We start from the raw sequence: 72089 nt of genomic DNA, 5'->3' as shown, positions 1-72089 counted from the left end.
TTAACTGGATTTGTATCTATATTACTTGTGAGGTGCATGAGGCAACAACAATATACTCAGCTTCGACTGTTGAAAGAGACACGCAAGTTTACTTTCTTGACTGCCAGCTAACTAGTTTGCCATCAAGAAATTGGCATCCACCAGTTTTGCTATTTTGGTCCAAAACGCATCCACCCAGATCAACGTCAGAAAAGGTTTGAATAAAGAAACCTGACTTAGCTGGATACCAGAGACCGAGCGAGGAGGTTCGCTTCAAATAGCAAAAAATATTCTTTACTGCCACCATGTGAGGTTCTCTTGGATTGGCTTCAAACCTGGCACAATAACAAACCGAGAACATAATATCTGGTCTACTGGCAGTTAGATACATGAGTGATCCAATCATCTGTCGATAGAGAGTTATGTCGACTACAGGTTTTTCCAGAGATGATGTTAGCTTAGTGCCAAACACCATAGGAACCTTCACTTTTGAGTCACCCTTCATTCCAAATTTTTCTAATAGATTCTTCATGTAAGCTTCCTGGTTAATAAAAATGCCTTCTGGTCCCTGTCTAATATTCAATCCAAGAAAAAAGTTAATAGGACCCATTGCGCTCATTTCAAATTTAGTCTCCATCAGCTTTCGAAATTCAGCTGTTAAGCTAGGATTCGTGGAGCCGAAGATGATATCATCGACATAAATCTGAACAATCATAAGATGTTCACCTTCTTTCTTGCGAAAGAAGGTTGGTTCAACAGAACCTTGCTTAAACTTAGACATTTTTAGAAAACGAGTTAGTGTTTCATACCAGGCCCTTGGCGCTTGCTTCAGTCCATACACAGCTTTATCCAATACATAGCAATGATCAGGGTATTTCTCATTGACGAACCCAGGTGGTTGTTCCACATACACCGTTTCTTCTAGTTCTCCATCGAGGAATGCACATTTCACATCCATTTGAAAAACTTCGATGTTTTTATGCGCAGCATATGCTTGAAAGATTCGAACCGATTCTAATCTAGCTACGGGGGCGAAGGTCTCCTCATAGTCTATTCCTTCTTCTTGACAATATCCTTTTACCACCAGACGAGCCTTAATCCTGATGACATTGCCTTCTTTATCCATCTTGTTCCTAAAGGACCACTTCAATCCTACCACAGACACGTCCTTTGGAGTGGGTATTAGTCTCCAAAATCGATTGCGTTCAAACTCATAGAGTTCATCTTGCATTGCCTGCACCCAATCAACATGCTCAAGTGCAGTATTGATCATCTTTGGTTCGATTTTGGAGACAAACGAATTAAACATGCAAAATTCAACGTGAGAGAATAATGTAGTTTGTTTCGCTTTCTGTTGAGAACGCGTAAGAATTCGCTCAGATGATTCTCCTATTATTTGTGATTTGGGATGGTCTTTAGTCCACTTAGTTAGATAAGGGTAGTCAGGGTCATAGGTAGGATCCAACTCTGCATTTACCTCTACTTCAGATTCTGATCGATCATCTTTCTCATTTGGATTTTCATTCTCACCCTCAAATGACGAAGTGGTTTCCTAGTTAGGTTCAGGATCCTCCCCCTCGGTTGGAGTTGGATTCTCTTGCTCGGTTGGATGAGACACAAATGAGATCTCCCCCTTGAATACTGCGTTGTTACTTGGAGGTTTTTCGGAGGGTTGATCATTAGCTTGGTTTGTAGGATCCTTTGCCATGTCTTTCACAGCATTTTTGATAATTTTTTTCAGATGGTCGATTTTGTTGTCGAATGCATTCTCCTCGGAGTGTGTAGCTTTTTCTCATTCATCAAATAACCTCATATATTCTTCGAACAAATTTGAAATGGGAATTGAGACCTGTCCTGATTTAGGAAAAAATTCCCTTGTGGTACTTTCTTTTGCTTGAGCTTTCTTTATGTAGAGGTCATCAATGGTTACGTAATATGTTTCTTCAATACGTTTGGAGTGTTTATTCAAAACCCTATAAGCCTTTGAAGTGAGTGAATAGCCCAGAAAGATTCCCTCATCTGATTTAACATCGAACTTGTTGCGGTTCTCTTTAGAGTTAAGAATGAAGCAACTTGAACCGAACACGTGAAAGAATCTGACATTGGTCTTTCTGTTGTTCAGAATCTCATACGGAGTAATTGAGAATCGCTTGTTGAGTAAAGATCTGTTCTGAGTATAACAAGCAGTGGCAATTGCATCTGCCCAATAGTATAATGGGAGGTAAGCGAATCTCAACATGGTTATGGCTGCTTCACAAAGGGAATGGTTCCATCTTTCAATGATTCCATTATGTTGTGGAGTATAGGGAGCAGAGAAGTTATGAGATACTCCCTTATCGGTCAGAAAGTCTTCAAGCTCTTTATTCTTGAATTCTAGTTCGTTGTCGCTTCTGATGTTTCTCACCACTTTCCGTAGCTGCAGTTCCACTTGCTTGATAAACATCTTTAACTTGGGAGTAGCTTCTGATTTCTGTTTATGAAAGTAAACCCAGGTGAAACGAGAAAAGTCATCGACAATGACAAGTAGGTACTTAATATCACCAATGCTTTCGATAGCCGAAGGTCCACATAAATCAATATGCAGAAGTTCAAGAGCTTCAATGATCTTGGTGTTGATACGTGTAGGATGGCTCTTTCGACTTTGTTTGCCCTTCTCACAGGCTACACATAGGTGTTCCTTGTCAAATTTAATAGAGGGAGGCCTCGAACATGATCTCCAAGCACTAACTTATTAGTGTCTTTGAAGTTTAGATGTGATAATCGTCGGCGCCACAACCAGCTATCATCAGAATTAGCTTTGGACAACAGACATATAGTTGGTTTCCCTTTAATTGGATTGAGATTAAGGGGGTACATTTCACCCTTTCGTTCGGATTTTAACAAGACTCTTTTCAATTGTTTTTCAATGTTTTCTGAGCCTTCGTCATCAAAGGAGATTTTCAGTCCTGTTCCTACAACTAATTGAGATACACTTATGTGGTTGTGTTGCAATCCTTCAACATATGCCACTTTTCGAATTGTGAAATATCCATTGGTTATCATTCCATAACCTTTGATCGTACCATAAGAGTTGTTGCCATACTTTACACATCCACCATTTTTAAGAGACTGAAACTCCGGAAATTCTTCCTTTCTTCCTGTCATGTGACGCGATCAGCCACTGTCTATATACCATTCATCATCAAACTGCTCATCACTGATAACCTACAAATTCAAGCAGATTTAGGAACCCAAAGTTTCTTGGGTCCAGGTAAGTCTTTTATAGAGAAGGGAATAACAGCAGAAAGATCAACTAAGTAAGTTCTTTTTATTAAAGTTGTTTCATCTTTTCGTTTAATGGTGTACACTTTAATTTTATTTTTATCTTTTTTAAACTTTAATTTTAATTTTATTTTTATCTTTTTCATAATATTTATGTCAGTGTTAGTATCAAGCTTTGCCTTTCCTTTAGAATCCTTCGTTGAATAAGTCTATTGAGGACATGTAGTATAACCGAAACATGACTTTCGGTTCTCATACTTGGTGGAAGAACCGAAGCCTGAAGTTCCGTTCCGATGTGTACTGAAGCTAGGCTAGTTGTTTCGTGAAGAATAAGAGTTTAGACCGAAACTAGACTTCTGTTTGTTTTTGAACTTGTCACTTCCTTTGATATTTGTTTCTTTCTTAGTAGAGATGTTGTTAGGGTTCTGAGACTGCCAAAACCTTTTTCGCTCACTCAGATTTTTCGTGTATCTCCGGTTTCTTTCCTATTTCTATTCAGCCAGTTGCTTTTGAGATTTATGAATGTTAAAGCTTGACTGCTGCTTCTTCTTTTGAGTTTTGGTTGAATTAGGAAACAAATTCAAGGTTTTCTTTGATTCTTTTGGTTTCTTTCCTAGTTCTTCCGGTATCTCTTTCGTTCCACTAGTGCTTGGTTTGTCAAAGCTTGAGGGTTTGTTGATTGGTTCTGCTACATATCTTCCATTTACCCTCCATGAGGTTTGTTCTGACAGACTGACACTCTTATCTGCATTATCGATGGTGTTGGATTAGTGTCTAAGTCCATAACTATTTTGGTATGTACTTGACCCGATTATGAGCATGGTCCTTTTGGCTTTCCTTCACCGTAGCAATATGTAGGATGAATTAAGGAGAGAAAGGATTAATTATGATTTATTAATATATTATAAGAATAATATATTAAAGGAGAAATCATGTCGTTTAATTAATATTAGTCAAGAATTAATTAAGAGTTAATTTTGTGGCTAAAAGAGATTAATTAAATTTAGGGGATAGGAATTGTAATTATTAGATAATTGCAATTGTGCTATGGATTGCTTTAGAATAAAGGTTGGACAAAATCTATGGTGAGCCCATATGATTTTCGTCCAAGAGGTATTCTAAAGGAAGTCCATGGACTACTTATGGCTTAAGCAGTCAAATTAGGGTTTCCTTGTTAGATAACCCTTATAGCCTACCTATTTAAGGAACCCCTAAGCCCCAAAAAGGCGGTGAATGATTCCTTAGGGTTTGTAGACGAATTTTGGTGCCTCCTATCTCTTTCTTCTTCATCCTTATTGCTTATGGTGTTTCTGACTCCATTAGAGGTGCAACACTTGAGGCACTAAGCTTTCTAAAGCCAATCAAAGCAAGGATTAGATTGTTATTGCTATATAACAATCAAGGTAATATCTAAACCATAGTTTTATGTTAATATGATTAATTGTATGCTAGATCTAGGGTTTATAAGTCTTGGAAGTTTATTACATGTTCAAAGTAGAAAAACTAGATCCAAGCAATTAGGGTTGCATGAACACCATAGGATTGTTATTATGCTCTAATTCCATCAGTGGTATCAGAGCCTAGGTCGTTTTTCTATTGAATTGATACATAATTGAACTGCAAAAGACCAGAAAATTGAAATTTCTTGCTGTCTGCCTGATGAACTCTCCGAGTTGCTCTTAGAACTCGATGATTAGCTTGAACTTGACGAGTTCCAAAGAGGACTCGACGAGTTGGTTGTTCAGTTGTCGAGTTTATTTTTTGGTCAGATTTTGATGTGATAATTTTTGATGTGATAATTTTTGATGTGGATAATTACCAAAACTCGTTTTTATTTCCTAAAATCGATTTTTTATGTTTGGAATGTTTATCCTTATCAAAATTGATGGATTTGGTTAAGTATGCATAATATAGGATTATTATTAGATAAATATTTGACCTAGTAAGTTTGAAAAGTTTCAAATTTCCCCCTTTAGGTTTTATAGTTTAAATTTGCACTTAAAAGTTTTGTTTTTGAAATTGAAATAAGTTAAACCCTAATGCTTTGAAAAGCTTCAAAACTTGCCCTCAAGTTTTGGAATTTAAATTTTTGATTAAAAGTTTAATTTTGAAATATTCTAAGAAGAACGAATAAAGAAGAATCTAAATTTTTGATTAAAAGTTTAATTTTGGAATTTAAATTTTTGATTAAAAGTTTAATTTTGGAATTTAAATTTTAATCTTTTGATTAAAAGTTTAATTTTGGAATTTAAATTTAAATTTAAATTAAAAGTTTAATCTAAATTTTAGATTAAAAGTTTAATTTTGGAATTTAAATTTTTGATTAAAAGTTTAATTTTTTGATTAAAAGTGTAATTCTGAGTTAATTGAAAGAGTTTCAATGAATAGCAGAACGAATAAAGAAGAATCAAGTAGGCAGAAAGATAAAAAGTTTCTCTATTCTAAGAAGAAGGGAGAGTACCTTTTATTGTGTTTTATGATAGGTGTTAATGATTAAAAACCATGTCTCTATTGATCCTCTAAGTGAGTCTTAGTGCAATTGCATGTCTAAGAAAAGGAATCAAGAATTGTAGAAATGGTTAAAATCAAGAAGTCAATCATACTTCGTTCCAATATCAAGTCTTAGAGTCAAGATTGTGACTTGAGTGAAAAAGTCTTAAGTAGGTTTGTAACACTTATCAAATGTAGAATAAGAAAAGTTCTTATTCTTGTACATTTGAAATTGGTAAGTTGTGATGTCTTGGATAAGACAGAGACCAACTAGGACCAATTTGTGAAGTGTTTTTATCTTGATAATAACTGCACCAACTCTTGAATATTTGATTGTCAAGAAATGTTTTTTGACAAAGAGAATCATATATGTCAAGAGGTCAGTGGGAGTTTTAATGATCTTGAAAAAGGTTTCAAAAACAAATCAAGAATAAACCTTATCGATCATCACTAGCACACGACTTGAGGTTTACAACCTGTCGTGTTGACATTATTTTGTTTATGTGCCATTCCAATTGAGTTAATTATGCATGTGAGTTCTATGAGTTCTCATTTAAATGCATAAAGACAAAGCACATAGATCGATGGAAAGTACATTGATATGTAAGGATAAGTTGCTAAACTACTTGGAAGACATGGTGGGCAATCGTGTCACCATAAGGCAAGAAATCAAGATTAAGAAAGTTCAGTCCATATGCGTTTGGATTTGTCGCAAACTTTGGTTTTGGCAAATTCACATGGATAGGAACTCATACACCGTAAAATCAAAGTGTCATAAGATTCCCTACTTCATGGAAATGACTGTGAGGAAATGCTTTCACTAAGAGAGATTTTAAGAAAATAGCAATTGTGAAAATTGTATTCTCAAATTCGATTATGGTTACGACATCCCTTTCCATAGTTCGAATTGTGAGGTTTGGCAATTAGTTTGAACATTTGGAACTTAGTAACATAAGTTCTGAATTGTTTAAACACACATATGAGCTATCTAAGGAAAAGGTGTATAAGTTTGAGAAGCTTAGATAAAGGATTATCGAAGCATCTGGTATTAGAAATTTGAATTTTGTGGAATTCAATTAGCATGGTTTTTCTAGAAGTTCAGCTGTTTTCTGAATACATGTCAAAGCTAGTGGGGGCATAAGTGTTATGCTTATATAATAATAATCATCATGTTAGTGGGAGCATAAGTGTTATGCTTGTATGATTATTATGGCTAGTATTGCAAGTTAGCAATATTAATTATAGAAAAACAAAGATTCAATTTACAAAGTTGCATGGGTTGAAAAGTTGTTTTGCTATAATTAAGGGAGAGAATATTATACTTCGTTCAAAATCTAAAGCTTAGATTGAGAAATTTTAATAAATATATGTGACGTCCCCAAAATCACGGCCAGAAAAGACCGATTTTTGTTTATGCTTTATAAAAATCAGAGTACTTCATTTTACAAAAATGTTGCGGAATTTGTTCCCAGAAAAACATGGTAAATACGTTATTAAAACATTTTCGAAGAAACGTATTTATTTCATTTTATAACGTTTGGGATGTCATCGTTAATACAGAAACATAAGCATAAACAGGACTTACATTTGTTTACACTAGTGATCTACATCTCTTTAAATCTCTCAGTGTAAAGTGACTTCATATCAACACCTGTGATATAAATAAACTGAGTGGGTCAGGTTGGGAAACCTGGTGAGTACATAGGGTTTTGAACCCACAATAATATAAATATTATGTTAAACAATCAAACAATCCACCCAATTACCCATCCCCATTATCTTCTTTACTCTTAAGGATTTAACCTAAGAGTCATCTATCCTGCATTCGTTTATTCCGAAGTCCCTTACTTCCAGGGTTATAGGACTAGCACTAAATGTCACACCCCAAAACTGGAACGGCGGAAATGTTCTGGGGTGGGTGACGTCATGTCAAGTATCACATCACATGCATTATAGTAATCAAAGTACAACAAAACATTGCATTAATAGTAATAAATTTTACATGGTTACATTAATACATCAAATTAATACAAGTAATAGAATAAATACAGCACGGTACTAAGCTATCTTCATCAACAGCTCCAGGGATGTACCTGTCTAATGCTAACCTGAGAATACAGGTTATTTGAAAAGAGAGTATCAGCATTTTTACAAATGCTGGTGAGTTCATAAGCATTTAGTGACATTTCATTCAAATAACTTTATAAAGTAATAGTTTAAGAGATTTCAGTGTATTAGAGTCCTTTCCAGAAAATCCTATATTTTCTATAATAAAAGCAGGCTTCTACCAAGACTAGTCAGTGTTATGTGGTAAAAAGTTATTTTCCCTAAATTGCTATCATTATCAAAATACTGAATTTGATTATCGAGGAAAGCAAATGACATCAGGGAATAACATATGCCTCAGCAGTGAGGACTGCTGACTAAGGCAAGGAATCATAGACTCCAGGAGAGTATCAAACGAACGACACGCCTGGCTTAGTCTAACAAATAGAGACACATACCCCAGAAGGTACCAAATGAAAGGTACAGTTGGTAAGGTCCAAAACAATGAATACAGACCGCAGACAATATCAAATGAAAGATACGTCTAGCAAGGTCTAAAACAGTGAATACAATGAATTCAATGAATACAGAGATTACAGTGGATATTGTGAATACAGTGGATACAGACCCCAGACAACATCAAATGAGAGATACGTCTTGTAAGGTCAAAATAGTGTGACTCTGAAATTGAATTACCAGCATACAGTGTAAATTGCTGGCGAAATACCGTTACCTTAAGGCCATGAATTATAAGGTAACCCGGGATACTCGTAACCATACTAACTGACACTAGAGTACCAGACGCCCTACAAGTGTCTATATAATGTGACATTTGTCACCCCTTGGCTTGGTGAGCCGTGGACTGTAGCTAGCAGTCAGGGTGCGGGGGTGTCAATCCCGTATAAATCTATACACACAATGTCCGCTCTCCCTACAGGAGACTCTGGTTACCAACTAGACGACGGAGGAGGCCGTGTCCTGAAGATGCATCCCAATCAGTGGGTAGAGACTTCCAACTAGTGGGTTTCTAATGTAAGTGATGATCTAGAGGTAGAGACTCTTAACTGAATTGACGAAAGTAAACCCGTATGTCCATGCTTGTGTACCTACTATAACTAATGAATCAAACGACTTTTGGATGGACATCCGATCCCACCAAACCACATCTCAACGAAGAACAGGAAATAGGGCGAACAAGCCTTCCTAAGTCCTTCAATCTTTATTTTTATGTATCTATACAAGCACAGACATACATTTAACTACGCTTGAGTGGGTATCAAGTAAAAGTGATTCTCGTGAAGTAGGAGTGTCTAACAAGTGAAGTAGGAGTGGTCGCAAGTGAAGTAGGAGTGTCTAACAAGTGAAGTAGGAGTGTCTAACAAGTGAAGTAGGAGTGGTCGCAAGTGAAGTAAGAGTGTCGAATGAGTATATGCGTATCACGAAGTAGAGACGACAATAAGTGAAGTAAGAGCGTATCAAGTATAAGTGAAGTAAAGGCGATATCAAGTATAAGTGTAGTTGAATCGTATTACTAAGTAAGACTGTGAATAAGTATAAGCGTCCATCAGGTATAAGTGACTTCAAGTATAAGTGAAAGCGTGACAGAGTAGGAGTATAAAATAAGTATAAGCGAAGCAGCAGTATTTAACAAGTAAAAGTGTACGTCGAAAAAGGGAAACTTTGGTGAAAAACCTTTATATCCGGAGAAAATCACAATTTGTATTCTTTTGTAAAATATGTTTGAAAACCTTGGAAAATCTTTCATGAATCAGTTGGAATGAATTTAGATAAAACGGTATGAGTAAAAGTTTTGAAACAATTGAAAACCATTATAGTGTCCTACTCGGTAAAACAGTGTACAGTGGTAAAATCTTGTGCATGCGGGTTATCAATCACATGTGATTGATTTGATAACTGGCATGTTTAACTTGTATTCCCCCCCCCCCCTATAAAACATGTTAAAACATTTCAAAGGTTCATTCAGGGGTATGAACTCACATGGTGTAAGTAGGTCCGACGAAGGTGCCGTTTGGGCGTTCGGTGTCACACAAGGACTTGAACACACACAATAACCTATTTAACATATGATAACATACGTTTACATACAATTAGCATATTTAATACTAATTAAACAAATATACGCGCTCACAGGAGTGGAAAACACTTTGGTTAAGTGTTTGGGTGTCCCGGGTAGCGTTTAAGGGTGTCAATGGCTAAGGAATGGAGCTTACTATCCAAGAGTACACTCCCAATGTTGAGTTTACGGCCCAGGGACATCTCACCATGAGTTTACGACCGTAAACTCATGGTGATGGGTTCTAGGGTGTTTAAGGCTTCTACTTGCATCATGGAATTATTCTAAGCACTTTTCCTAAAAGGCATGAGTGGGTTCAAGGCTCCTAAGGGCTTTATGTTGGAGTTTACGGCCTAGGGACATTCCTAAGGGAGGTTACGACCATAAATTCTCACCCTTAGAGTTTTGTGAAGTTTCAAGCCCCTATTCCCTTTCTAGCAATTTCTAATGAAGTGTGATGCTATTTTGGGGAATTAAAACTATCATTTGGATGTGTTTTGGGGAGTTTACGGCCTAGATACTTTCTTGGGACGTAAGCTCCTTTTAGTCCCTCCATTTCTTGTGTTTAAGCCCTTAAATCCTTCCTAGTATTTTATGGTAAATGTCTAAGGCCATTTGGGGAAGCAAAACCACACTTCGGGCATGATTTGGGGTGTTTACGGCCTTGGTATAGACCTGGTCCGTAAACTCCTTTTTATCCTTCATTTTGATGTGTTGAATTGATCCAAACCCCAAATACTAAGCCCCTAAATTATGTATGAAGCCTAAGAGTGGTTTGGGAGTGTTTTTGGGGCATTTTGACATGGTTTAGAGGGGTTTACGGCCTAAGCATGTGCTTGGGCCGTAAACTCTCATATATGCCCTAAATCATTGTGTTTTGATGTTTAAACACTCCTAGGCTAGATCCCCAATTAGTTTCCAAGCTTAAGGGCAAGTTTAAAGGCATGTTTGGCACCATTTTAGGGGTTTACGGCCCTAGAGTTTTCCTGGGCCGTAAACTCCTTATCCCATGCCTTCTTGGATGGTTTTTGGGCTATAACTACAGCTAGTAATGTTTAGAACAAGCTAGGGTAAGCGGACTTACAATTTGGAAGCGTCTGGTTGCGGATTCGGGGCGAAAACGGGTCTAGAGAGAGAGTATAGAGAGAGAGTGTAAAAAGTCTCCAATGGACTCCACTCATCCCTATATAGGGTTCATAGTCGGCGCTCAGTGGAATTTTACCCGATACTGCCGTTAAACGGGGCTTTTGGTCGCGCCCGATTTAGTGGTCGTAACAATAAAACTTAACATTTTCCAACTAAATGGAAATGTGTGTTATGTGTTTTTATTTCCTTTTCTCACGACTTAACGACATATTAATGTGAACCAATGGAATGTTTATTAAATTGACGCCCTCTAATTAACGGAACTTTTATAAACTGGAATATTCCGTTATCGGTAACGGGGAAAATGTTACGGGACAACTTGGGTTGTCACATCATCCCCCCGTTAGAGGGAATTTCGTCCCAAAATTCAGGTCTGGGCAAGGAAGTAGGTATGAATGGCCAAGTAGAGGTAAGAGAGTACTTCCTGTACGGTTTGTCCTCGCATTCCCAAGTGATCTCTGGTCTGTGTTTGTCATTCCGACAGACCTTCACGTACGGGATGCGGATTCCGTCTCGTGTAGCTAGTGGGTTCCGACTGGTGTATCTATGAATTTAGGGTTCTCAAAGAATTCTATCAAGATGAGTGAAGTACGAAGAGTGATGTCTGGAATTCACATATCAAGTCTAAGATGTGGATCGATCGGGTGTGAATCTTGTGGTATATTCGAAGGTAGTGGCGGCCGGAAAAAGGGTTGGACCGAGTCTCCATGAGGATTCTCATATGGTCCTAAGTTCTCGAAATGGTAGAGCTTTTCAGTACCAAGAACATAGTGTACTTCTATGGTAAGATCATCGCGGGCGTGATCGCCATTCCGAAGTTCCTAATGTTCTCACTCGTACTGTGCGTGTAGTCCTTCAGGTTGGTTCTTAGGAATCTCGAGTGGTCGTTGGTTTCGTGTTTTCTGTCAACTGGCTGATAGAGACTTTCTAGATCATCGAGTGGGTTGCATGACTATGGTTATCGGTTTGCTGTAGAGTGCCTATCTCAAGCTTGTGCAAAATGGACCTGCACTACCGAATCTTGAGGTACAGAAACCCTGAGGGTCGGGGAGATAGGGTTTCACTAGACGAGTGTTGAACTGTCTCGGGAGGTGGTTCTACTATCTCTGCGTGAGATAGTATTTATGGAACACCTAATAGTCCAATGAATCTCTAAGGCTGTGGTTTATTCTAGCGTGGAAAGTGCATGCTCCTGCAGAATCCCTCGACTAACCCCGTGACTAGTGTCAAGTCTATAATCTCTTCGGGATTCGGGACTTGAGGCTTAACGCAACTACTTTTGTACTTTGATCAAGTATTCTTGGCTGCGAAGGTTATCTTTTGGTTCTCGGTATTCTAGTGTTTACTTCAGAAAGTGTGGTTCTTCGTCTGCCGGGCGACGATGATTTCCTCCTTGTGAGAGGGTGGAGGATGATAAGCACCACTTGTCTATAACTGGGTGGACGAGGTGCCTGAGTAGTGCGAACATCTACCGCAACTACTCTTCCGAAGGTTCTGAGTTTCCTCGGTCTAAGTAAATCTAGTGAGTATAGGGTCTCACAAGTGTTGTTCTCTGGGTTCGCGAACCTGTTGTGTGTCACACCCCCAAACCAGAACGGCGGAAACGTTCGGGGGCGGAGGACGTCATATTCAGTATCATAACAGTTCATAGAAAGGAAAGTACACACCACCATATATATTAATGTTTCCAAAATGTTTACATAATCGTATTTGTTACTTGTTCAAAAGATAAATACATAAACATCCTTCAAAAGAAGTAATTAACGTCAGCACATTAATCCCCAAAAGTTGATTTCCAAATCTGCTTAGCGGTTCCCTGAGAATACAAGTTATTTCAAAGAAAAAGTGTCAACAATTAAGTTGGTGAGTTCATAAGTAGTGTTTTGAGAAAATGTACGTCATTCGAAAGTTCGTGTATGTTTTCCAGAAAACGCAGTATTTCAATTGTAAAGAGTTATGATTCGTTGTGTTGAAAATGAATGTATTAGATCCAGAAAATCCCATATTTTCCCTAATAGTTGAGATATGATTTGTTGTGTTTTCCAAGAAAAACCCTTATTTTCTTATAAAAGTATGAAATGCATATGAATGTTCGAGTTATAAGTTGTAAATGGTTGCACCAAGAAAATCCCTTATTTTCCTATTAGTTGTTTGGTTTGTATACAGGAAAAACCCTTATTTTCCTGTTAGTTGTTTGGTTTGTATACAGGAAAAACCCTTATTTTCCTGACATAACTGGCAGTCTCCAAGACCGAAAATTGCAAGCAACCGACGTGCTTGTAAGTTGTGTCATAATTTTACATAGTAAAGCTATACGAAGATCACACTTGTTAGATGAAGAATAGTTTTAATAGCTACTCGTTCATAAAAGCATAATAGCATAATAATTGTATATCCGATGAGTTTTATAACCATACTAAACATAATATGCCTGTAGCGACGTTCTTCAGGCGTCGTAGCGTTATGACAACTGTCACCCCAAAAGACGGACTGTAGCTAACAGTCAGGGCGCGGGATCATGACTTCCCGTATAGATCTATACACATTTGACACGTTCTCCGAACGGGAGACTCTGGTTATAGACAGGACTTGTAGCGATACCTTTTCTCAAAAAAAAGCAGTGTTTGAAGATGTACACGTCTCACGGATTCTCAACTAAGTCTGTATTAAAGTAGTAGTTTGTATGCAAAGTTTATCCTTTTTCACGATGTTTGACAAAGCATAAATCATAAGTTCTTTGAATGCATAAAATGATTTAGTAAAGAATGTTACCCTTGATAGGATGTATTTGTATGTAAACGTATAAATAAAACATATTTCTATATATAAACATATTGTATCCCAAGAGGGTAAAGCTGTGTTGTGAGGTGTTTTGCATCATAATAACTTCATAAGATAGTTAAAACAACAGTATGAAAAGTATATCAAAAGATTGATGTTTCACACGATTTTAGTCGTGTGTTTACTTGTATTCCTCCCCTAAAAGAGTGTAAAAGCATTTAAAATGTATTTAAAGAGTGTTCGAAGGGGATATGAACTAACTTGATTGAAGTGGTTGATTTGGAGTAGTCGAGAGAAGAATCGAGCAGAACTTCGACAGGAAGAGTTGGAAACGCGGGAAAATATCGGGACTCTCGGGAATCTCGGGAATCTCGGGAACACAAAATCTTCCTTCGGGACTTGAAGGTGAAAACCGGGGCTTTGGGAGGGTCTCGGGGGCTTAAACGCAGAGTTTCGGCGCGAGAAAGAAAGGAACTGAACAATGGAACTCGGAGCCCTTGAAATCTACTTATAGGGGCATTTTTTGGGGTGTGCCACGTCGTGGCAAGTGATGGCCACGTTGTGGGGAGTCATAACTATCCTCTTCCATTGATTGGACGCCCTCAGTCACTTGCCGGGTCGCGGCAAGCTTGTGCCACGTCGTGGGGCCTGACAGCCTTGGATTTTGGACCCCGAACTTGTAAAATCCATAACTTTCACATACGAGCTCCGTTTTTGACGTTCTTTATATGCACGCGTAGCTAAAAATATGATCTACAACTCTCGTTTAGACTTCATTGGCAAATTTTGAATTTATTTTTAATTATTTATTTTTAACGGGCCGGGACACGGAAAGTCCGTTAAAATTCCATAACTTCTTCATCCGATGTCCGTTTTCGTCAGACTTTTCGCCGTTGCGCTACTAATGTTGAGACCTTCGATAGTCATTTAGGTTGTTTTGGTCAAAAGTATATCGAGCTCTACTTCGAGTTTTTAGCTGTCTACTATTATACCCGAACCTTGGAAAAATCATAACTTCCTCATACGAAGTCAGATTTGGACGTTCTTTTTATGTACTCTCACGGTTTGATGTTATCTATAACTTTTATTTAGATACTTAAGGCTAAAAACTATTGTATTGAAACTTCGGGTTTTTTGTTTAATCGGTGTTGCCGGTTTTGTCGGGAATTTTAGAATGGTTATAACTTCCTCGTTATAACTCGGATTTTTGTGTTCTTTATATGTATGAAAACCTTGTTACAATATTTACCACCTAGTATAATCAATTACGGTTTTATAAAAGTTTAAATTTTGACCTGAATTTTGCTGTTGTTACATTATCCCCCTGTTAGAGAGAATTTCGTCCCGAAATTCGCATTTTGACTGGGACTCCAATTCTTGCGGGCAGGCGTGAGTGCTTCTGGTCGATTTGTTCCTCTTGTTCCTTTATTAATCTAGATCCTAATGTGCGTGTTTCAGCGGACCTTCATTACTCCGCCTATCACTTCGACCGATCGGGATCGTGTGGTTTTGGGTTTATTTACTTATGTTCTTCTAAATGTTGCATATTCACTCGATGCATTAGGGCAACTACGTTTTGAAGTTCATGTTTGAATTCAATCCTAGTTTCTGAGCTTGGATTTGACTCGTTGTATGCGTGGTGTTTCTAAATGGTTCGTTGATAGATACTACGGGAAGGTTGTAAAGATATAGTACTCCTCACATGAGTACCTCGGGGTTTTGAAAATAGAAACCAATTGGGGTTAGTGTCGGGTTTGTCATGATAATCGATGGTTAAAGTGAAAGGTTCTTTTATAACACATGGAACTGGTATGGGTAGGGCCACACCAATCCACGTCGAATGCCGACGTCGGTACTTCTCATTGTAAGACGTTCGTTAGTGGGATAGCACATTCTACGTATGTGTTCTCAGTGCTTTTTAGTCTATCTCTATTATTACTACTATGAAAGTTTTGATTAATGATTGGGGTGTTTATTCAAGTAGATTTTTAAACTTGCGACTCACGGAACTCTTCTGCGTTCCTACTATCAAAATGGAATGTATGCAAATAAGTTATCAAGGAGAAATGTACCCAGAATAATCGTGGGGTCTGCAATAGCCTCCTCTTGGCCCATTGCGAATACCCGGCCTCCTCCACTAGCATTCTTGTTGTTTGCCTTCGGGCAGTTCCGTCGGAAGTGTCCCGTTGCTCCGCACTCATAACAAGTATAGTGTACTCCCACATTTACGGCTGGAGCGGTTGGTTGGGCTATTTCCCTACAGTAGCGGACGGTGTGTCCCTTACTATTGCACCCAATGCAATGCATTTCACAACAGGTTCCGTGATGATGAAAATTGCATCAGTTGCACTTAGGCTGGTTGCCGTTGTACGACCTTGTGGGTGTAGGGGTGGTAGGGATAGTAACAGAATGAGCTGTCACTAACTGTTGCCTCTTGGGGTTCTCTTGCATGGTTTCCCCCTTCCTCTTATCCCAGGGTTTCCTTCGGTCCTCTATATCCTTCGGTGGCTCCGAGACAACGGTAATAGTACCCTGTTTAACACCGTGATCAATCAATCGTTGAGCCAAGCGCTTCGCGCTGTCAAACGTGACCGGGTTAGAGGCCAGGACATGCCCTTGGACCTGGGGTGATAATCCCCAAATGTACCTCTCCACCTTCTTCGATTCCGGGTTTACCATACTTGGGCACAAGGCTGACAAATCACTGAACCTAGCCGTGTAAGTGATTACGTCCGATCCAGTCATCCTTAGGTTCCATAGCTCATGCTCTAATTTTTGGATTTCGCCCCTCGGGCAGTATTCTTCTAGCATCAAGATTTTGAGATCTTCCCAGCTCATGGCATTAGCAACTGGGAGAGATAGGGCATCCACATGTCCCTTCCACCAGGTGAGGGCTCGATCAGAGAAAGTGCAAGCGGCGAACTTGACTTTGCTGGTCTCTGGGCATGCACATATCTCGAAGACCGTTTCGGTCTTCTCGAACCATTGCATAAGTGTAATGACTCCTCCTACCCCGTTGAAAGTTTTTGGCTTTGCATTCGAAAATTCCTTGTATGTGCATTCTCTGATATAACCATGGCCAGTGCCATGATTTAAGTGGTTGGTACTGCTTCCAGTTCCACCAACTCCGTTAGTGTTTATCTGCGTAAGAGCAGCTGCTACTGCTGCAGTGATAGCAGCCTGAACCATGACAGAATCATATTGTAGGGGTGGTGGCGGCGGCGTAGGTGTTGCGTTGTTGATGCGACGTGCAAATCTACGAGGTGGCATTGCTGCCAAAGAAATAACAATGACGAAAATAAGTCTTTTAAGGATTGTATGGTTTGGGTAGTAGGGGTCTCCTGCTAGGTGGAAATCTGGCCATTGTGTTTGTACGAGAATAGGGAGATAAGGATTGTCTAGAACTAAGGCACATAAGGTTGACATCAAAGTTAAACTATCGTATGCATAAAATACTCCTATGGTATTCTAAATGTTATGTTTGATTCTAAAGTTTATAAGTTTGGTAAGTTTTAAATTTGTTGTCCATTGCAGACACTCCTTGGCATACGTTAGTCAGCTCTTGGACAAATATAGTTGATCAGGCTATATTCTTCCCAGTTCCGATTACATATCCCAAGGCATACTTGCACTGCACAACTTATTTATAATACTTCTATATTGTTTTAATTATGATACTGACCATGTTATTAGTATGAAATGAATGCATGCCTACTTTACAAAAACTAAATAAATTTAATTTTTAAAAGCATGACCCTTACTCAGAGTGTTTTTGCCCAGTTGTGTTTATAGTTGTATATCAAAAATGGCTTTGATATACTTAGTTCACTATAAACAAAGCTTTGATACCAATCTGTCACACCCCCAAACCAGAACGGCGGAAACGTTCGGGGGCGGAGGACGTCATATTCAGTATCATAACAGTTCATAGAAAGGAAAGTACACACCACCATATATATTAATGTTTCCAAAATGTTTACATAATCGTATTCGTTACTTGTTCAAAAGATAAATACATAAACATCCTTCAATAGAAGTAATTAACGTCAGCACATTAATCCCCAAAAGTTGATTTCCAAATCTGCTTAGCGGTTCCCTGAGAATACAAGTTATTTCAAAGAAAAAGTGTCAACAATTAAGTTGGTGAGTTCATAAGTAGTGTTTTGAGAAAATGTACGCCATTCGAAAGTTCGTGTATGTTTTCCAGAAAATGCAGTATTTCAATTGTAAAGAGTTATGATTCGTTGTGTTGAAAATGAATGTATTAGATCCAGAAAATTCCATATTTTCCCTAATAGTTGAGATATGATTTGTTGTGTTTTCCAAGAAAAACCCTTATTTTCTTATAAAAGTATGAAATGCATATGAATGTTTGTGTTATAAGTTGTAAATGGTTGCACCAAGAAAATCCCTTATTTTCCTATTAGTTGTTTGGTTTGTATACAGGAAAAACTCTTATTTTCCTGTTAGTTGTTTGGTTTGTATACAGGAAAAACCCTTATTTTCCTGACATAACTGGCAGTCTCCAAGACCGAAAATCGCAAGCAACCGACGTGCTTGTAAGTTGTGTCATAGTTTTACATAGTAAAGCTATACGAAGATCGCACTTGTTAGATGAAGAATAGTTTTAATAGCTACTCGTTCATAAAAGCATAATACCATAATAATTGTATATCCGATGAGTTTTATGACCATACTAAACATAATATGCCTGTAGCGACGTTCTTCAGGCGTCGTAGCGTTATGACAACTGTCACCCCAAAAGACGGACTGTAGCTAACAGTCAGGGCGCGGGATCATGACTTCCCGTATAGATCTATACACATTTGACACGTTCTCTGAACGGGAGACTCTGGTTATAGACAGGACTTGTAGCGATACCTTTTCTCAAAAAAAAGCAGTGTTTAAAGATGTACACATCTCACGGATTCTCAACTAAGTCTGTATTAAAGTAGTAGTTTGTATGCAAAGTTTGTCCTTTTTCACAATGTTTGACAAAGCATAAATCATAAGTTCTTTGAATGCATAAAATGATTTAGTAAAGAATGTTACCCTTGATATGATGTATTTGTATGTAAACGTATAAATAAAACATATTTCTATGTATAAACATATTGTATCCCAAGAGGGTAAAGCTGTGTTGTGAGGTGTTTTGCATCATAATAACTTCATAAGATAGTTAAAACAACAGTATGAAAAGTATATCAAAAGATTGATGTTTCACACGATTTTAGTCGTGTGTTTACTTGTATTCCTCCCCTAAAAGAGTGTAAAAGCATTTAAAATGTATTTAAAGAGTGTTCGAAGGGGATATGAACTCACTTGATTGAAGTGGTTGATTTGAAGTAGTCAAGAGAAGAATCGACCTGAACTTCGACAGGAAGAGTTGGAAACGCGGGAAAATATCGGGACTCTCGGGAATCTCGGGAATCTCGGGAACACAAAACCTTCCTTCGGGACTTGAAGGTGAAAACCGGGGCTTTGGGAGGGTCTCGGGGGCTTAAACGCAGAGTTTCGGCGCGAGAAAGAAAGGAACTAAACAATGGAACTCGGAGCCCTTGAAATCTACTTATAGGGGCATTTTTTGGGGTGTGCCACGTCGTGGCAAGTGATGGCCACGTCGTGGGGAGTGAAACCTATCCTCTTCCATTGATTGGACGCCCTCAGTCACTTGCCGGGTCGCGGTAAGCTTGTGCCACGTCGTGGGGCCTGACAGCCTCGGATTTTGGACCCCGAACTTGTAAAATCCATAACTTTTGCATACGAGCTCCGTTTTCGACGTTCTTTATATGCACGCGTAGCTAAAAATATGATCTACAACTCTCGTTTAGACTTCATCGGCAAATTTTGAATTTATTTTGAATTTTCTATTTTTAACGTGCCGGGACACGAAAAGTCCGTTAAAATTCCATAACTTCTTCATCCGATGTCCGTTTTCGTCAGACTTTTCGCCGTTGCACTACTAACGTTGAGACCTTCGATTCTCATTTAGGTTGTTTTGGTCAAAAGTATCTCGAGCTCTACTTCGAGTTTTTAGCTGTCTACTGTTATACCCGAACCTTGGAAAAATCATAACTTCCTCATACGAAGTCAGATTTGGACGTTCTTTTTATGTACGCTCACGGTTTGATGTTATCTATAACTTTTATTTAGATACTTAAGGCTAAAAACTATTGTATTGAAACTTCGTGTTTTTTGTTTAATCGGTGTTGCCGGTTTTGTCGGGAATTTTAGAATGGTTATAACTTCCTCGTTATAACTCGGATTTTTGTGTTCTTTATATGTATGAAAACCTTGTTACAATATTTACCACCTAGTATAATCAATTACGGTTTTATAAAAGTTTAAATTTTGACCTGAATTTTGCTGTTGTTACATTGTGCGAGGTGCGAAGGGTCTTTCTGCGGAATCTACGAAGTATGCTTCAGTTGGTTGTCGTCTAATGAAGTTTCTACAGTGTCGTTCACTTCGCTGTTCATCTGGCTACGAGGGGTCGGTCGACGGCGCACGGTACCCTCTCTTGGGTACTTCGGAAGGTTTGAAATAAGAGGGACGAGTGTCGGATCGCATTAGGTTTGATTATTTGTGTTAGGTTTAGGTTCGGGAGAACCTTCATTTGCCGACATGGCTATGGAGAAAGTTCTTTTTACACAGCACTAGGGATGAACACATGGTTGCGCGAAGCCAAACCATGATCAGTAGAGTCGTCAAAGTTGGCACACTCCGACACGATATAAAGTGAAGATCAATAGAGTCATGTGTCGAACAGGCACACAAGTTCTAGGTGTCTCGGGTTTCGTCCTATGTATCACTACCGCGGGTACTTGGACCGATAGAGTCGACGCGAGACTATAGAAAGTCCTAAGTGTTTCCGAATAGAGTATCTTTTCATGAACGGATTCTCCCGAGGCATTTCTATAATTGCCTCACATATACTAGTCATGTATATTTAAGGTGGGGAGGACTGTTGACTAAGCGACCCCGCCCTAAATCCACAACCAAACGAGGAACAGGAAATGAGGCGGCATTCGCTCTCTCTAGGTCTATCCATCTTAAATATACATGGCCGTAACGTATATGTTTAGCCATTATAGTTTTACCTAATGAATTTTAAATTTTATAACAGTGCTGAGACTTTCGCCTTACTGGGGAGAATTTACATTTGAATTAGTCTTTTATTGTTCTTAGTTTAGTTGTCCGAGATCGAGAGACGTACCAAAATCTAACGAGTTTCCTTGCCGCTTCTCCCTAAGCAGTAGTGTCAGGCTCCTTCTGTGTCTTTGTCTTTCTCTTTAGTTGGGCAGTCCTTCTTGAAGTGTCCCAATTCACCGCATAGGTGGCAAACTGTACGGGTCGCCACATTGGTGGTTGATGTAATGAACTCAACCGAGGTTCTGCAGACGCGAGCAGTATGCCCCAACATGTGGCACCTAGCACAATAGAGTTCCCAGCAGGCACCATGATGATGGTAGTTGCACTTGCTATAGTAGGGAAGGTCTCCTAGGTATGGTCTTCTTGAAGTCGGGAGGGAAGGATTTACAGGAGCATTAGCCGTCTTAGCTTATTGCCCTTCGGAAGGTCCTTGAGCCGAGGCACTTCCCTCCTCAAACTTGAGTTTCCTCTTTAGTGAGTTCGGTTGAGGTTCTTGGATGACTGGGTATGAGAGTGTTGGTTGTTGCTGTCCATTGCCAGGATCGGAATTCCCGATAGGGCCCTTGCTAACATTTGTGGTGCTAGCATTCAGGTGAGCCATGACAGCTGCTACGGCTGCTGAAACTGCAACTTGGAACGTAGCTTCATCGAATAGGAGAGCAGGTTTCTTGCATGTGGATTGGTTACATTTCTTCGGTGGCATGGTTTTCCTACACGGAAAGGAATACAAGGTAATGAGAGACGATGGTTAACCCTTGACATTTCTATCCTTAACGTATTAGGCATAAATTTTCCTGTGCCTCGGATGTTGGTTGTTTGAGTGTCGACCTACATCCCTTTGATGTAGTCCTGGTAATCGAAGTGAGTGTATGAGTATCGGAAAAAGGCCATAAGATGTGAGTCATTCCTACTAAGTTACCTTTATACTAGAGAAGGTTTCACTCTCCGGCCTGGAGAGATTTGAGAACGGTTCGGAATGAAACTGCGGAAAGAGAGGCTCACAAGGGCAGATGGCTAAAATTCTCTCAATAGAGATGCGGGGATCCGCCCCAATCGTGTATCTGGTAACGGGAAATGACGATTTACCTAACACATAGCGTGAGTAGTGTAACCACTAAATCACTAAATTGTATTATTTTAAGGGTGAATTATCGTGACGAATACGAGGAAAAGACAATTCTCGGGTTTCATGTACTGGCTACCTCGGTCTGCCTCGTATCTTTGACTGGAATCGGCGTTGGTTTCCTTCGGGTAGTTTCCTAGGGTTCTCTTCTCGTATGGACATATTGAATTTCTACTCCGCCTTCCTTCTGATTCCAACTGTGGGTGTCATCACTTCATGATGGATGATTGGGAATCTCCGAAGTTTAGGCGAATTCCTCATCGATGTCCCTAAAAAAAATATAGGCACCTGGTGAATTCAATAGTCTCGACCCAGTTCATTTATTTCCGAACAGGAAATCTTCTCAATGAACCTTCTCTGGGTTTGTATCAACTCATCTGCCGAGCACTGAAGTGGATAGGGTTGTCTACAGGGTTCGCGCGAGAATGGAAATGTCTAAAGAATCCTAAGAGATTATTAACATTTCACTGGATGATCCATATCGAGTCCTGCTACGATTACACAGGGTATACAAATCATATATAGCTTAGATCTGATAGGCCTTCGAATATGTGATACTACTCTAGAACCACATCCCAACGAGGAAAAGGAAATAAAGCGAAACCACACATTCTCAACCTATGGGATCCTTATTATATATAACCTTGGGAGTACACCCTCTGTAGTTGTAGGTATATCAATAAGGATCTTTTTTTTAGTTATGCACGCAAGGTTAGTTATGGTTTCTAAAATACCCCTATGGTATTTTAATTCTTGTTTGATTCTTATCTTCTGATTATGATTCTGGGATTAGTGTGGATCTTTTAGTGTTCTAAAATACTCCTATAGTATTTTAACTTTATGTTTGGCTCTAGCAATCCTAGTTGGTAAGTTTCAGACCTGTTGTACACCACTATCACTCCCAAGCACACATTCATTGCATCTCAGATAAATGTAGTTGATCAGGTTACATTTATCCCAGCTTACGATTACATAACTGCCCAGGTTTGACTGTAGTGCTCAACATCCGAAGACTTTTATTATTGTTTCTTCTTGTGATACTTTTGTTTGAGTGTTTAGATTCTGGATGTTATTATACTTTGGTAAAATATGGTTATATTTTAAAGTATAATTCTTGGTCAGAGTGTTTTATCCCTTTGTGTTTATAGGTTGTATATCTTTTATGAATTCATATACTTAGCTCACTATAAACAATGCTCTAATACCAATCTGTCACACCCCAAAACCGGAACGGCGGAAACGTTCTGGGGTGGGTGACGTCATGTCAAATATCACAACACATGCATTATAGTAATCAAAGTACAACAAAACATTGCATTAATAGTAATAATCTTTAGATGGTTACATTAATACATCAAAGTAATACAAGTAATAGAATAAATACAGCACGGTACTAAGCTATCTTCATCAACAGCTCCAGGGATGTACCTGTCTAGTGCTAACCTGAGAATACAAGTTATTTGAAAAGCGAGTATCAGCATTTTTACAAATGCTGGTGAGTTCATAAGCATTTAGTGACATTTCATTCAAATAACTTTATAAAGTAATAGTTTAAGAGATTTTAGTGTATTAGAGTCCTTTCCAGAAAATCCTATATTTTCTTTAATAAAAGTAGCCTTCTACCAAGACTGGCCAGTGTTATGTGGTAAAAAGTTATTTTCCCTAAATTGCTATCATTATCAAAATAATGAATTTGATTATCGAGGAAAGCAAATGACATCAGGGAATAACATATGCCTCAACAGTGAGGACTGTTGACTAAGGCAAGGAATCATAGACTCCAGGAGAGTATCGAACGAACGACACGCCTGGTTCAGTCTAACAAATAGAGACACAGACCCCAGAAGGTACCAAATGAAAGGTACAGCAGGTAAGGTCCAAAACAGTGAATACAGACCGCAGACAATATCAAATGAAAGATACGTCTAGCGAGGTCTAAAACAGTGAATACAGTGAATACATAGATTATAGTGGATACTGTGAATACAGTGGATACAGACCCCAGACAGCATCAAATGAGAGATACGTCTTGTAAGGTCAAAATAGTGTGACTCTGAAATTGAATTACCAGCATACAGTGTAAATTGTTGGTGAAATACCGTTACCTTAAGGCCATGAATTATAAGGTAACTCGGGATACTCGAAACCATACTAACCGACACTAGAGTACCAGACGCCCTACAAGCGTATATATAATGTGACATTTGTCACCCCTTGGCTTGGTGAACCGTGGACTGTAGCTAGCAGTCAGGGTGCGGGGGTGTCAATCCCGTATAGATCTATACACACAATGTTCGTTCTCCCTACAGGAGACTCTGGTTACCAACTAGACGACGAAGGAGGCCGTGTCCTGAAGATGCATCCCAATCAGTGGGTAGAGACTTCCAACTAGTGGGTTTCTAATTTAAGTGATGAACTAGAGGTAGAGACTCTTAACTGAATTAACTGAAGTAAACCCGTATGTCCATGCTTGTGTACCTACTATAACTAATGAATCAAACGACTTTTGGATGGACATCCGATCCCACCAGACCACATCTCAACGAAGAAAAGGAAATAGGGCGAACAAGCCTTCCTAAGTCCTTCAACCATTATTTTTATGTATCTATACAAGCACAGACATACATCTAACTACGCTTGAGTGGGTATCAAGTAAAAGTGATTCTCGTGAAGTAGGAGTGTCTAACAAGTGAAGTAGGAGTGGTCGCAAGTGAAGTAGGAGTGTCTAACAAGTGAAGTAGGAGTGTCTAACAAGTGAAGTAGGAGTGTCTAACAAGTGAAGTAGGAGTGGTTGCAAGTGAAGTAAGAGTGTCGAATGAGTATATGCGTATCACGAAGTAGAGACGACAATAAGTGAAGTAAGAGCGTATCAAGTATAAGTGAAGTAAAGGCGATATCAAGTATAAGTGAAGTGGAATCATATCACTAAGTAAGAGTGTGAATAAGTATAAGCGCCTATCAGGTATAAGTGACTTCAAGTATAAGTGAAAGCGTGACAGAGTAGGAGTATAAATTAAGTATAAGCGAAGCAGCAGTATTTAACAAGTAAAAGTATACGTAGAAAAAGGGAAACTTTGGTGAAAAACCTTTATATCCGGAGAAAATCACAATTTGTATTCTTTTGTAAAATATGTTTGAAAACCTTGGAAAATCTTTCATGAATCAGTTGGAATGAATTTAGATAAAACGGTATGAGTAAAAGTTTTGAAACAATTGAAAACCATTATAGTGTCCTACTCGGTAAAACAGTGTACAGTGGTAAAATCTTGTGCATGCGGGTTATCAATCACATGTGATTGATTTGATAACTGGCATGTTTAACTTGTATTCCCCCCTATAAAACATGTTAAAACATTTAAAAGGTTCGTTCAGGGGTATAAACTCACATGGTGTAAGTAGGTCCGACGAAGGTGCCATTTGGGCGTTCGGTGTCATGCAAGGACTTGAACACATATAATGACATATTTAACATATGATAACATATATTTACATAAAATTAGCATATTTAATACTAATTAAAAAAATATACGCGCTCACAGGAGCGCAAAACACTTTGGTTAAGTGTTTGTGTGTCCCGGGTAGCGTTTAAAGGTGTCAATGGCTAAGGAATGGAGCTTACTATCCAAGAGTACACTCCCAATGTTGAGTTTACGGCCCAGGGACATCTCACCATGAGTTTACGGCCGTAAAATTATGGTGATGGGTTCTAGGGTGTTTAAGGCTTTTACTTGCATCATGGAATTATTCTAAGCACTTTTCCTAAAAGGCATGAGTGGGTTCAAGGCTCCTAAGGGCTTTATATTGGAGTTTAGGGCCTAGAGACACTCCTAAGGGAGTTTACGGCTGTAAACTCTCACCCTTAGAGTTTTGTGAGGTTTCAAGCCCCTATTCCCTTTCTAGCAATTTCTAATGAAGTGTGATGTTATTTTGGGGAATTAAAACTATCATTTGGATGTGTTTTGGGGAGTTTACGGCCTAGACAGTTGCTTGGGCCGTAAACTCCTTTTAGTCCCTCCATTTCTTGTGTTTAAGCCCTTAAATCCTTCCTAGTATTTTATGGTAAATGTCTAAGGCCATTTGGGGAAGCAAAACCACACTTTGGGCATGATTTGGGGTGTTTACGGCCTTGGTATAGACCTGGGCCGTAAACTCCTTTTTATCCTTCATTTTGATGTGTTTAATTGATCCAAACCCGAAATACTAAGCCCCTAAATTATGTATGAAGCCTAAGGGTGGTTTGGGAGTGTTTTTGGGGCATTTTGACATGGTTTAGAGGGGTTTACGGCCTAAGCATGTGCTTGGGCCGTAAACTCTCATTTATGCCCTAAATCATTGTGTTTTGATGTTTAAACACTCCTAGGCCAGATCCCCAATTAGTTTCCAAGCTTAAGGGCAAGTTTAAAGGCATGTTTGGCACCATTTTAGGGGTTTACGGCCCTAGAGTGTTCCTGGGCCGTAAAGTCCTTATCCCATGCCTTCTTGGATGGTTTTTGGGCTATAACTATAGCTAGTAATCCTTAGAACAAGCTAGGGTAAGCGGACTTACAATTTGGAAGCGTCTGGTTGCGGATTCAGGGCGAAAACGGGTCTACAGAGAGAGTATATAGAGAGAGTGTAAAAAGTCTCCAATGGACTCCACTCATCCCTATATAGGGTTCATAGTCGGCACTCAGTGGAATTTTACCCGATACTGCCGTTAAACGGGGCTTTTGGTCGCGCCCGATTTAGTGGTCGTAACAATAAAACTTAACATTTTCCAACTAAAAGGAAATGTGTGTTATGTGTTTTTATTTCCTTTTCTCACGACTTAACGACATGTTAATGTGAACCAATGGAATGTTTATTAAATTGACGCCCTCTAATTAACGGAACTTTTATAAACTGGAATATTCCGTTATCGGTAACGGGGAAAATGTAACGGGACAACTTGGGTTGTCACACTAAATCCATAGCTGCCGATGTTCATTCGTAAAGCACTAATTCCATAGCTGCTATAGTCTACTCATCGGGTACTAAATCCATAGCTACCGGTGTTCAATAGGTACTAAGTCCATAGCTACCAATTCCTAACAGGTACTAAATCCGTAGCTACTAGTGTCTAACTAATAGGTACTAAGTCCATAGCGACCAATTCCTAACAGGTACTAAATCCATAGCTACCAACGTCTAACATGTACTAAGTCCATAGCTACCGGTGTTTGTCCCATAGGCACTAAGTCTATAGCTGCCAATGTATACTCACATCATCTTCTATCTCTCATCATTCATCTACCCATCTCATACCCAACATATTCGTATATATAAAATACGTATACAGTTTAAATCCTTTAAAACATGTATAAAACGTTCATCCAGCATAGACAGCAAGTATTAAGATAATATGCACACATAGCACGTAGTTTATATAAAATACTTCATATCTATGTGTAAGATGAAAGGGACTATGCACTCACCTAAAAGGTGATGACTCAGCACTCGGACAGCGCTTCGATACTCTCAAAACGATTTTCCTTCGATAAAACCTAGTACCAATACCACTAGGGTTTAGTCTAACGATAACCGCGACAAATTAATTAGTCTGACTATTATTAAGTGTTAATAACACTCAATATAACTCATAATAATAGCCCAAATAATTATTTTAAGGACCTAATAACATTCCTATAATTATTTGAAAGCTATATTAAAAATTGCGTAAGCGTAGCACACTTACAGCGAATTTTATCGAAAACCGGAACTTAATTGGAGCAGCGTTTCGAAACCGAAAGGCTCTTTTTTCTCAGGACTCCGGGAGCCTCGGGGCTTCCCTCGTTAGCTAGGGGTTTTATCTAGGGCTTAGGGGTGTTTAGAGGTGCTAGAGAGAGAAAGTAGTGAGACAAAGAAGAGGTTTTGGGGTGAAGAGAAATGGCAGCCTCGCACATCAATCTATAGGGTCAGGCTTCGGACATTATGTTGGGCGTACCGAGGGTACGCTGGGCGTACTCCTCGGATAAGAACTCCAGCTCGGACCCAGCTGTCTTCCACTCGTCGGATGGATCAGACCGAGGTTTACGCGGGGTGTTCCGGATCTCGTACGCGGGGTGTAGGGCGAGGCTTCGTGGCATGATTCGAAGCGAGATCTAAGACCATCATCGGACGGCCCACAACGTGCCACGTCATCAATCCTCATCAGCCTTCGCAAATACGATCATAAACTTTAAAAATTCGTAACGTTCGCGTAAGAGCTCCGTTTTCGACGTTCTTTATATCCACGTGAAGGTGGGAACGTACTCTACAACTTTCGTTTAGACTTCGTCGGCTAATTTTGGCTCGATTTTAAATTTTATATTATTAACGGGCCTGGACATGATTGGTCCGTTAAATCCTCATAACTTCTTCATCTGACATCTGTTTTCGCCCATCTTTTTCTCATTACGCTACTTTTAACGATACCTTCGATTCTCGTTTAGGTCGTGTCGGCTAAAAACTGCTCGGTCTAATATTCGAATTTCGGGTTGTACACTGCTAGTCCGAAACTTCGAAAAATCATAACTTCTTCATACGAAGTCAGATTTGGGCGTTCTTTTTATCGATGTTCTTAGTTTAACATATTCTATGACCTTCGTTTAGATTGCTAAGGCTAATTATCGCTCTATCGTAAATTCACTATTTACGCTTCCCGGTGTCGTGCCAGTTCCGTCGCGAAACTTCGACGAGTCATAACTTCATCGTTATAACTCGGATTTCGGCGTTCTTTATATGTACGGAAACCTTGAGACATATCCTACATCTTGGTTAAGATTATTTATTCTAAATAATGTTTTGTCAAAAAGTCGTTTTCGACCCCTATTGCCTCTAATTTGACTAGCCTGGATTTTGCGGAATCATCAACGAAACAGGGCTCGTATAATGACTCCATACGTCATCTCTTCATCCTAGGTAATAATTATAACTTCTATATTCCTTCAAGTCTATCTCTTAGACTCATTGACTGTATGTAGTACTCGATCGTGCACCTGCTCTCTACCTCAAGTTAGACTCCAAATTATGACCTTCAAGTCACAATCTCAATCCTTACTGGATACGTACTTGAGATGATTTCTTTTACTACTACTATGGATCAATGTGTCATATTCTAATGACCTATCATCGTACGTTGCAACACTTAGACTTAGGTCTCTTTCTAAAACAGACTATGCCTTTCTTCATGTACTAATGTGATATAATCACACTTTAACATTAGGCAATTCTGGCTACCAAAGTTTTTTTTTTTAACAATGAGCGTGATACTTCTATTGATCGCTTTGATTCCAATCGTTTGATTTAAGTCGGACGCTTCATCAAACTTGGTTCTCTGAACCACGTAACCTACTCATTGTAGTCGGACTCAATGGGATATGACCACTAGGGTCGGAATATCAACAATCTTCATAGTCATTACTGAAACGATGGTAACAACACACTTGAATAAAACGAAATCAATTACTAGCTTCTTGGTAACCTTGTGACCTTCCCTGATCCAAGTGTGAGTCATGTGCTTCTGGTAGTATAGGCCTCTACTACCTTTCACACCTACTCATACTCGTCCCAAGTATAGTCTCGCAGTTTTCCAAGTCACCATTCAAGAAAATCACATAACAATTTAACACACCAGATAACAAAATGAAGATTTTATTATTTCTTGAAACTATTACATAGATGTTCAAGTTCACCCTGGACTATGCCTCTAATGGGCTACATCATATGATACTATGGCTACTGCATAACTTGATCTTCGGATATAAAGTCCTCATCCTTGATTCCTCGCATGGTTCTCTGCTTCGTTGAGGATCATGTGAAATTCCCTTGGCCTTGGTGGCGTTTCTGGTCTTTCTGCTTTATTTTTCCTTGGGTAGTCTCTGGACATGTGCCCCTTGCCTCCACATCCGTAGCATACTTTATCATTATGTGTGCAGTCTTTGGAATAGTGACCAGTCCTCCCACACTTGTAACAAGTCACTTCTTCGTTGCACTTCCCACCATGCTTCTTCTTGGATTTATCACACCATCTTGCTTCACCTCCATCTGCTCCTCCAAGCTTTGAGAATTTGTTTTCCTTGTTCGACCTTGAAGATCCTTCAAACTTCCGCTTCTCTCATGCCTTATCTTTTTCTAGACCCTTTTCTCTTATCTGGGCCTCTACGTTCTTAGCTGCCCTAACAGCTGCTTTCAAGGTAGTTGCCATTTTGACCATTTGGCCAAAGTCAGTGGGCAGTCCGTTAGCAAACCTATCAATCTTGGAGAGTTCAGTAGGCACCAAGTAGGGGAATAGCTTCATCCTCTCGGTGAATGCGGTGGCATACACATCAACACTCATCTTCCCTTTCTTCAGGTTCTGAAACTCGTTGTTTAGGTCTATCAGATCTATCTCCGAGCAGTACTGCATTTTCAACTGTTCCAAGAACTCCTCCTATGACATCCTTATGGCTTCTCCTCGTGGCATCGTATCTGCCAATAGCTTCCACCAACTCAAGACTCCAGTTTTCAGTTGTCTTACGGAAAAGACAGTCTTCTGTTTCTCATTACAGCTGCAGCTCTCAAACACCATCTCCATCTCAGAGATCCAATCCATAATCTCAATAGGCTTTAGGCTTCCTGAGAGACTTGGTGGTTTCATATCCAAGAAATTCCTGTACATCCGCCCATCCTTGTTGTTTCTCCCTTCTGGGCCATCCCTTTGCTCACCTTGAGTCCCTACTTGACTCACTTGGCGGCTGTGGTTCCCTTCCTAAGATTGCTCGGGAACTGGCTCCGTCGGTTCAACATGTACGGTAGGTTCGTCCCTATTTTCGTGGAGCATCTGTCTCATTTCTTCCCTTTGTTCAGCTAGTATAGCCCGAATCATGGCTTGAACTCCAGCTATGGTGACTGGCTCAGGCACAACTTCTTCTACAACAGGTATTTTCTGAACCACTGGGGGTTGATTCCTATTCCCATTTGCATTCCCAGCTCCACTACGGGTTCTTGCCATTTTGATCTATACATCGAATAAGGTGAATCTAGATCTTAATTTAGGATTGACGTCTTAAATCATTCTTATCACCCTGAAATGTTTAAATGCTAGTTCTAATATCATAGTCGTACGTTTAGAATCCTAAACACATAAGGTTTCCAGATCCGGTCGGCAACAGACCATAGATCCGAACAAATAACAATATATCATGCACAAAGCATTTAGCACATAAAAGCAATTTTGGCATCATTCCTAAAATAAGCTAGTGCTCACACCTCACAATCATCGCTTAGCATTCTAAGTTTAAGTCTAGAAATAAATCCATATTCCTAGTTCGCTTAAACTAATGCTCTGATACCAACTGTGACATCCCCAAAATCACGGCTAGAAAAGACCGATTTTTGTTTATGCTTTATAAAAATCAGAGTACTTCATTTTATAAAAATGTTGCGAAATTTGTTCCCTGAAAAACATGGTAAATACGTTATTAAAACATTTTCGAAGAAACGTATTTATTTCATTTTAAAACGTTTGGGATGTCATCGTTAATACAGAAACATAAGCATAAACAGAACTTACATTTGTTTACACTAGTGATCTACATCTCTTTAAATCTCTCAGTGTAAAGTGACTTCATATCAACACATGTGATATAAATAAACTGAGTGGGTCAGGTTGGAAAACCTGGTGAGTACATAGGGTTTTCAACCCATAATAATATAAATATTATGTTAAACAATCAAACAATCCACCCAATTACCCATCCCCATTATCTTCTTTACTCTTAAGGATTTAACCTAAGAGTCATCTATCCTGCATTCGTTTATTCCAAAGTCCCTTACTCCGAGGGTTATAGGACTGGCACTAAATCCATAGCTGTCGATGTTCGTTCGTAAAGCACTAATTCCATAGCTTCTATAGTCTACTCATCGGGTACTAAATCCATGGCTACCAGTGTTCAATAGGTACTAAGTCCATAGCTACCAATTCCTAACAGGTACTAAATACATAGCTACCAGTGTCTAACTAATAGGTACTAAGTCCATAGCTACCAATTCCTAACAGGTACTAAATCCAAAGCTACCAACGTCTAACTGGTACTATGTCCATAGCTACCAGTGTTTGTCCCATAGGCACTAAGTCTATAGCTGCCAATGTATACTCACATCATCTTCTATCTCTCATCATTCATCTACCCATCTCATACCCAACATATTCGTATATATAAAATATGTATACAGTTTAAATCCTTTAAAACATGTATAAAACGTTCATCCAGCATAGACAGCAAGTATTCAAATAATATGCACACATAGCACGTAGTTTATATAAAATACTTCATATCTATGTGTAAGATGAAAGGGACTATGCACTCACCTGAAAGGTGATGACTCAGCATTCGGACAGCGCTTCGATACTCTCAAAACGATTTTCCTTCGATAAAACCTAGTACCAATACCACTAGGGTTTAGTCTAACGATTACCGCGACAAATTAATTAGTCTGACTATTATTAAGTGTTAATAACACTCAATATAACGATTACCACTATAATTATTTGAAAGCTATATTAAAAATTGCGTAAGCGTAGCACACTTACAGCGAATTTTATCGAAAACCGGAACTTAATTGGAGCAGCGTTTCGAAACCGAAAGACTCTTTTTCTCGAGACTCCGGGAGCCTCGGGGCTTCCCTCGGGAGCTAGGGGTTTTATCTAGGGCTTAGGGGTGTTTAGAGGTGCTAGAGAGAGAAAGTAGTGAGAGAAAGAAGAGGTTTTAGGGTGAAGAGAAATGGCAGCCTCGCACATCAATTTATAGGGTCAGGCTTCGGACATTACGCTGGGCGTACCGAGGGTACGCCGGGCGTACTCCTCAGATAAGAACTCCAACTCGGACCCAGCTGTCTTCCACTCGTCGGATGGATCACACCGAGTTTTACGCGGGGCGTTCCGGATATCGTATGCGGGGCATAGGGCGAGGCTTCGTGGCATGATCCGAAGAGAGATCTAAGACCATCATCGGACGGCCCACAACATGCCACGTCATCAATCCTCATCATCCTTCACAAATACGATCAAAAACTTTAAAAATTCGTAACTTTCGCGTAAGAGCTCTGTTTTCGACGTTCTTTATATCCACGCGAAGGCGGGAACGTACTCTATAACTTTCGTTTAGACTCCGTCGGCTAATTTTGGCTCGATTTTAAATTTTATATTATTAACGGGCCGGGACATGATTGGTCCGTTAAATCCTCATAACTTCTTCATCCGACATCCGTTTTCGCCCATCTTTTTCTCGTTACGCTATGTGACAATAGTCAAATTCGGGTCAAGTCAAAGCCTGACAAAGTCAACGAGTCAAACCGGTCAACTCTATTAAAACTTGTATATTAGGGTTTGCATTATGTAATTCCTGTATAACTCACTATCTTAATGAGAAAACATCACTTGGAAAGCTCGTGTGTTTAAATTTCTTTAACCTTAGTGCTAAACAATGAACAAGAACCATAAAACAATGTTGCATACTCATAGGGAGTGTGTAAGATCCTAAAACATGGCATAACGGGGCTTACGGACCTTGCATTGCGAAGCCGGACACTCACATTCGACACACACGAAACCGCTCTCAATCGTTTTCACTCTATCTCTTCTTATCGAGAATCTCTCCCAAATCTCTCTAAGTATGTGAAATCTCTCCCAAATATCTCTGTGTGTGTGAAATCTCTCCAAGTATGTCAAATCTCTCCCAAATCTCTCTAAGTATGTGAAATCTCTCCCAAATATCTCTCTGTATGTGAAATCTCTCCAAGTATGTAAATCTCTCCCAAATCCCTCTAAGAATATAAAATCTCTCCCAAATATCTCTTTGTATGTGAAATCTCTCCAAGAATGTCAAATCTCTCCCAAATCTCTCTAAGAAAGTGAAATCTCTCCCAAATATCTCTTTGTATATGAAATCTCTCCAAGAATGTCAAATCTCTCCCAAATCTCTCTTAGTATGTGAAATCTCTCCCAAATATCTCTCTGTTTGTGAAATCTCTCCAAGTATGTCAAATCTCTCCCAAATCTCTATAAGAAAGTGAAATCTCTCCCAAATATCTCTTTGTATGTGAAATCTCTCCAAGAATGTCAAATCTCTCCCAAATATCTCTAAGTATGTGAAATCTCTCCCAAATATCTCTCTGTATGTGAAATCTCTCCAAGTATGTCAAATCTCTCCCAAATCTCTCTAAGAATATGAAATCTCTCCCAAATATCTCTTTGTATGTGAAATCTCTCCAAGAATGCCAAATCTCTCCCAAATCTCTCTGAGTATGTGGAATCTCTCTCAAATCTCTCTCGATATCTCTCCCAACTTTCTATAATCACTCGAGGCATCCCGACCCTCGAATTTGGCAAAAACAGCCCAAAAACGGAAGTCTAAGCGAAAAACGAACTTAAGGAACCGAAACCCCTCTTAGGAACCGAAAGTCCCCTTAGGAACCGAACCCTCTTGATGAAGAAGGCTGCCGAACCGAACCCTCCTGATGAAGAAGAACCGAACCGAACCCTCCTGATGAAGAAGAACCGAACCGAACCTTCGGACGGACCCCTCGCCCTTCGCTTCTCGCTTCTGGTTCGCACCCTTCGCTTCCGGCTCAGCACCAGCAAGGACCGAACCTCGGCCTAGGGACCGAACCTAGGCCTAGGACCGAGAGGTCTCGCTGGGAACGCTTTTTCTCCCGGTTTTCGACTAAATTCGCATTTTTGGCCCGTTTTTAATTGTTTTAACATGGGATTTTCACCCAAAACTTTATTTTAACATATAAGGACCCTTAACTACTAATTAATCATATTTTTAAGGATAAAACCTTATCCAAAAGAGAATGGGTGAAGTACAAAGGTAGAGTGTTGACTTCACTTATGTCTATGACACAAGCAACCACTCTCATACCCACTCCATGTCACTATTCACCACCAGCCCATCCCTAGTCACTTCATAGGTCCTTTCTCACTATTTACAACTATTCCCACGTTCTTAGGGCTGGAACATCCATCCTCTCTCCTCACACTTTAATCATTCTCTCATTTTTACCAAGAATCACACTCCAAACTCTCTCATCTTTTCCTCTCTAATTCGAGAATTTCAAGGCATACTCCAAGAATCTTCTCCTACAATTAGTAAGTATCATCATCTTTCTTATGATTATTACACATCCTCCTACTAAAAATCAAAGATTTCTTACACAAACATCATCACATTCTTGTTAGATCTTCGAATCTTCAAGTGATTCCTCAAGTGTTCTTGGGTTGAACACTTCTCTTCTTCAACACTTACCTACTGAAATCACTCAAGGTGAGTTCATACCCCTATATTTTCATGTTTTCTCAAGTTTTTAGGGGGGGATACAAGTTAAAACACCAAGAACATAACTAAACTTTTCTAACAGCCTTCATCAGAAAAATTCAACTCCATTCACGGACTGTTTTGGACAACTTAAACATTTTAGTTTTCAAAACTGTTTTAGGTGCATGTAGTTCCACTTCTTAGCTTTAAAATGACTACTTGCACATCTCCATACGATTTTTCTACAATTTATGGTGATTTTTACAAAACTGCCTATCATTTCAAACACCAATCTGGACCAGTCTGTGATTATGGACTTTTTCACCCTAGTTGGAGATCATTAAAAATCATGATAAAAATCATGAGTAAACTAGACACATTTTGGGAACTCTCAGAATTTACAGATTTAGTTTTCAACCTTGTATGATTTTTCTATGATTTTTCAAAAACAGTGTTGAAAAGTTGAAAATTTGTTAACAGCATATAAATTTCATAACACTTTGTATTATGTTGAGCAAAGTGTATAACAATAAGTTGTAAATATTGAATGTGTTTCCTTGTTAGTTTATCATCATAAACTGAAACTTAGTCATTCATGATAAGATTATTCATTCATTTAGAACTCGGATATCAAGGCATAATAAGCATGATTTATGGATTATAACACTAATGCATTTTCATAAAAGAGTTCTTATACATTACAAACGTTTTGGATAAACTATAATAGGTATAGTTTATGTATCATTTACTTCTCAAACTTATTTACCAAAGGTTTTCAGTTTAGTTCACGTAAATCTGTTAATGAATAAATTTGTGAGTCATTCCCTTCGGGTTACTTCCAAAGTAACAAAGTCGAAAAGTCCTGTAAATTGTAACCAGAGTCTCTTGTAGGGAGAACGTGATAGTTGTGTATAGATCTATATTGGGTTTGACAAACCCACACCAGAGCTGCTTGCAACAGCTAGACCGGCAGGTCTGTGTTGACAAGTGTCGTTTAACGGCGACACCTAAAGAACGTCGCATTACCAGGCCGTCTATGTCAAGTATGGTTATAATAACTCACGGAAAGTATTAACAAACTTAAGAATTTACGAGAATTTCACTAATATCATACGCGTTTATATCGAAATAAACTCACGTTATTTTCTGTAAATAAGGAAGATTACTCATACGTTTCAGTCTTTGGGTACAAGACTACAGTATTCATTTTAAGGAAAATATCGGATTTTTCTAGAACAGCTATGCAATTACGAGACAAGCTATTTCATAATTATATACAAAAACTTATGAACTCACCAACCATTGTGTTGACACTTTTTTTCAAACTACTTGTATTCTTAGGAAATCGCTAAACAAGTAACAAAGTACTTTTGAGGATGGGACGTTGAGGCGTCAAACTTATCATATTTTGTCAACATATTGTAATGGATTTTGAAACATGTAATTCATACAATGATGTAACTCTTTCAATTATATATATGTTGGTTGTGTTTACTTTCATCACTATTGCCATTGTTGTTATGATACTACACATGAAGTCCTCCACCCCCTGACGTTTCCGCCATCCTTGGTTTCGGGGTGTGACACGCTACTTTTAACGAGACCTTCGATTCTCGTTTAGGTCGTGTCGGCTAAAAACCGCTCGATCTAATATTCGAATTTCAGGCTGTACACTGCTAGTCCGAAACTTCGAAAAATCATAACTTCTTCATACAAAGTCAGATTTGGGCGTTCTTTTTATCGATGTTCTTAGTTTAACATATTCTACGACCTTCGTTTAGATTGATAAGGCTAAATCTCGCTCTATCGTAAATTCACTATTTACGCTTCCCGGTGTCGTGTCGGTTCCGTCGCGAAACTTCGACGGGTCATAACTTCTTCGTTATAACTCGGATTTCGGCGTTCTTTATATGTACGGAAACCTTGCGACATATTCTACATCTTAGTTAAGATTATTTATTCTAAATAATCTTTTGTCGAAAAGTCGTTTTCGACCCCTATTGCCTCTAATTTGACTAGCCCGAATTTTGCGGGCGTTACAATATAGTCAAAGGATACATAGTGTGTTCTCAAATTTCGATTATGATTAGGGCATCCCTTTTCATAGTTCGAATTGTGAGAACGTGACACATAAAATATTATGGCAAAAGTTTGATAAATGATCATATCTTTATGTAAGACATTATGCATCGTGTCACATACGCTTCGGGTATAGGAAATGCTATAATATTTGACCATTCTAAAATTTTCCAAATGTCTAGTGCATTAAGAGGGAAAATAGACTAGAATCGATTTTGACTAAAACAATTAAACAACTATCAAAGGACGATCCAAAGTTCGTTGAGGATTGATCGCTTGTGAGTAGTTGGAAGTATGGTATTGGATGGACCATATTGCCGTTATTATGAATAGATAAGATTCTATTAAAAATGAGTTGTCATATAGCAAATCTGGAAATGTTTCCATATTGGGAGTTGGATATTGAGAATCTATGTCTAGATTAGAAACTTTTATGCAAGAAGGATGTTCAAAGGAATGTACTTTGAATGTGATACTTCACGTTTATGGAATTGTCTTGTAACAATTTCCGATAGAGTACTTTGTAATTTCATTGGCCAAGTCTTTGTGACTTTTGTGCTATGACCTTGCGAAAGGATCATTGCATAAAATGTTAGAATCTAGCATATTCTAGTAGTGGCAAGAACATTGTGTTTTAACACTAATGATAGGGATTGGGAATTGTGAAATGAGCATCATTGAAAAGGTTTTTCAATTGATCTATTTCACAAAGCAAGTACCATCGGAAATATAGTGTGCATGCTTTGTGCATGGGACAACTATTGTTGTAATTTGAGTAATAAGTTGATTTTCTGAAACATAAAATGATAAATAATGAGTAATCAATATGTTGGTTAAATAGAAGTGTTTTATTTACTCTCACATGTTTGGGGCCATATAGGATTAAGTATTATTGTTATGTTTCAGTTTGCATGTTTTGACTTCTAGAATAACTGGGTTATTCGAATCTCAATAGTGGATCATACGTTGGAAGTAGGTATGAAAGAAGACTGGCATGAATTTATCTGTAGATTATCTAAAGTGTATAGACATAGAACAAGTTTGCTTTAGGGTTCATGAGTGCTTTGATAAGATTAGAGTATTGGATTAAACCTACTCTCACTTGGATCACTTCATGGATTTATCACGAGTGATTAGTGAGACGATAATATTGTATATTCTTGAAACCGAGACATGTGAGTTGTTATTTGTTGTTCGGTTGCACATTGATAATAAGTAAATGCACCAATAACTTGGTGTTATAAAACTTATTGTTGTGTGTGATTCGATTAGTGAATCCAGCAAGCATATGAGTCAAAGTTTATCCATTCCTTTTACCCAAAGTGGGATAAAAGCGATATATGTGGGCCCCTCGATGATTTAGTGATGGCACCTAAGTGCTTGGCCAAGTCGGGACAAAGTTGATGTGTTCAATTGTAGTCTGTTGTCATGCGTCATAAATTAGAAGTTGGGAAACAGTATAGAGAGAATGATGGAAATTCGTGTCTTATGTCTATACGATATCTTGAGAATGGAGGAATATATAATCCCTTTTCTAAAGGACACGCTATCTGATAAGATTAGAGTTGACAGTGGCTTTTGAAAGCTACGATTGCTGATCGGGTTCTGAAGTCATATGGAAAAATAGTTATTAGACTTATCCAAGTGGGAGACTGTCGGATTAGTGTCTAAGTCCATAACTATTTTGGTATGTACTTGACCCGATTATGAGCGTGGTCCTTTTGGGTTGCCTTCACCATAGCAATATGTAGGATGAATTAAGGAGAGAAAGGATTAATTATGATTTATTAATATATTATAAGAAAAATATATTAAAGGAGAAATCATATTGTTTAATTAATATTAGTCAAGAATTAATTAAGAGTTAATTTTGTGGCTAAAAGAGATTAATTAAATTTAGGGGACAGGAATTGTAATTATAAGATAATTGCAATTAGGCTATGGATTACTTTAGAATAAAGGTTGGACGAAAACTATGGTGAGCCCATATGATTTTCGTCCAAGAGGTATTCTAAAGGGAGTCCATGGACTGCTTAGGGCTTAAGCAGTCAAATTAGGGGTTCCTTGTTAGATAACCCTAATAGCCTACCTATTTAAGGAACCCCTAAGCCCAAAAAACATGGTGCATGATTCCTTAGGGTTTCTAGATGAATTTTGGTGCCTCGTATCTCTTTCTTCTTTATCCTTATTTCTTATGGTGTTTGTGACTCCATTAGAGGTGCAACACTTGAGGCACTAAGCTTTCTAAAGCCAATCAAAGCAAGGATTAGATTGTTATTGGTATATAACAATCAAGGTAATATCTAAACCCTAGTTTTATGTTAATATGATTAATTGTATGCTAGATCTAGGGTTTATAAGTCTTGGAAGTTTATTGCATGTTCAAAGTAGAAAAACTAGATCCAAGCAATTAGGATTGCATGAACACCATAGGATTGTTGTTATGCTCTAATCCCATCAGATAGGAGCGGACCAAAAATTGTTATCACACCCTTCAGCATTGTCTTTATCAACCAAGATTTTTAGTTCTATTGTTTGTTTTCCAGTTACTCCTGTAGCTGCATAAACCTGATTTGGCACGGTTTGAACTTTCTGATAAACCACTGCTTTCTCTTTGAGTTTCTTGGACTTGTCATTCGAAAAGCGAGCATACTCAACAGAGTTTTCAGATATAAGGGGTTCTTCTTTCTCGGTTTCGTTCTTTAAGAACTCAAAGCAATCAACTACATCTTCCACTGATATTTCACTCATGTCACATTCCTCATCGAATTCTGATGTGTTTTCGACATTTATTTTATGATCTGAGCAAAGTTTGGCATGTGACGAGTCAAATGTTCGAATGGTGTCAGACTTAATTTTCAACCTATCATTTTCATCCAACAGATTTTTAAGCATACTTTTGTGTTCTTTGGAGTCGATAAAGGTCTCAATTTTGTCCGGTCCATATTTGTAAGTGACTGAAATTTCGTCAGAGGACATTATTGATTCACATTCAGCAATAACTTCATCCTCCTTAAGTTCAAGGAAGGGTAAAATCATCTTATGAAACTTTTTCCCTATTTCACAATCTAGATGAAGTTGAGTTATGTTAGCGTATAAGCGTTTTGCAATTAAACAGAAAAAATTTCGTTGTTTCAAAAACTTTAAATTGTCTCTTTGCAAATAAATAATCTCATCACTAGCCCTAGCTAACTCATGCTCCTTCAGGTGTATCCATGCTCTCCTTTCCTCACTCTTGGAAGAATCCCTGCTAAGTTGATCAGTTATGTTAAAATTAGCTAGTCGGGTTTGCATGAGACTACCACTTAAGTTGGAAAATTTAAATTTAAGTTCGTTTAGTTCTTCTTCATAGTTAGCGACAGGAACTTTCAATGATTCTAGGATGAATTGTACCTTTTTGATCAAACGATCACAGTCGTTGATTGTTTTGCTCATGGGCTTGGCTGCAAAACACTTGTCTCTTTTCAGATTCGACTCCTTATCCTCACCTTCGGTTGGTGTTTCTGCAGATACAATCAGACACTTCCCAGCCGAACTGCTGACTCTTTCTCTAGCCACGTATGCTCTACCATGCGAGGGCTTTCTTACTTCTTCATCTTCAGAGTCGGTTGACCAGACTTCAACTCCACCGAACTCGTCATTTTCCAGATTCTCCTGCACAACTAAAGCGTTCATTGAAGTATTTGTTGCTTTCTTTTTCTTTATTTCATCCAACTTTCGCAAGTAATGGGCTTCATCATCTTCACTATCCTTTTTCTCTGCCAACTTTCTCAGCATACAGTCCTTGGCAAAGTGGTTCTTGCTGTGACAGTAATTGCAATCATATCTAGAATCTCCAGCCAGCTTGCTTTCTCTCTTCTCATCATCCTTTTGGGTGACGTTCTTCTATTCTTCTTTCATCTTTTCTGAGCTGTAGCTTCCTTGCCAGTTTCGGTTCTTATTGGCGGGGAATTTTTTTCTTGCAAACTTCTTAGGATTGGATACCATCATTGCATATTCCTAGCTTGTAAGATCACACTCAGACAAATCTGAATCAACTTCTTCTTCCGTCACATTCTTTCCTTTCGAGATAAGGGCTAATGAGCCAATGTTGGACACAACCTTCGCTTCTTTTGTTAATGTGCTTTCATGGGATTTTAGGATTCCCATCAGTTTTGCGAGTGAATAAGACTTGAACTGTTCATGAGCCTTTACAGTTGAGACCACTGCTATCCACTCCGGTCTTAGGCCGTTCATAAACGTGTCTTTCTGTTCAATCTCCTTTCTTTCAATACCATGCTTCATCATCTTGCTGAGAAGATGATTGTAACGATCAAACATCTAAAGAAGAGTCTCCTCAGGTTTTTGAGCAAAGGCACCGAACTCAGAGAGCAACAAGGTTTGTATTGAGTGCTCTAGATCTTCATCGGTTGAATACAGTTCTTTTAGTCTATCCCATAACTCTTTTGTAGTAGTGCATAAACAGACCAGACAGAAGGTGTTTGCTTCTAGGGCAAACCAGATCATCCTTGAAGCTTTGAGATTGCATGTTAATTTATCATTTTCATCTTGTGGTATCTTTTCTACATCCAATAAAAGCTTATTATATTCCTTTTGAGTTTTTATTGTCCTATTTGTACCAGAATGGATGAATGGACCGATCGTAATGGCTTCCCAGATGAGATAGCCATTATCTTTAGATCGAATCACGTAATCTCCAAAGTGATGTGCCCATACTTCAGAGTCTTGAGTGTAGAGAATAGGAACCCTTGTAGTGGATCCAATGTTGTTTGAGATGTTAATGGGATTGGCTTGAGAGTCGTCGTGTGACATGATGAGCTTGTTTTTCGGATCTGCTAGAATCAGACTTATAATCTAAAGATTAGGGTTTTTATCAATTACTAATAAAAGCGGAAAGCCTAAAGAATTCTTCACACAAAAAAGATGCATATGAGTAACACAGTCTCCCGCTCTGATAACAATTGTTGGAATAATATTCCATAAAGATCGATAGATTCAAGCAGTAAAACAATAAATGAAACAATAAAGAACACAATAATAGTTTGAATGATGTCGAATGATAAAACTTTGACACCTCAGAAGAGCTCGATTAAGAACTTTGTCTGTAGAGGTGTTTACGGTTACAATGCAAAAGATAATTAATCAATCTCATACTAAGGCATACATGCATGCACTATATATAGTACGTAACCCTAATCTATAATCACAGTTGGACAGGCCCAAAACTGGATATACAAAAGAACAGCCCAAGACGTAACACATCAAACCCAACAAGAACAACGAGAACCTTAACTTCGTGGAAGAACCAGTCGAAATCATGGATTGGGAAACCAAAAGAAAGAAACAAAGTCGCATAGGGATAGTGAAGGTCGGCTGGAATGCCAAGCGGGGACATGAATTCACTTGGGAGCACGAAGATCAAATGAAACAGGAGCATCCCCACCTTTTTCCGAGTCCTTGATTTGTATTCAATGTTTGAATTTCGAGAGGAAATTCCCTCTATCTGGGGGATGATGTAGTAACTCGAACCTTTTTCCGTTAAAGTTAGCCGTTTTTCATTAAATAAAATTCACATTTTTTTTGTTCTGTTAATTCCTATGGTTTGGAAAATCATTTATGTTTTATATAATCAAATTATATAGGATTTGGAACCAAAAAAATCGAACAAAAAATTCGAGTTTCCTTCGAAAAATCGACAGTTTCCAACCTAACTGGTGTTCAAGGCAGTGAACCTGATCATGGTCGTAAGCCTGTTCACAACCGTAAACTAGTTCTGTGACAACCGTCAAATTCTGGTCAAGTCAAAGTCAAATAAAGTCAACAAGTCAAACCGATCAACCCAACTAAGCCTTGTGTACTAGGGCTTACATTAGGTAATTACTATAAAACCTGTTATTCTAATGAGAAATCATAAATTGAAAAGTTTGTACATCTAGATTACCTTAACCTAAAACTGTGGTAAGTAACGAACTAAACCGATAAAACGATGTTGCATACTCACTGGGAGTGTGTAAGATCCTTAAACATGGCTTAACGGGGCATACGGACCTTGCGTTGTGGAGCCAAGCACTCAAAAAGGCCATAAAAGAAGCCTCTCCCAATCTCTTTCAATCTATCTCTCGCTACCCCAAATCTCTACCAAATCTCTCTTTATAAGAGAAATCTCTCCAAGAATGTGAAATCTCTCCCAAATCTCTCTTTGTATGAAAAATCTCTCCAAGATTATGAAATCTCTCCTAAATCTCTCTTTGTATGAGAAATCTCTCCAAGTATGTGAAATCTCTCCTAAATCTCTCTTTGTATGAGAAATCTCTCCAAGAATGTGAAATCTCTCCCAAATCTCTCTTCATATGAAAAATGTTTCCAATAATGTGAAATATCTCCCAAATCTCTCTTTGTATGAGAAATCTCTACAAGAATGTGAAATCTCTGCCAAATCTCTCTTCGTATGAAAAATCTCTCCAAGAATGTGAAATCTCTCCCAAATCTCTCTTCGTATGAAAAATCTCTCCAAGATTGTGACATCTCTCCCAAATCTCTCTCCATATGAGAAATCTCTCCAAGATTGTAAAATCTCTCCCAAAATCTCTCTCAAAACCCCTTTCGATTTATTTTGATCATTTGAGGGCATCCTGGTACTTGGTTTGATGAGAAACCACTCAAAGAAGGGAGATAGTTTCGAAAATAGCCCCTTAGGGTCGAAGCCTCTCTATAGGGGCCAAGTCCTCTTTGATCCGAGGCCACTTGAACTGATCCTGAGGCCCTTGAGCAGCCGCAGTCTTTGGACCGCAATGGAGTAGTCGTAGCAAGCTAACCGCAGCAACCTCGCCTTCGGTTCCCTGCTGATGAAGCCACCGCGGTAGCTGCTCGGACCGCAACCCCTTTTTCCCTTTGGACCCACTTCAGCAGCCAAGCCCCACTTCGGATCTAATGCTGTAAGGCCGGAGTCACCCTCCTGACTTCGGATTTTTCCACTTTACACCCAGTTTTCGACCATGACTTCGTTTTAAGCCCGTTTTTCATCATTTTAACGCGGGATTTTCTCTAAAACTCATATTTTGAAATATAAGACCCTAAATATTCATAATATAAACATATTTTTATGGAAATATATATTTAAGAATAAAATCCATTAAGGGAGATCATGAGGTGGAGTGTGAATCTTGCCATAATATTTGACACAAACAACCACCCCATGCCCATTACTTTGACCAGCTATTGTACTCCCCACCACTCCTAGTCACCTCATGGCACTACCCCACTCATTTCCCAGCAAACCCACGTCCAAATGAGCTGGAAAACCCTCTCTCTCACTCTTCACTTCACTCATTTTCCTCATTTCCACCAAGTATCAAACATCACTTTTCTCTTAAATCCTCTCACTCAAATTCGAGATTTAAGGGCTTATCATCAAGTTTTCTCTCATTTTTGGTAAGTTTCATCACCCTCCTTATGGTTATTACATTCCCTCTTACTCAAATCATAAATATCTTACACAAACATCATCACATTCATGTTAGATCTTTAAATCTTCAAGTGATCCTTCAAGTGTTCTTGAGTTGAACACTTCTCATCTTCAACATTCACCCACTGAAATCATATATGGTGAGTTCATACCCCTATCGTTTCATGTTTTTCTTAAGTTTTAAGGGGGAGGACGGGGGGAATACAAGTTAAAACACCAAGAACACAACTAAACTCATTTAACAGCCTTCATAAAAAAAGTTCAACTCCATTCACGGACTTTTTTGGGCAAATTAAACATTTTAGTTTTCAAAACTATTTTAGTTGCAAGTAGTTCCATCTCTTAGCTTTAAAATGACTACTTGCACATCTCCACATGATTTTTCTACAATTTATGGTGTTTTTTACAAAAATGCCTATCATTTCAAGAGCAAATCCAGAACAGTTTGTGATTATGGACTTTTTCACACAAGTTGGAGGTCATTAAAATTCATAATAAAAATTATGAACAAACTAGACTCATTTCCCAAACTCTTAGAATTTACGGATTCTGATTTGGATCTCTAATGATTTTTCTATAAATTTTCCAAGAACAGTAAACGAAAATGTTAACAACAGAAAAATGCTATCAATTTCATTTCACCTTGTAACATGTTGAGCAAGGTGTATATCTTTATGTGAATATATGTTTTTGCAAATAGATGACATTTTGTCTTAGTATATAGTCATACATCAGAAAACAAATGGATTTTTCCCCTACAAAAGTATGGTAATTAATTATTTGTTATATTGCATGTTGCTTCACTTTAGTAAAAGGTATATATATACATATCGGTAAACAAAATGGTTTTTACCTTCACAAGTACAGCAGTTAACCATAATAAACAAAGTTATATTGTTACATTTAAACGTTTTGATAAACTATAATAGGTATGGTTTATGTTTCCATTAACACAACAAAGACATTTCGGAAGGTTTTATTCCCATATAAAAAGGTTTTACACTTACGCACACCACACGTAAACTTGTTAGCTTAAATTGTGAGACATTCTTCTCAGTACTCCTAGAGTACGGGTTAAAATTCCTGGTAGTTATAACCAGAGTCACTCGCAGGGAGAACGTAATAGTTGTGTATAGAGCTATATTGGGTTTGACACACCACACCTTGCTGCTAGCTATAGTGGGACCTGCAGGTCTACGGGTGACAAGTGTCATATCAGTTTTCGACGCCTGAGAAACGTCGTGGCAGGTTCATTCAGTCATAGTATGGTTATAGCGAATCACATAGGGAGTTAACAACACATAAACTTTACGGGAATTTTTATTAATCAAAAAGGGTTTTATGTCAATTTAAAATCACTTTCTATATCAATAAGCACGGATATTACTGTACACTTTCGGTCTTGGTATTTAAGACCACAAGTCATCCATTACGGGATTTTCCTCAAATTAAAAAGGGTTTTATGCGGATTTAAAACCATGTTTATATCTTTAAGTATGGAAAATACTTGTTTATTCTTGGTCCTGGGATTTAGGACCACATAACTTTTATAAGGAAAATATTGGATTTTTCTTGGTAACACACAACACATTACAATGAACGATTTCCAAACTCTTTAACTAAAAAGCTTATGAACTCACCAACTTAATTGTTGACACTTTTCCAAAATTACTTGTATTCTCAGGAAATCAACGAAACCATGTAACCACAAGCTTTTGAGGATGGAACGCTACGGCGTTGAACAACTATTTTTATATCATGTCGTGATCAATCATTGAAATATGTAATACTTAAAACCGTGTAATTCTTTCCTGATTATATTTATGAATAATTGTATTTACTTTGAGCACTACTATACTCGTTGTTGTGATACTATACATGAAGTCCTCCACCCCTGGACGTTTCCGCCATCCTTGGTTTGGGGGTGTGACAAGTTCACGGATGGTGGACCCCACCGCGGACCATGAACCCCTATATATATGTAATTCCTACCCTCATTTACACTTTTCTAACCGAAAACTCCCCCATTCTCTCTCTAACTTCTCAACCGCAAACACAAAAATACCCTCTTTTCTTCAAAAAATATCAAAAATCACCTTTGGGCGTTGTTGTGGAGCATCTAAAACGCGTTTTTCGTCGGATCAAGCATTGTTGTTATTGAGTTCAGGACCAAGAACCCTTCAAATCTTCAAACCTTCAAGGGCTGAAAACCATTCACGGCTGTGAACCCTTTAAAAATTCATATTTCCTTCAAGAACACCGTTCACGGCCGTAAACCCTTCAAGGGGCAATTCATGGTCGTAATCCCCTTCACGGCCGCAAACCCTCCCTAAGTGGTGAACTCGACTGAAAACTCATTTTCCTTGCTTCAACCAAGTGCCGGTAACATTCTAAACCAAAAGCAAGTGTTTTTCCAACACTATAAATAATGGTTTCGCTAATAAAATATGCATATGTATTTAATGGTTATCAGGATCCCGTTAAGTGTCGCGTACATCAATCTGAGGGTCTTCATTTCTAGTTTCATTGTTCGACATTTCACGCAACCAACAATGAGTTCATACCCCTATACTTTTATGATTTTAATGTTTTCAGGGGGAGAATACAAACCAAACACAAATAAATTGTGAATTTATACAAAAGGATTTCTAATCACTTAAAACTGATGCAATGAATATTGTTGTACAGTTTTCATTTTTCATAAAATACTTAGATATTTTATCCCTTTTGTATTATGCTGAGCATATGGGACGTTTTCGACTTACAACGAAATTGCATAGTTTTCAGACCCATTTATGGATCGAATACATAATATTCATGCAAACTATAATAGATATAGTTTGGGGTTTCAAAATACAGCATTACAAATTTAGAGTTTATACATTCTTAACCATATAAACTATGACAAACTTAGTTATGATATTCTTGGGTAACAAGGATACTTTATTACATAATTATTTAAGTATAATTATTACTCAATAAAGTATAAACACGGGTAAATACAATAGATCAATACAGAACTGTACATAAACTAGATTATACAGGATTGTAAGACTCTACTTCAAAACTGTACCCTTTGGTGTACTAAACTAAATTCTATCATAGTATAACCAGAGTGTCCCGGAGGGTTTTTCATTCAAAACAATGATATACAATACAGTTGGTGGTAACCAGGCATATGAACTAATACATTATACACTACTACAGAACACAGTAACAAACATATATGTAAGAAAATATTGGGTTTTCTTGGGAAGCATACAAACATTTTTACAGAATTCAATGACATGTTTTCACTACAAAAACATATTTATGAACTCACCAGCTTAATGTTGATACTATTTCAAAATCGCTTGTATTCTCAGGAAATCAGTAGACTGGTACTCCCGCAAGCTTTTAAGGAGACGGAGCGTATAGAGTCACATCTTTTATATTTGTTATACTTTTGATGTATACAAACTATGTATCAAACAGATGTAAATTTTTATATCTTAATGTAATGGTTGTGTTTACTTTGATTACTATGATGCAATTGTTGTGATACTGTACATGACGTCCTCCACCCCGGAACGTTCCCATCGTTTCGATTTGGGGGTGTGACAATAGGGGATGCAGTGACATCAAGTCGGGCCATTCCTTTAGAAACAAAAGTACCTGAAAATTATTTAAACATAAACCGTAAGCACAAAGCTTAGTGATTTCCCCAAAGTACCAGATACTAAGCATACATAATAGCTCGAAACTAAAATATGTCTATTTCACCTGCTTTATTATCTTTCAATAGGTAATTGGTCTATTTCACCCACTATGGTATCTTTTGTCACACCCTCAAACCGGAATGGAGGAAACGTTGGGGGGAAAAGGATATCATGTACAGTATCACAACAATTGTATAATAGGAATCAAAGCATCACAACTATTACATTGATAAAGTAAAGTATTTACATCTGTTCAATACATAGTTTGTTTGACATCAAAATGTATAGCAAAAGTATAAAAGACGTGACTTTATAAAGCTTCGTCTTCGCAAAACCTTGTGGGTGTACCTGTCTTAGCGGTTGCCTAAGAATACAAGCGATTTTGAAAGTGTATCAACCTTTAAGTTGGTGAGTTCATAAGCATATTTGTAATTGAAAACCATCAATTTGTTCCTTGAAAATGTAAGTATGTTTTCCCAGAAAATCCTATATTTTCTGTTGTAATTTCTTGAACTCAAAACGGGTAAATCTTATAGTACTCTGTAAAAGTAAAAAAGTAGTTTTAATTCACAAAAAACTATGACTATATGTTTTCTATGTGCTGGAATAGTCTTTTGTGTTCGTACTTATGTTAAAAACCCTATGGATTCACCAGTGGTACATGTAAAATAATGTTTTATAGCCTTATTATTTAAATAAAACTATGTGAAGTGGTTACTTATTCATACACTAATCGTGTTGTTCAATACCAAATTGCGAGTTATCATAACCATATTTGATCTCCTAGGATAGCCTGAAACGACGTTCTTCATGTGTTAGAATCGATATGACATTTGTCAACATAGGCATGTCGGCCTAGCTGCTGCAAGCAGCTTAGGTGCGAGGTTGTCAGTCCTATATAGATCTATACACAAATTCGCTCTCTCCCTCCAGGAGAATCTGGTTATAATTTCAGGGCTTTTGTTGGTACTTAGGTAAGTACTTGAAGGGCGTCTCACAAAGCTATACTGACGGTTATGTGTAGAATAATTAAAAATCCTTTGAAATGAATAACTATATATATGATCCATAAACTATACCTAATATAGTTTATATGTTCGTTACTATAATAAAGCCTATATTTAGTAAGTTAATACTTATGTTCCATAAACTATACCAATTATAGTTTGTATGTTCATTTTTTTTGTATTGTTGCACTTTGTAAATTTGATATCGGTGTTCCATAAACTATACCTATTATAGTTTATATGTCCGTTCCATTTGAATTATGATTATTCTGAAAATTTTCCTTTGCTTAGCATGTTACAAAGGTTTAACAATTGTAATCATATATATATATATATATATATATATATATATATATATATATATATATATATATATATATATATATATATATGTGTGTGTGTGTGTGTGTGTGCGTATGTGTGTTTCTGTAAGAATAATGGTTGCAACTGATTGAAACAGTTTAAAGTAATTTGAAATCGTTTACACAAATTTAGTTGTGTTGTACTTGTATTCCTCCCCCCCCCCCCCCCTAAAAATGTGGAAAAATATTGAAAATATAGGGATATGAACTCACCTCGTATTTGCATTTGAGTTTGAATATTGAGCCGTAGAAACGATCCTCGGGTAAGCGTACGTGCGAATAACATTATCCTAAAAATAATTATATTTGACGTCATATTTAAATTAATAATATATATTAATTTAAATAATGAGTTAAATAATATTGGAAATATTAATTAAGGAATACTTACAATTTATTTGGAATTATTTAGAAATGTTGCAAAGTGTTTTTGGTTGGCAAAAAGGGTTTACGGTTGGATCTTGATGAGTTTACGATGTGTTCTTGGGAAGTTATGAAGATTTGAAGGTGGGTTTGAATGTTCTTGCTGAAAATATGAAGATTTGAAGGAATCTGGGCATAATCTCTTGAAGATTGAGAGAAAAAGGGGGTGTTCACAGATGGTAGTTGAGAGGATTTTGAGATTCATTCACGGTTGAAAGGTGGGAAAGGAATTGATTTATGAGTGAACACACACACACACACACACATATATATACATATATATATATATATATATATATATATATATATATATATATATATATATATATATGGGGGGGTGTCTACGGTTCTATTGGGCCTTGGGCTTTGGTGTTCACAGTTCCTCACTCTTAGGTTTTCGGCCTTAATGGGCTTTGGACTGTGTTTACGATCTAAAAGCAACTATAAACACTCCTTTTATCCCAATTCTAAACCGTAAACCCTCTTGATCTTTATTCCTAATCTGTAAACCCCCTTTTGTGTTGAATTTCTTGAGTGTGAAGTCCTTTTGGAGTTGTCTTTATGATTTAAACCATAGAGTATCCACCTAAATGAATTTATAATATCATAATTCGCTTAAGAACTAAGCTATATTTTGTTATTAGCTTATAATTATGCCCCTGAGATAATAGAGGATGTATTTATACATAAGGATCGAAATGTAATTTATTTATTTATTTAATACTCTTATTGAATTAAGAATGACGAGTTGTTACATTATCCCCCCGTTAGATGGAATTTTGTCCCGAAATTCTTTCTATAGTGAGTACATCATGGACTAGGGAAAAGATGTGGGTACTTTTGTTGCATCTGGTCTTCTCCCTCCCAAGTTAATTCAGGTCCCCGCTTGGCGTTTCAGCGAACCTTCACTATCGGTATGCGACTTTGTTTCGTTAGTTTGACTTCCCTATCCATGATTTCTATGGATTCTTCAACGAAGTTAAGAATCTCATTTATCTCGATTTTATTGAGTGGAATCATAAGAGTTTTTTCAGATAAAACTTCTTTGGATTTGACACGTGGAAGACAGGGTGTACGTTGTTAAGTTCCTGTAGTAAACGGAGTTCGTAAGCTACGGGGCCGATTCTAGCGAGAATCTCGAATGACTCGATGTATCTTGGATTTAGTTTTACACGCTTTCCGAAGCATATCATGCCTTTTCAGGGTGAGACCTTAAACAGAACGTGGTCACCAATGTAACGACCCAATTTTTCAAAGAAAATTTTTGATTTTTGATTTAATCAAAACCAATCCCATAAACCATAAATTCCCAAAACATTTGTTTTCAAATCATCATTCATTACATCATTGTTTTCCTTTTTAAAACATCAAAGGGTCCCAACACATTAAAAAGAGAGATAGAGTGCACGCCACATCATCATGCTTTGCCCTTGCCCTTGGGCTGAAAAGTACCTGAAACAAACCAACAACCTGTAAGCGAAATGCTTAGTGAGTTTTCCAGAGCATACCACACACATTCACATACATATATCCTGATGGCTAATAAATCCATAAACATGCTACAAAAACCATGCAATACGATTCAACAAGAATGGCATGGGCTACCCCACATGATCTTTACCTAGGACGGCCATGGGCTACCCCATATGGCCTTACATCCCATGCCATGGGCTACCCCACATGGTCTTTACCTAGGAATGCCATGGGCTCCTGCACATGGTCTTATATCCAATGCCACTTGCTCCCCTCGGGGTCTTCTGTACCAACATAATATCACATAACATATCAATTCATAACCGAATAACATACATATAACATCTTCACACAATGGGCCAGCCTTGGTGCCGTAGACCCATTGGTATGGTGAGAAGACTCACCTCCGTCCGATGAATTTGAATACTATCCTCCTAATGATTCACAACCTTCCTAGCTGAATAATAACAATAATAATATAATCAATGATAAGACCTTAAATTACCCCAGGAAAGGCCCAACCTTCAAACTCTACCCCCAAGGCCCAATTACCCTTTTCTTGCAAATGGCCCCCAAAGTCCAAGTCTAATATCCTTAATGGTCCCCTTGGCCAAATAAGGCCCAACCGATAAGTCCACGGCCCAAACAGATGAAAAGGCCTCTAACTCACAGAATCAAATCAAGCCCAGCAACCAAATGAGGCCCAAAGGCCCAAAACAGCTTAGGGCCCAACTGAGCTATGTACGCCCAACGTACCACATGGTACGCGCAGCGTAATGAAGGTTCAGGGACTACGCGCCGCGTACAGCCAGTTACGCCCAACATACAACCATTTTATGCACTTTTTCCATTAAGTGCTTAACGCTCGAATCCTTCATGTCCAAAAGCAAAATCTAAGTCTGAAAAGATGTCCTAAGGCATAAAGCTGGCAACTTTATGCCCTTGCGTGTCTCATACACACCCAACTACACAATTAAGACCTTTCCAAGGTTTTTTACCCATGCATGAGGTCAAATCTCTCATCAAGCTTCCATTTTTATACTTCTAAATGACTAGGGGACCTCAGATCTGCCTTTCTTATCGAATGGGGAGGCTTAGCTCAACAAAAGAGGTCCAAAGTTCATCAAAGGTAAAAATCACTAAAACCCTGGCTTGATCTAAAGATTAGAAAGGAATGATGCAAGCTTTTTACCTCCAGAAGCATTGCAAGATTATTTTGGTGGAGGATCTTGAAGCACCCACTTGATCCAAGCTTTCTTGACTACCCCTTCATCTTGAAATACACACTAAAAGGCCACAAATGCACTCTTTAAGGCTCAAAAATGATCTCACAAGGTTTCCAGGAGTATATGAACATTCTATAGCTATGGAGGCTCTCTGGGGTTTATACCAAGGGACTTAAAGTTGCATAAATAGGCCTCATGTCCGAAATTTAGGGTTTTGTGTCCCTGGCGCGTACGCCCCGTGTAATTCAAGGTACTCCTAGCGTACCTTGATTCTTCCGCGACCACTTTCATGCAGTACGCTAGGTGTACACTTAAGTACGCCCAACGTACTTAAGGGACCAATTATGCACAAATTATCATTCCTTAGGGTTTCAAGACATACCAGAATTTAGGATGTTACAACCAACTTGGAATTCCAAGGGTTTTTGTCTCCTGTCTGCCTAGCTCTTTTGTCTATCTCTTGAGGCTTTCAACCGTTCTCAGATTTGTACGATCTTTTCTGTGGTTTCTCTAACGATTTATGGTCCAGTGAGAGTGCTATTAGGAACATTCCCTTTTGCTAGCTGCATGTTACCCACCTCAGCTCAGCATAGAGGGGATATGCACTTACGACCATAGAGGGCTTCGAATGGAGCAACCTTGATGCTAGTGTAATAGTTGTTGTTATATGAAAACTCGACTAGTGGCCAATGGGTGTCTCATGATTTAAAAAAGTCGATCACATAGGCTCTCAGCATGTCTTCTAGCATTTAAATGATTCTCTCACTCTTCCCGTCCGTTTGTGGATGGTAGGTTATACTCATATACAACCTAGTTCCAAGAGCCTTCTAAAGTGACTACCAAAATCACGAGGTGAATCTACTATCCCTCTCTGAAATAATAGATATTGGCACACCGTGCAGTCGTACTATCTCTCGGATGTAAGTTCTAGTTAGATTCTCCATTTTTTCTGTTTATTTGATTGGCAGGAAGTGGGTGGACTTGGTTAATCTGTCGACGATCATCCATATAGTATCATGACCACCTAGCATCTTGGGCAACTTGGTAATGAAATCCATTATGATCCGCTCCCACTTCCAATCAGGTATTTCTAGTTGTTGAAGTGAACCTGAGGGCTTTTGATATTCTACCTTTTACTTTGGCGCAAGTTAGACACTTGCCCATGTAGGTAGTAATCTCTGCTTTCATGTTTGGCCACCAATAGAGTTTCTTGAGATCCACATACATCTTATCTGAACCTGAGTGGACGGCATATCGAGTCTTATGTGCTTCATTCATGACAGCCTCCCTGTAACCACCGAACTTTGGGGTCCAAATCTAGTCCATGAAACAACGAACTATGTATCATTTGATCTCAAAGTTCTTCTCCATCCCTCTTAAGGATTCATCCACCACATTTTCTAGTTTTAAGGCTTCCATCTAAGCCTCTTTGATTTGTGTGGACATTTAGGAACGGATTGTCATGGTTAGTGCCTTCACCCTATGACCAGAGTACTCCTTTCGACTAAGGGCATCCGCTACTACATTGGTTTTTATCGGGATGATAGTGAATTTCACACTCATAATCATTGAGTAGCTCTACCCATTGCCGCTGCCTAATGTTAAGTTCTTTCTGATCGAAGATATGTTGAAGGCTTTTGTGGTCGGTGAATATAGTGCACTTGGTACTATAAAGGTAATGTCTCCAGATTTTCAGAGCAAAGACCTTTACTCCCAACTCAAGACCGTGAGTTGTGTAGTTGAATTCATGTGCCTTAAGCTATCTTGAGGCATAAGTAATAACTTTTCCCCGCTGCATAAGCACACAACCTAGCCCTTAATTGGATGCATCGCAGTATACAACGAATCTTATGTCCCTTCTAAAAGAGACAAGATAAGTGTGCTACGAAGGGCTTGCTTCAATGCCTGGAACGCAGTGTCTTGTTTTACTCCCCAACTAAAAGTTATGCCCCTCTGAGTCAGGGTAGTAAGTGGTTTAGCGATTCTGGAGAAATTTTTGTTGGGTTTTATCCATAAGAAATTTCCTATGTGTGCATGCAAAACCCTAATGCTTGGATCTAGGCTTTCTAATTAAACATGCTTTGAATCCAAGACTTCTAATGACTAATTATGTGTAATAACAATACTAAATCAGATCTAGAATCATACCTTTGAATCTCTTGTTTGATCTTGTTGTCTTGGAGCTCTAGAGTCACAATTGTCACTCCTCTAATGGATTACAAACACCAAATAGCAAAGAGGATGATTTGGGAGAGAGGAGGTAGGAGAAAATCGGCCAGGGGTTCTCTATTCTCAATGAGGTGCAGATTTCCCTTTGCCATAGGGTCTATTTATACTTGTAGACTCCTTAAGGGTTACAACCTAAACCCTAGTTGGATAATCTTCTCTTAAAGCAATCCAAATCCATTCCTTAGATAGCCTTGGACGATTTTAAGCTATCCCTAGCTTCTAGAATTCGTCCAACCCCTATCTAATATGGATTTACAGTCTAAAGTTTAACTATCAAACAATTGACAGTTTATACCCTCTTATTTAATTAATCTCTTTAAGTCACCAAATTAATACCAATTAATTTATGACTTATATTAATCAAATAACAATATTATTATTCTTTATATTATTCTCATAACATATATATAATATTTATTCTCTCTTAATAAATCATCCTATCAAGTTGCTATGGTGAAGGCAACCCAAAAGGACCATGCACAACCGTGTCAAATACTTGCCTAATATAGTTGCAACCTTAGACACTATTCCAACAATCTCCCACTTGGATAAGTCTAGTAACTATATGCACAAGTACAATTCAATTTGCAATCATAGCTCTCAAAGACGCTGTCAAACTCTGATATAATCAATCTTGTCCTTTAGATAAGGGATCGTACAGTCCTCTGTTAGTTATCATGTTGACAATTCTATGGAATGATTAGTCAAGCATTTAGGTTTCTTGATCTCTGATTTATTCGACATAGAACTTAATCGAACACATCAATGCAGTTCTGAACAGGCCCGGCACATAAGTCAAATCAAATCATCGAGCGGCCGAGATATCGCTTTTACCTTCTTGGGATAAAAGTTACAGATAAACTTCGACTTATATGCATTTACTTATTCATTAACCAACTATACACAACAATGCGTTTTATAACACCGAGTTACTGATGCGTTTTCGCATTATCAATGTACAATCAAATAACAAATAACAAACCATATATCTAGGTTTTAAGACTATATGATATTATCATCTTGCGATCACCCTTTTTATATCATATTCCGTAAGGTGATTCCAGCAAGCATGGGTTTGTTCCAATGCTCAAAACCAGTTCATAAGCACTCATGAATGTTGCAGCAACCCTTTGCTATGTGTAACACCATTTAGACAATCTACACACCAATTCACGACAATATTCATTCATATCTACTTCCAACATATGAACGATTGTGGACAATTTGAATAATTCGATTATTCTTAATAAATTCAATTATTCTGGAAGTCAAAACATGCAAAGTGAAACAATAGTTAAACAATTAACATAAGATAGTAACAATACTCATAAATAAAACTCCTTTATTTAATCATCAAATGTTAATTACATTTATCTATTACATGTTTCTAATACTATCTATCTAATCTATGCTAATATCATCCTTCAGCGCAATACTCCTAGCATGCTGCAAGTGCTTCACCCTACTCAGTCCCTTCGTAAGCAGATCTGCTGGGTTATCTTCTGATGATATCCTCTTCACTACGAGTTGTCCTTCTTCTACACGATATCTAATGAAATGATATTTTCTGTCGATATGTCGTGATCTACCATGATCTCTTGGTTCCTTGGTCAAGGCAACCGCTCCTTCGTTATCACAGAAAATCTCCATGGGCTCCTTTATGCCAGGTACGACTCCAAGATCACCGATGAAGTTCTTCAGCCATATTGCCTCCTTCGACGCTTCGCTCACTGCAATGTACTCTGATTCGCACGTTGAATCAGCTATGGTTTCCTGCTTGGAACTCTTCCATGTCACTGCTCCTCCATTCAGGGTAAAGACCCAGCCCGACTACGAACGGTAGTTGTCCCTGTCGGTCTGAAAGCTGGCGTCACTATACCCTCGCACCTTCAAGTCATCACTCCCTCCAAGGACTAAGAACCATTCCTTCGTCCTCCGAAGCTACTTAAGGATATTCTTCACCGCAATCCAATGGGCTCTGCCAGGATTCCCTTGATATCTGCTAACCATGCTCAAAGCGAAGGCTACATCAGGGCGAGTACAAGTCATAGCGCACATGATAGAGCCAACTGCGGAAGCGTATGGTACTCGGCTCATTTATGCTATTTCAGCTTCGGTACTCGGAATTTGAGTCTTACTCAACTTGGCATTACTTTGTATTGGTAATTCTCCCTTCTTCGAGTTTTCCATACTAAAACGTTTTAGTACCTTCTCTAAGTAAGTGTTCTGACTAAGTCCTATTAGTCTCTTACTTCTTTCTCTCACTATCCTTATTCTAAAAATATAAGAAGCCTCTCCGAGGTCGTTCATAGCGAAGCACTTCCCGAGCCAGGACTTAACCTCCTGCAGAGTCGGGATGTCGTTTCCTATGAGTAATATGTCATCGACATATAGAACGAGAAAGCTTACTATACTCCTACTGGCTTTGACATATACACACGATTCATCTTCGCTTTGTACAAACACAAACTATTTGACTTTCTCATCGAAACAAAGATTCCATCTGCGAGATGCTTGCTTAAGTCCATAAATGGACTTCTCAAGCTTACACACTCTATTCGGATGCTTCAGATCCACAAACCCCTCTGGCTGAGCCATGTAAACATCCTCAACCAACTTCCCATTAAGGAAAGCGGTCTTGACATCCATTTCCCAAATCTCATAATCATGAAATGCGGCAATCGCTAGCATCACTCTAATAGATTTTATCTTCGCAACTGGTGAGAAGGCCTCATCATAGTCAACTCCGGGAGTTTGAGTAAAGCCCTTCGCAACTAATCGCGCTTTATATGTGTGTACGTTTCCATCCACGTCGGTCTTCTTCTTGAAGATCCATTTGCACCCAACGGTCTTACATCCTGGCACATTATCAACCAAATTCCAAACTTGGTTATCATACATGGATTGGATCTCGCTATCCATTGCCTCTTTCCATTTCGCAGACTCCGGGCCTTCCATGGCTTCCTTATAGCTATTAGGTTCATCAAGGTTTATTAGTGTGCCGTCACAAATATACGTGTCCCCTTCGGTAGTAATATGAAAACCATAAAACTGGGGTTGAACTCTAACTCTATCAGAATGTCTAAGAGGTAAGGACTCGTCAATCGGTTCAACCGGAGTTTCCTCCTCGGGTTGAGCGCCAGCGGTAGAGGTTCCTTCATCTATCGACTCTTGAATCTCTTCAAGCTCGATTTGCCTCCCACTGTCTCCTTGGCCTATGAGTTCTCGCTCTCGGAAAACTCCTCTCCTTGCAACGAAGACAACATTGTCCTTCGGTCTATAGAAGAGATATCCAAAGGATTTATGCGGGTAGCCGATGAAAATACATCGCTCACTTCGAGGTTCGAGCTTGTCGTGAGTATGTCGTCTTACGAAAGCCTCACAACTCCAAACCTTGATATGTGCCAATGAGGGAGCTTTCCCTGTCCACATTTCATGAGGTGTTTTGGCAACCTTCTTAGTATGGACTCGGTTAAGGATATGGGCGGCAGTCTCTAAGGCATACCCCCAAAAAGAGATTGATAGTGAAGCACGACTCATCATAGAGCGAACCATATCCAATAAGGTTTGATTACGCCTTTCTGCCACACCATTCAATTGTGGTGTCCTAGGTGGCGTCAATTGTGAAACTATTCCACACTCCTTGAGATAATCGTGGAATTCAAGACTTAGGTACTCTCCTCCTCGATCGGATCGAAGCATCTTGATTTTCCTACCCAATTGATTATCCACTTCATTCTTGAACTCTTTGAACTTTTTCAAAAGTTTCTGACTTTTGCTTGATTAAATAGGTATACCCATATCTACTATAGTCATCGGTAAAAGTCACGTAAAAGCGGTTCCCATCCTTCGTGGTTGATCTAAACGGTCCACATACATCGGTATGTATTAGGTCCAATAGATCCTCACCCCTTTCACATGTACTTGTGAAGGGTGACTTAGTCATCTTTCCAAGCAAACAAGACTCGCACGTGTCATCTTCCCTAAGGTCGAATGACTCCAACACTCCATCCTCTTGGAGTTGGGCTATGCGCTTCTTGTTGACATGTCCAAGACGACAATGCCACAAGGATGCTTTATCCATACTAGTGGAAGAATCTATGTTTAAAACATCATTTCCTAAGTTATCAACAATCATAACAGTTTCATAAATTCCATTACATGGTATAGCTTCAAAGTAAAAGACACCATTTAGATAAGCCAAAATAGAACCATTCTCATTATTAAAAGAAAATCTAAAAGCTTGTCTATATAAACCATGAAATGAAATGATGTTTCTAGCCATTTCTGGCGAATAGCAATAATTGTTCAAGTCTAAACATAAATTATTCCTAAGCACTAAAGAATACACTCCAATCTTGGTCATAGGCGACGATCTTCTGTTCCCCATGATTAGATTGATCCTTCCTTGCTCCACATCCCTACTTATTCTTAGTCCCTGCACATTAGAACAAATGTGATAACCACAACCGGTGTCAAGAACCCAAGAAATAGCATGATTAGAATTGTTAGATTTAATTGTGTATATACCTGCGAAAGACGGCTTGATCTTTCCTTCCTTGATGGCTTGCAGGTACTCTGGGCAGCTTCTCTTCCAATGTCCTATCTTATGGCAGTGGTGGCACTCTGCCTCCTTTGGGTTAGGGCAGGGCTTAGCAGGATCAACTTTGGTCCCACTAGAAGAGGCACCATCTCGGGCTTTAACCTTGCGATAGTTCTTAGACGAAGCCTTCCTCTTCTTTTGCTTTCCTTGACCAATAGCCAAGACAGGAGCAGCGGGTGGATTGGGATTTGGTGCAACATACTTGTCTTTGAAGTTGCTCTCAGCGACCCTCAAGAGACCTTGGAGTTTGCTTAGGGTGACCTCCTCTTTGTTCATGTGGTAGGTCATCCTAAATTGATTGTACATCGGAGGCAACGAGTGAACCACCATGTCGATCACCAAGTCTTCCCCAAAGTCAACATTTAACTTGCGAAGGTGGTCGACATACCTTTGCATCTTTTGCAGGTGCACGGTAAGAGACTCTCCATGACCCATCTCAACGGAAATCATGTTAGTGAAAATCTCATAACGCTCTTGTCTCGCGTTTTGATGGTATCTCTCCAATAAGTCTTGATGCATCTCGTACGGGTACATGTCCTCATAGGACTTTTGGAATTCGGAGTTCATGGTGGCTATCATGATGCAATGTACCTTCGTTGGATCGCGCTCATGAGTTTCAAAAGCGATCATTTCAGCCGGAGTAGCGATTTCAGGGTTGATTTTCTCGAGCTTCTCATCGAGGACATACTCCTTATCCTCATAGCGAGCAATGGTGCGAATGTATCTTATCCATTCACTAAAATTCGTTCCATCGAAAGTGACCTTTTGGCAAAGGCTCATCAATGTGAAAGAACTAGCAGCAGTGTTGTTTGCGTTCGACATCTACAAATAGAAAGGACAAAGATAGATTAGAATATGAATCCCTAATTATCACCCAATAAGAAAAAGTAGGGCTAGGATCCAACAACAATATTTACATATTAGAAAAGGGATGCCGTACTCTAACTTGCAAATAAATTGAAGGTAAGTGAATGACGATTCACTAATTCTCCATCATGAAAAACTAACTATAAGTCCTAAATGTATTGAGAATTCCTAGGTTCGGATGAGATTCATTGAAACTGTTCAATGGCATGTTTAAATCTCGATATGCCCCTCTTGTTTGTGACTGGGATACCGAGGATCACAAAGCGGGTGTGAATTACCATGCAAATTCACATGGTGCCTTCATTCTAACGATCACCTATTTGATGTGCCGGTAAACCACACACGCTCCATTGAACTATGATAAACAATGAATCACCCTTTTCCACCTTTTCTTAGAACCAATTAGTTTGCCGGTAAACCACACACGCTCCACTAACTTCCTAGCAAGGGTGCAAAGTGTAATTTCATGGGATTGCATCAATTCACTTTTCCTAAAGTAACTAAGAGTGGGAAATTTTAAAAATGTGCAGTTACTTTACATATTATACTTTTAATGAGAGGATGAGCTTGCCGTATCCTACCCGTTCGGCTAACGACCCTCCACCGATCAAGCAAGCGGTGGGTGTGAGTGTACACCCATTAAGTGCCATTTTATAGGATGCAACCTTATACCCACCTTATAGATCGGCTTCGTGAATGAGGCCTACTAACGGTAAGACTAGCATTTTTAGTGATACACACACACACAGATATATATATATATATATATATATATATATATATATATATATATATATTATTCTTGTAATATTATATTAGTATAGGGTTGTATTTTAAATCTTTTTAAAATCTAGGGTTTGAAATTTAAATTGTCTAAATTAAAACTTTTAATCACAAAATATAAATTTCAAAACTTGAGGACAAGTTTTAAACATTTAAAACATGGAGGATCAAATAACAAATAATTTTAATTAACAATTAATTCCCTAATTATCTATATTTGATTTATTCAAGATTTCATGCAAGATAATTACCAAATTAATCAAAATAATTAATTAATTATCATATAAGGAAATTAAATATTTTATTAGTTGATAAATATCTTTAATTAGATCAAAATTATAGTCATATATATCAAAAAATCGGATTAGGGTTGATCTAATGTGATTAAGGTAAGTTTCCATAAGATAATCATTAAGAAATCCCGAATCTGGCCATTCCTGACGCTTGGACTCGCCGAGTGCACCAAGGGACTCGCCGAGTCAGGCCAACTCGTCGAGTCCACTATGGGACTCGCCGAGTCCATGACTCAGAAACACAAAAATCGAATTTTGTAGTTAAGTTTCAAATAAACAAGCAACAATTTAATAGAAACCAAGCTAGGCTCAGATACCACTGTTGTGTTTTAGCCATAAGAACTTGCCTATGTGCGCATGCAAAAGCCTAATGCTTGGATCTAGGCTTTCTAATTAAACATGCTTTGAATCCAAGACTTCTAATGACTAATTATGTGTAAGAACAATACTAAATCAGATCTAGAATCATACCTTTGAATATCTTGTTTGATCTTGTTGTCTTGGAGCTATAGAGTCACAATTGTCACTCCTCTAATGGCTTACAAACACCAAATAGCAAAGAAGATGATTTGGGAGAGAGGAGGTAGGAGAAAATCGGCCAGGGGTTCTCTATTCTCAATGAGGTGCAGATTTTCCTTTGCCATAGGGTCTATTTATACTTGTAGAATCCTTAAGGATTACAACCTAAACCCTAGTTGGATAATCTTCTCTTAAACCAATCCAAATCCATCCCTTAGATAGCCTTGGACGATTTTAAGCTATCCCTAGCTTCTAGAATTCGTCCAACCCCTATCCAATATGGATTTACAGTCTAAAGTCTAACTATCAAACAATTGACAGTTTATACCCTCTTATTTAATTAATCTCTTTAAGTCACCAAATTAATACCAATTAATTTATGACTTATATTAATCAAATAACAATATTATTATTCTTTATATTATTCTCATAACATATTAATAATATTTATTCTCTCTTAATTAATCATCCTATCAAGTTGGTATGGTGTAGGCAACCCAAAAGGACCATGCACAACCGGGTCAAATACTTGCCTAATATAGTTGCAACCATAGCACTATTCCAACAATTTTGTATGAACCTGCGATACTAGCCAGCAACACCCCAGAATTGACAAATTTTTGTGGGCATTCTTGGTGCTGACCACAAAAATTAATTCTTGATTGCCTTTATTTTGGAAGGGTCTACATGTATGCCTTCTTCGCTAACCACGTGACCAATGAAAGTTACCTTCCTAAACCAAAACTCGCACTTTGAGAATTTCGTGTAAAGCTTTTCCGCCCATAATGTTTCTAGAACTTGCCTTAAGTACTGGCTATGTTCTTCCTCACTTTGTATATCATCTATGAATACTATCACGAATTTGCCTAGAAAAGGACGACACACCCGATTCATTAAGTCCATAAACATGGCGGGGGTGTTGGTTAGACAAAAGGGCATCACTACAAATTTGTAGTGACCATACGAGGTCTGGCATGCTGTATTGGGAACATCACTCTCTTGGACTCGTAATTGGTGATACCCCGATCACAGGTCTTTCTTTGAGAAGTAGCTCGCTCCTTGGAGTTGGTCGAAGAGGTTGTCTATTCTGAGTAGTGGGTAGCGATTCTTAATAGTGAGTTAGCTTAGCTCCCGGTAGTCTATGCACATTCAGAAAGATCCATCCTTCTTCTTCACGAACAAGATCGGTGCTCCCCTGTGACAACCCGAAATATCTATCGTGTATAACATTCAATTCAATCAAAGTCAGACTCGTTTCTACTATCTTTTAGCGTTGTTTAGGGTTTGTTTGAGTGTTATAATCCTAGTACAATCAAGGTTTGGATTTAGGGATGAGTTATCTAAGTCATAAGTGTTGCATTCGGGCCAAACATTCCTTCAAGAGGAGTGTGCGACCGTACACCCATCATGGCCGTGAACCCCTCCCATATATATATATATATATATATATATATATATATATATATATATATATATATATATATATATATATATGATGTCCTTCATTTTTCTCTAACTTCTTCCATCTTCAAGTCAAGAATCCAGTTTCTCTCTCAACTATCATCAAAAACACCCCTTCTAATCTTCAAAATTGTAAGTGATTCTACCATTATAAGTTGATATCCTTCCTATTCATGTAAACATCACATGATTCATCCATGAAAACATCTCTTTTATGATAGATCTTCAAATCTTCATCCATTTCACCAAGAACACCAAGAACATACACTTGTTCTTGGGCCGTAAACTCCTTAAAGACTTCCAAAGTGTGAGTATTTCCTCTATCTTTTAGTTATTCATGTTAAACACTTGATTCAAAGCCTTGAAACATCATCAAACTCATGAACATCATGAGTGTATGGCCATACACTCTATCTATGGCCGTACACCCTTGTTTGGTTCTTAATCTTGAGCCTTAAACACTTCTAGATACTTTTTGTCCATTAAAACCCATAAACCCTTGAATCCCTATGATTCATGACCCAAAAATGCATAATAGTGGAGTGTGTACGACCATACACACTTACTGTGGCCGTAGACACCTAGTGTAGCCGTGAAAACATTTCCCGTTGGCCGTAAACACCCTTAAACTAATCACATGTGATTGTAACACTTCATTTCAAGTGTTTCCTAGACCAAGGGTTGTCTATTCTAGCATGTTAGTTGTTTTATACACTAATATCATGCTTATATGCAACATTATATGATGATTAGGATCCGTTTGTGCTTCGGGATTTATTTCGTGTGTGTAACACTCGTATCCAGGACTTCAAACAAATCATCGACCAAAGGTGAGTTCGTACCCCTATAATATACCTTTTAAATGATTTTAAATGCTTTTAAGGGGGAAATACAAGTTGAACACAATCAAATTGTGTTAAATATAATCTATTTGTAATACAAATCACACCGAAAAGACTTCATTAATGTTTTAGAGATTGTGATAATAATAGTATATTTTCAAATGTCTCTAAATGATCTTAAGTCATGTAAACTGATTTAGAGTCACATGAAAACACTTGAAAATATTAGAAACAACTTTGAGTTGTCTTTTAAATTTCTCAAAACTTTTGTTTATTAAATCATGTTCATATATTTATTTATGTATAAATAAGCTTTAACAAACTTAGGATCATCGCTATCGCCTTAACTCCTGTTCCTTGTTTGGTTGTGGGCTTAGGGTAGTTTCCATCATCCGACTGTCAGTTAAACCTTAGTTATACATGTTAGATATATATATATATATATATATATATATATATATATATATATATATATATATATATATATATATATATATATATATATATATATATATATATGAACATTAAATAACGGTCAAAAATCATGTTTATATATGTACAGGTATATAATTAAGGCTTAGAGGACTTAGGACTAATGAATTGCCTTACTTCATTTTCCTTGTTTGGATGTGGGTTTAAGGTAAAGTTATATGTCCGAAGGTCGTTTCCTTCTTAATTATATATATGATACATATAGGAACGTAAAAGTTACCTCAATCTGATATAGACACCTTTGCTATAAGTAAAGCAAATGGGTACTTTCATGAGTTATCATTTGAATCAGATAAAACATATAAATTATGGTAGTTATAATTTATGACACAAAGGAAATACCTATTTTTACTAGATAAGTTCACCAGGTTTAAAACCACTTTATTAAGAAAATGAAAACATTCAATCTTTACTTAAAACAAATAAACCAAAATGTGAAATCCTACTTCATGATACAGCAATTCAATTGTTGTATCATGTTTTGTAACCAGAGTCTCCTGGAGGGAGAGCGGGAATTGTGTGTATAGATCTATATGGGACAGACCATCCCACATCCCGACTGTTAGCTACAGTGTGACATCCCCATTTTCATGGCCAAAAAATACCGATTTTGTTTATGCTTTATAAAAATCAGAGTACTTATTTTCATAAAAATGTTGCGGAATTTTTTCCCAGAAAAATACGATAAATACGTTATCAAAACATTTTTGAAGAAACATATTTTATTCATTTTAAAACATTTGGGATGTCATTGTCAATACAGGAACATAAGCATAAACGGAATTTACATTTATTTACACTAGTGATCTACATCTCTTTAATCTCTTAGTGTAATGCCACTTCATATCGACACCTGTGATATAAATAAACTGAGTGGGTCAGGTAGGGAAACCTGGTGAGTACATAGGGTTTTAAACCCACAATAATATAATTATTATGTTTAAACAATTATACAATCAACTCAATTACCCATCCCCATTATCTTCTTTATTCTTAAGGATCTGCCCTAAGAATCAGCTATTCCTTGTTCATTTATTCCTAAGGAGTATCCTAAGGAATATGTACAAATTTCATCGTTGTGAATGACGCATCTGTCAAGCACAACAGCTTGTTCTGTCACTAGGGAGTAGCTGCCAAAATTGTGACATTCTCTATGGGGCGCATCTGCCAAAATAGTTCTTTAGGCGCATCTGCCGGGGTTATGAGGTTCTCTATTAGGCGCTTCTGCCGGTAGAGTCTTTTAGGCGCATCTGCTGAGATTTATTGACAGTATCATTTTCGAGAGTCCACTCACAATACATATCAATGGGTTTTTAGAGTACACCGGTGAACACATCGTTCACAACACCTACAGGTTGCAAGCCTGCTAGTGATCCACTGGACTGTCTAGAATAATCTGTGGTTGTCATCCATACTCTGCTGAATGACGGGGCCATCATTTGGGAAAAAGACTTCTCACATCGTCCACCTCTCACCCTCACCTGACGGTCTATTTCACCTCTCAACTCATCATCCAACTTATATTTCATCTATTACATCTACCCATCTCTTATCCCAACATTTTCGTAGATATAAAATACTTATACAGTTTAACTCATTTAAAACGTGTATAAAATCGTTCATCCAGCATAGATAACAAGTATTCAGATAATATGCACACATAGCACGTAATTTATATAAAATACTTCATATCTATGTGTATGCTGAAAGTGACCATGCACTCACCTGAAAGGTGGTGACTCAGCACTCGGATAGCGCTTCGATACTCTCAAAACAATTTTCCTTCGATAAAACCTAGTACCAATACCACTAGGGTTTAGTCTAACGATAACCGCGACAAATTAATTAGTCTGACTATTATTATTATTATTATATAAGCGTTAATAACACTCAATATAACTCATAATAATAGCCCAAATAATTATTTCAAGGACCTAATAGCATTCCTATAATTATTTGAAAGCTATATTAAAAATTGCATAAGCGTATCTCACTTACAGCGGATTTTAAAGAAAACCAGAACTTTATTGGGAGCAGCATTTCGAAACTGAAATACCCTTTTTCTCGGGATTCCGGGAGCCTCGGGGCTACCCTCGGGTGCTAGGGGGTTTACCTAGGGTTTAGGGGTGGTTTGGAATCTTAAAGAGATAAAGAAACTAGAGAGAGAAAGAGATTTGGTGTGAAAATGTGTGAAAAGCTTGGACCCTTCGCATGCCTTTTATAGGCGCCTGATCTCGGAATTACACTGGGCGTACTCCTCGGATAAGGCTTCCAGCTGTCTCGCACATGGCTTGTTCTTGGAGTGGATAAGAAGCGAACGTACGCGGGACGTACTGGACCTCGGACGTGGGGCGTAATGCGAGGGTGATGCGTCGGTCATCGAATGCGAGACGTGGGGCGCAAGGGAAGGCTAGGATCTCGCCACATCATCACCAGCTTTGCAAATTGCACTCTCAACTTCTAAAAATCGTAACTTTCACATACGAACTACGTTTTCGAGGTTCTTTATATCCACATGAAGGTGGGAACGTACTCTACAACTTTCATTTAGACTCCGTCGGCTAATTTTGACTCAATTTTAAATTTTATATTATTAACAGCCCAGGACAGGATTGGTCCGTAAAATCCTCATAACTTCTTCATCCGACGTCCGTTTTCGCCCATCTTTTTCTCGTTACGCTACTCTTAACGAGATCTTAGATTCTCGTTTAGGTCGTGTCGGCTAAAAATCAATCGATCTAATATTCGAATTTCGGGTTGTACACCGCTAATCCGAAACTTCGAAAAATCATAACTTCCTCATACGAAGTCAGATTTGGGCGTTCTTTTTATCGACACTCTTAGTTTAACATATTCTACGAATTTTTTTAGATCGCTAAGACTAAAAAGTCCTCCATCGTAAATTCACTATTTACGCTTCCCAGTGTCGTGTCGGTTCCGTCGCGAAACATCGACGGGCCATAACTTCTTCGTTATAACTCGAATTTCGGCGTTCGTTATATGTACGGAAACCTTGTGACATATTATACAACTTGGTTAAGATTATTTATTCTAAATAATCTTTTGCCGAAAAGTTGTTTTCATTGCTTCTAATTTGACTTGCCTGGATCTGCGGGCGTTACAATTATCTCCCCCTTAGGCCATCCACAATGGGAGTTGTATGAGGGTTTAATAGAATAAATATGAATACAATAAAGAGGAGAGATAGTGTGGAGTTGAATGGGCATGCAACTGTTCAATGGATTTGTAATGAAAATTTATCAATTTTTTAAGAATTTAAATGAATGTGTTACACCGTGAATTTTAAAATAATTTTTCGCAATAAAAAAAAAACATTTCTCATTTAATTTCATAAAACATTAAGTTTCAAATTCCAATATGTATCATACAAATCCCAAGATCACATAAATATATCAAAATCCCCTGCGTGTGTATAGATCAAGCCGGCGCCTTCCCACGGTCATCGCTGGTACCTGAAACAACAACACTAACACTGTAAGCACGAAGCTTAGTGAGTTCCCCAAAATACCACATATAACACATATTAGCCACTCAAGGCTATAACTCTGTGGGTCCGTGCACCCAAACTCTGTGAACCCTCAGGTTCTAACTCTGGGAACCTTCCGGTTCCAACTCTATAAGCATGCACAACATAAATCACATAGACATCATGCAGTACAACACATAGCATACACACAACATACACATACTCTATCACATAACTCTGATTACCTACTCAAGGTAAAGTATAGTGAGAAGACTCACCTCGCGTGTCTCGGTATCTCACGATCCCTGGAAATCCCTCGTGCTCGATCCTCCGAGCTCTAATCCTCCTATAACATCACAAGACTCTAATTAACACTTTTTATCTCTAAGGTTGACTATCCCTAAGAAGTCAACACAGGTCAACGGTCAACGGTCAACTGTCAACGGTCAACTTTGACCGGACTCGGCGAGTCTAGACGTTCTCACCAACTCTCTAGGATTCCCTTTCTACACGTCGAGTACTCCCCCCTGACTCGACGAGTTTCACCTGGCAGAAAATCGCGGGGCAACCCCGACTCAACTCGCCGAGTCTCAAGAACGACTCGGCGAGTCCCAGCTCGACTCAGTCCACTTTGACAACCCTCTCTAACTCGCCCTGACTCACTGAGTCAACCCCTGACTCGACTGGACCACTCACTGACCGGTCCAAGGCAATCTTCAAGCTACTCGCCGAGTCTGCTCATCGGACTCGGCGAGTCCATGCCATGCAATCACTCAAACTTGCTTCTAAGGTCAGATCTACTCCAACAATTCATAGATCTGGCCCTCCTAGACGGATTCATCACGTAAAGTCCCAGTCTTGATGCATAAACAACCTCTATATGACCAATTATGAAGAATCATCAACAAATCTTACTACACAAGGTCATGACCTCCATTATTCTCTATAAAGCTTGATGAATGAGGCTCTCTGGACCTCTATGGATCCAGATTCGAGGTCTCATCACTAGCATGGGACTATTTGGCCATCAAATCAACTCAACAAAGCCACAAGAAACCCTAAAATCGATTATACTTCACAAAACAGGAGATGAGCCGAAATCATACCTTTAGATTGAAGGGTCAAGCTTCAAATCCACCAAATAGCAGTCTCCTTTGCCTCCTCTTGGCTAGAGCCTCCCTCTTCTTTGCTAAACAACACGCAAATGTCAAGAAATGCCTCCTTTCTCTCTCAAATCGCTATAGCACTTTTAGGGTTTCTCTCTATGGACTGATGGATGCAAATGACGGCCATAAGGCCATTTAAATAGGTCCCAAACCCGAGAAATTAGGGTTTCATTAGACAGCGTGGACTCGCCGAGTCCATATCCTGGACTCGCTGAGTCCAGACGAATCCCGCGTCCAGAATCGCGACCCTACTCGGCGAGTCTAAGCTCCAACTCGCCGAGTCCGCTCTCAAAACTCAAAAATTTCAAAACAATAAAATACCTGGAAATCCGGGCTGTTACAACTCTCCCCCACTAGGATTAGACTTCGCCCTCAAAGTCTCGCTCTAAAAATAACTCCGGATGCTGCTCCCGCATCTCGCGCTCTGGCTCCCAGGTCATCTCTGATCCCTTCCGGTGTTGCCACTGAACCAACACCAGAGGTACCTTCTTGTTCCTCAGAACCTTGATCTTCCGATCTCTGACGGCTACTGGTCTCTCGGCATAATTCAGGCTCGCATCCACCTGAATATCCTCTAATGGAACTACCGCCGACTCATCGGCAATACATTTCCTCAATTGCGACACATGAAAAGTGTCGTGGATTTGCCCCAACTCTGCTGGCAATTCCAACCGATAGGCTACCCGTCCTACCCTCGCAATCACACGAAATGGCCCAATATACCGAGGCCCCAACTTGCCCCTCTTCCTGAATCGAATCACTCCTTTCCAAGGAGAGACCTTCAGGAGAACGAAGTCGCCGACCTGAAACTCAAGCTCGGACCGGCGTTTGTCTGCATAACTCTTCTGTCGGCTCTGGGCGGTCAATAACCTCTGTCTGACCTGCTGAATCTGCTCGGTCGTCTGAAGCACGATCTCGATACTGCCCATCACTCTCTGCCCAACCTCTCCCCAGCAAATGGGGGTCCGACACCTCCTACCATACAACAGCTCAAAGGGTGGCATACCAATGCTCGAATGATGGCTGTTGTTGTAGGAAAACTCTGCCAAGGGTAAATATGCATCCCAGCTACCCCCGAAATCCAACACACATGCTCGAAGCATGTCCTCAAGCGTCTGAATCGTCCGCTCACTCTGACCGTCTGTCTGGGGATGATATGCGGTACTAAAATGCAATCTAGTACCCAACTCCTCATGAAATTTCTTCCAGAATCTGGAAGTAAAGCGCACATCACGGTCTGAAACAATCGAGATCGGCACCCCATGCCGAGATAGCACTTCTCTCACATATAACTCCGCCAACTTCTCTGCTGAAGAACTCTCACTGATGGCAAGGAAGTGAGCGCTCTTCGTCAACCTGTCCACAATCACCCAAATTGCATCAACTCCTCTGGCAGTTCTCGGCAATTTGGTGATGAAATCCATAGTGATCTGTTCCCATTTCCATTCGAAAAACCTCCAATGGCTGCAACTTGCCATGCGGTCTCTGGTGCTCGGCCTTAACCCTACGGCAGGTCAAGCACCTCTCAACGAACCATGCGACGTCCCTCTTCATACATGGCCACCAATACTCTCTCCTCAAATCCAAATACATCTTCGTAGCCCCCGGATGGATCGAAAATTTCGACCGATGAGCCTCTTTCATCAAGGAAGTGCGCGTACCACCCATAAACGGTACCCAAATCCGACCCTGAAAAGTCATAAGCCCTCGACCATCCGTAACGAACTCTGAAACCAAACCTACAACCCGTTCCCTCTTCTGCATCTCCGGCTGCACAGCCTCGGCCTGTGCCCCACGAATGGCATCCAATACCGGAGCTATCATGGTCAATCTCAAACATACATTTCGCAAGGGAGTGCTCTCCGCCCTGCGGCTCAACGCGTCAGCCACCACATTGGCCTTGCCCGGGTGGTATAGGATCTCACAATCATAATCCTTGACCACATCCAACCACCTCCTCTGACGCATATTGAGGTTGGGCTGATCCATCAAATACTTTAAGCTCTTATGGTCCGTGTATATCGTACATCGAACCCCATACAAGTAGTGACGCCATATCTTGAGGGCGAACACTACTGCCCCCAACTCTAGGTCATGCGTGGGATATCTCGTCTCATGAGGCTTTAGCTGCCTCGATGCATATGCTATCACATGACCCCTCTGCATCAATACTGCACCCAACCCCAAAATCGATGCATCACAATATACCACAAAATCCTCCATCCCTTCCGGGAGAGCTAACACCGGGGCTTCGCACAACCTCTGGC

The sequence above is a fragment of the Lactuca sativa genome, chromosome 5, assembly GCF_002870075.4.
Source record: "Lactuca sativa cultivar Salinas chromosome 5, Lsat_Salinas_v11, whole genome shotgun sequence".
NCBI lineage: Eukaryota > Viridiplantae > Streptophyta > Magnoliopsida > Asterales > Asteraceae > Lactuca > Lactuca sativa.
The sequence above is the reverse complement of the archived record's forward strand: the minus strand, read 5'-3'. Positions refer to the sequence as shown.